The sequence below is a fragment of the Salvelinus sp. IW2-2015 genome, linkage group LG36, assembly GCF_002910315.2.
Source record: "Salvelinus sp. IW2-2015 linkage group LG36, ASM291031v2, whole genome shotgun sequence".
In the NCBI taxonomy this organism is placed as follows: domain Eukaryota; kingdom Metazoa; phylum Chordata; class Actinopteri; order Salmoniformes; family Salmonidae; genus Salvelinus; species Salvelinus sp. IW2-2015.
In genome coordinates this window covers 40,830,769-40,892,258 of record NC_036875.1, presented here as the reverse complement: position 1 = coordinate 40,892,258, position 61,490 = coordinate 40,830,769, and the positions used below count along the sequence as shown (strand labels likewise).

Genomic DNA, 61,490 nt, shown 5'->3' with positions numbered 1-61,490 from the left:
TATGATTGTGAATATAACTGTTTCACTTTTTATGACCATTTGAAGTTGTCTTTTGCGTTTTTGTCATGTTTGTGTTCTACACTGCACACATGTAAAAACACATTTTGAGAGCTTTATTATATTATATCTATAATTTAAACAATGTATGTCAGATCCAGTATGGTGTAACCAATGCCACAAGTGACACTGGCAGTTTCGGTTATTATTAGTAGCCTATTGTCTCCATTACTTCTCGAACAATACTGTGATTTAGAATGAATTACAATGAATAAGAAATTGGACCTAACGAAGACAAATTTCTTCTGTTTTTTTGTAATTTTCAAGCCTGGAATAATTATGTTTTATTGAGCTCAATCAAAACTCCTCCTCGTGAAATATGACCTGTTTTTACACAGGTTTGGAGTTGTATTATAATCAGACCTGTATTGTATATGATTTGGTGACGTGCATATTTTAGAACTATACTACCTGTATCTCAAAATGTATAGGTTACACAGGTTACTACCGGTATCTCAAAATATATAGGTTACACAGGTTACTACCGGTATTTTAAAATATATAGGTTACACAGGTTACTACCGGTATCTCAAAATGTATAGGTTACACAGGTTACTACCGGTATCTCAAAATGTATAGGTTACACAGGTTACTACCGGTATCTCAAAATATATAGGTTACACAGGTTGCAATCACATTGTTTTTTCTGTTATCAAGTATTGTGGTATTAATATTGTGATGAGTTAGTAGCATGTCTCCCGATGTGTTGCTTCTAGATCTTTAAGGCAACATGAACTATAAGGTATATTGTAATATTGTTTGGAACAGAATACATCCAGGTAATGCTCTGTCTCCTAAATGGTGTCAGATTCAGAGGGAGAATGGCTCCTAACGGTAAGGTTAACGGTGAATGCATCATATATTCGGTGGCGGAATGGAACAAAGCGGGGAGGAACGTCGTGTATGCATCCTTTGGCGCCCCCCAGAGTTTCCCTGGATTATCACAATGCCTGAGCGTTTGAGGTGTTCCATTTTCTGTGGGTAGGAAGGCCATCCTGTGATGAACAAGATAATATCTACAGTTGAAGTCGGAAGAATACATACACTTTAGCCAAATACAAAAAAAAACTTAGTTTTTCACAATTCCTGACATTTAATCCTAGTAAAAATTCCCTGTCTTAGGTCTGTTCGAATCCCCACTTTATTTTAAGAATGTGAAATGTCAGAATAATAGTAGAGAGAATGATTTATTTCAGCTTTTATTTCTTTCATCACATTCCCAGTGGGTCAGAAGTGTACATACACTCAATTAGTATTTGGTAGCATTGCATTTAAATTGTTTAATTTCTGTCAAATGTTTCAGGTAGGCTTCCACAAGTTTCCCACAATGAGTTGGGTGGATTTTCCTCCTGACAGAGCTGGTGTAACTGAGTCAGGTTTGTAGGCCTCCTTGCTCGCACATGCTTTTTCAGTTCCGCCCACACATTTTCTATGGGATTGAGGTCAGGGCTTTGTGATGGCCTCTCCAATACCTTGACTTTGTTGTCCTTAAGCCATTTTGCCACAACTTTGGAAGTATGCTTGGGGTCATTGTCCATTTGGAAGACCCATTTGCGACCAAGCTTTAACTTCCTGACTGATGTCTTGAGATGTTGCTTCAATATGTTCACATAATTTTCCTCTCATCATGATGCCATCTATTTTGTGAAGTGCACATAATGATGGTCATTATGGCCAAACAGTTCTGTTTTTGTTTCATCATACCAAAGGACATTTCTCCAAAAAGTACGATCTTTGTCCCCATGTGCAGTTTCAAACCATAGTCTGGCTTTTTTTATGGTGGTTTTGGAGCAGTGGCTTCTTCCTTGCTGAGTGGCCTTTCAGATTATGTCGATATAGGACTCGTTTTACTGTGGATATAGATACATTTGTACCTGTTTCTTCCAGCATCTTCACAAGGTCCTTTGCTGTTGTTCTGGGATTGAATTGCACTTTTTTCACCAAAGTACGTTAATCTCTAAGAGACAGAACACGTCTCCTTCCTGAGCGGTATGACGGCTGCGTGGTCCCATGGTGTTTATACTTGCGTACTATTGTTTGTACAGATGAATATGGTACCTTCAGGCTTTTGGAAATTGCTCCCAAGGATGAACCAGACTTGTGGAGGTCTGCAATTTTTATCTGAGGTCTTGGCTGATTTCTTTTGATTTTCCCATGATGTCAATCAGAGGCACTGGGTTTGAAGGTAGGCCTTGAAATACATCCACAGTTTCACCTCCAATTGACTCAAATGATATCAATTCACCTATCAGAAGCTTCTGAAGCCATGACATAATTTTAAGGAATTTTCCAAGCTGTTTAAAGGCACAGTCAACTTAGTGTTTGTAAACTTCTGACCCACTGAAATTGTGATACAGTGAATTATAAGTGAAATAATCTGTCTGTAAACAATTGTTGGAAAAATTACTTGTGTCATGCACAAAGTAGATGTCCTAACCAACTTGCTAAAACAACAGTGTGTTAACAAGAAATTTGTGGACTGGTTGAAAAACGAGTTTTAATGACTCCAACCTAAGTGTATGTAAACTTCCGACTTCAACTGTACGTATGGTCACTGTGGGGACAATGTCATCAATGCACTTATTAATTAAGCCAGTGACTGAGGTGGTATACTCCTCAATGCCATTGGATGAATCCTGGAACATATTCCAGTCTGTGCTAGCAAAACAGTCCTGTAGCTTAGCATCTGCGTCATCTGACCACTTCCTTATTGAGTGAGTCGCTGGTACTTCCTGCTTTTGTTTTTTCTTGTAAACAGGAATCAGGAGGATAGAATTATGGTCAGATTTGCCAAATGGAGGGCGAGGGAAAGCTTTGTACGCGTCTCTGTGTGTGGAGTAAAGATGGCCTAGAGTTTTTTTCCCCTCTGGTTGCACATTTAACATGCTGATAGAAATTAGGTAAAGCGGATATACGTTTCCCTGCATTAAAGTCATCGGCAACGCCTCTGGATGAGCATTTTCTTGTTTGCTTATGGCCTTATACAGCTCGTTGAGTGTCGTCTTAGTGCCGGCAACAGAAGCTCTTTTCGGTCATAAGAGACTGTGGCAGAAACATTATGTACAAAGTAAGTTACAAATGCTGTGAAAAAACCCACACAATAGCAGCCATCTCTTCCGGCACCATCTCTATCATGCGTGGGAATACTTTGGAAATGTAAAATCACTTGGAGCTGATTTTCCTAGTGTTTTTACAAAGTGGAATGGGAATTACTGCATTCGTTAACATTTCTTAGGGGATGTCTTGAGAATATATTGTTTGGCCATTTGTCATAGACACTTGCTAAAACACTTTAATGAGCAAGCAAGCCTTCCTTCATGACCTGGCCTCTGTAAATTGGTATAGAATCAGCTTGGTCCCCTCTTTCGAAGACGCTTGGACCTTCTTTTTTGATATTTTCAGTGGTATTGTTAACAAATTGAGAAAAAGAAACCGGTTCAGCCTCTGGTTAAACTGTTATGTTGCAGAGTTACTCTACCTCAAGAATTCCATTTGGCAAATCGCTCTGCAGAAGCATACGAAGTGCACTCAGGCTATCCGGAAGGCCTGAGTTAGTTACTTTAAGGAGAAGTTCTGTCTCTGTGGGTCTAACCCCAAGAAGTTCTGGAAAACGGTTAAAGACCTGGGGAATAAACCCTCCTCCTCACAGTGGCCCATGTCCCCTGATGATGTGGTTGTTACTGACAAGGAGCACGTGGCTGAGCTCTTTAACCACCACTTCATTAAGTCAGGATTCCCATTTGATTCTGCCATGCTCGATCCTAGGTCCCATGCTCTTCTCAATTTACATCAACAACATAGCTCATACAGTAGGAAGCTCTCATCCATTTATATGCAGATGATACAGTCTTATACTCAGCTGGCACCTCCTGATTTTGTGTTAAACACTACAACAAAGCTTTCTTATTGTCGAACAAGCTTTCTCTGCCCTTAACATTGTTCTGAACACCTCCAAAACAAAGGTCATGTGGTTTGGTAAGAAGAATGCCCCTTCTCCCCACCGGTGTGATTACTACCTCTGAGGGTTTAGAAATTGAGGTAGTCACCTCATACAGACGTAATTTATAGATCGGCAGGTAAGGGTGCTCTCGAGCGGCTAGATGTACTTTACCATTCGGCCATCAGATTTGCCACCAATGCTCCTCTGTAAACTGGCCATCTCTGTATACCCATTGCAAGTGCAGCCCTCATCCTCCACATACAACACCTGTTCTGCTAGTCACATGCTGTTAAAGGTCCCCAAAGCACACACATCCCTGGGTCGCTCCTCTTTTCAGAGCCTAGCTTCTGGAACGAGCTGCAAAAAACACACAAACTGGACCGTTTTATCTCAATCTCTTCATTCAAAGACTCAATCATGGACACTCTTAGTGACAGTTGTGGCTGCTTCGCGTGACGTATTGTTGTCTCTACCTTCTTGCTCTTTGTGCTGTTGTCTGTGCCCAATAATGTTTGTACCATGTTTTGTGCTGCGATCATGTTGTGCTGCTGTCATGTTGTGTTGCTACCATGTTGTTATCGTGTTGTGTTGCTACCATGCTGTGTTGTCATGTGTTGCTGCCATGCTATGTTGTTGTCTTAAGTCTCTCTTTATGTAGTGTTGTGGTGTCTCTCTTGTCGTGATGTGTGTTTTGTCCTATATTTGTATTTTATATTTCATTTTTAATCCCAGACCCCATCCCGCAGGAGGCCTTTTGCCTTCTGGTAGGCCGTCATTGTAAATAAGAATTTGTTCTTATCTGACTTGCCTAGTTAAATAAAGGTTAAATAATAGTTTGCCAGTGGTTGAATGAGGAATTGGAAAGCACTGGGAAAATGTTGTCCTCGGTTGCAACAGTAACCAAGTGGGGCGGGGCTTAGGGAAGTGTCAATTTGTATTGTGACGTCACAAATGGATGTTACATACATTGTCACAATTATGATGTCACAATGGGATATTAGCATGAAAATTTTAATTATTTGGGAAATTGGCTCCTTGTGATGCATGTATAGACTAGTATGTCAACTGATATATAAGCTAGCTGTCATTTTGTGAGTAAACAAAACATGTAGGTGTTTTCCCCTTATGATGCATGAATAGACTATTATGTCACGTGATATAGGTTACTATAGCTGTCGTTTATCAGTAAAACTAGTCAACTTTTGTAGGCTATTCCCAAAAAGGGCCAACAATACTTAAATATAAAACGTATGTATTTATGAAATACATGAAACAAATAGTATCATTATTGGTTGATTCGTATTATGTAGTGTTTGAATTCATATTTATATCTAAATAAATAGGCATACTCTGTGTCAGATTAATTGTAGATGGTTTAAATTAGCCATGATACTTAGGTTCTATCATTGGAACAGTTCAGTGTTATTTTATATCTATTTCATTTTAGAATCATTTAGTTCACTTTAATTAAGAACCTATGCCCAACGCTCTTCATCGAGTCTAATTGTTGCACTTGTGACTCACTGATGAGGTCTTTAACGTAAGTGTGCCAAAGGTGGACCCGTTCCGCTGTCTCACTTCCCTCAGGTTTTACAACAGTGTGCAGTCTGTCAACAACCTTTTTAAGACACTCGTTTGAGTAGAAGTCAAAGACAAAACAGCAGGTTGTAGAGCAAAAATCGGGGAATAAGGTGCTATTTTGGATAACTTAGTGTTGACATGAACAAGGGACTGATGAAACCTGATATGTATTTATACATTTTATATTCTTGTCGATTGTGAATTTAGCATTATATTAATCATTTTTCTGGTTTTGTTTTTCGACATCTCAAATTGTACTCGTTAGGAAGTAATTTAAGCCCACAGGTGTAGGACTTGCTTTGGACTGTGATGGATATTCAGCTACTCAGCTACTGTAGTCTCCACAATTGATGAATCCCTTCTCAATGTAAACTGATAGAGCCATCTAGTGATAACTTAATACCATTGCAGGCTGCCATCAGGCTGCCACCCTTTTAGACAATAGATTTGTGCTAGAAGGTTTACTCTATTCATTAGTTTCAACAGAATCTTCAAATGCAAGTATTATGCCCCAAACTGTACTCACAGCGAAAGGTTACACTCGCTGTACACCGACTGATTCGACCTTAGGAATTCAACTAGTTATGAACGTATAAGAACGTCTATTCTGTGTGTGCCACTGTTATGGCCGTTAAAAAAATAGGAACTATAAAGGAAATGTACAGTGCCTTCGGAATATATTCAGACCCCTTGACTTTGTCCACATTTTGTTATGTTACAGCCTTATTCTAAAATGGATTACATAAATTAAAATCCTAAGCAATCTACATACAGCACCCCATAACGACAAAGCAAAAACAGGTTGTTAGAAATGTTTTCAAATTTATATTAAAAAAATTCAATTGATTGGACATGATTTGGAGACGGCACGCACCTGTCTATATAAGGTCCCAAAGTTGACAGTGCATGTCAGAGCAAAAACCAAGCCATGAGGTCGAAGGAATTGTCCGTAGAGTGCTGAGACAGGATTCTGTAGAGGCACAGATTTGGAAAAGGGTACCAAGAAATGTCTGCAGCATTGAATTTCCCCAAGAAACAAGACTCTTCCTAGAGCTGGCTGCCCGGCCAAACTGAGCAATGGGGGGAGAAGGGCCTTGGTCAGGGAGGTGACTCATCTCTAGAGTTCCTCTGTGGAGATGGGAGAACCTTCCAGAAGGTCAAACATCTCTGCAGCACTCCAACAATCAGGCCTTTACGGTAGAGTGTCCAGACGGAAGCCACTCCTCAATAAAAGGCACATGACAGCCCGCTTGGAGTTTGCCAAAAGGCACCTAAAGACTCTCAGACCATGAGAAACAAGATTCTCTGGTCTGATGAAACCAAAATTGAACTCTTTGGCCTGAATGCCAAGTGTCACGTCTGGAGGAAACCTGGCCCCATCCCTATGGTGAAGCATGGTGGTGGCGGCATCATGCTGTGGGGATGTTCTTCAGTAGCAGGGACTGGGAGACTAGTTAGGATCAAGGGAAAGATGAACGGAGCAAAGTACAGAGAAATCCTCGATGAAAACCTGCTCCAGAGCACTCAGGACCTCAGACTGGGGAGAAGGTTCACCTTCCAACAGGACAATGACCCTAAGCACACAGCCAAGACAACACAGGAGTGGCTTCGGGACAAGTCCCAGAATGTCCTAGAGTGGCCAGAGCCCGGATTTGAATCCGATCAAGCATCTCTGGAGAGACCTGAAAATAGCTGTGCAGCGACGCTCCCCATCCAACCTGACAGAGCTTGAGAGGATCGGCAGAGAAAAATGGGAGACACTGCCCAAATACAGGTGAGCAAAGCTTGTAGGATCATCATACCCAAGAAGACTCGAGGCTGTAATCGCTGCCAAAGGTGCTTCAACAAAGTACTGAGTAAAGGGTCTGAATACTTATGTAAATGTGATTTATTTCCATTTTTTTACTTTATACATTTGCAAACATTTCTAAAAAACAGTTTTTGCTTCGTGATTATGGGGTGCTGTATGTAGATTGATGGGGGGGGGGGGGGGGGGGGGGGGGGGGGGGGGGGGGGGGGGGCACAATTTAATCTTTTAGATTAAGGCTGTAATTGTAACAAAATGTGTAAAACGTCAAGGGGTCTGAATAGTTTCCGAATTCACTGTAGCTTTCATCAGTTTTGATTTGATTTGATTTGAGGAACACAACTTTTTATTGACAACAGGCCTTTATTTTTGGGGGGGGGGGGCTATTATATCGTTAAGTACAGACAGCAAAGTTCAAGTGCGATAGTGTTTCCATTTCGTGCTATTTTGAAGTTGAACCTTTATTTATCTAAGTCAGATAAGAACAAAATCTTATTTTACAATGACGGCCTACCAAAAGACAAAAAGCCTCCTGCGGGGACGGGGGCTGGGATTAAAAATACAAAATAAAATATATAAATATAGGACAAAACACACATCACGACAAGAGAGACAACACAACACTACGTAAAGAGCGACCTAAGACAGCAACGTAGCAAGGCAGCAACACATGACAACACAGCATGGTAGCAACACAAGATGACAACAGCACAAAACATGGTACAAACATTATTGGGCACAGACAACAAACAGCACAAAGGGCAAGAAGGTAGAGACAACAATACATCACGCAAAGCAGCCTCAATTGTCTGTTTTTATTGTAGTTGACTATTTAGTATTTGGCGTAACCTTGAGCAGAGTAAACCCTCACAGGAGATCCTACTGAAATTTCATATGGCCTAAATTCTATTCTATGACTTTGAACAATGTTTGGATTATTGATTCTATAGTGACATCGATGCCAATGGATGTATAAGGCTTGAATAATAGTTTAAAATATTTTTTTCTAGGACTAAAATATTTGAATAGTGGTAGACTCCTATTCCAATCAAATGCTAGCACAGTGGTTTGTGTATTCCCAACGGAGAAAAAAAAGATCCCAAAAGCCACTTGAAAAATATTGTTAATGGTAAAAATGTGTATATGTGACGCAACGCAACATGCATTCATTGTTTTTAACACGAAGTTAAAAAGATGTTGGTTCCTATTTGCTATATCATGGAATTATTTTGAATATACCATTGAGACTTTTCTCATTACAATTGCATAACTAGTTTCATATAAATATTTTAAGAATTACTAATTCAGTTCAGGATGTATTTTTACCCGTGCAAATGAATAGGCTGTTTCAGTAGTTGGTTGCAGTTCAGATAGGTTCAGCCGTGAGAAAGTCTTGGCGAAGTTGGCAACGAAAACGTTATAGGCTAAGTTAACCTGTATATATTCAGTTAAATAAAAGCTGTCAGTGATGAATAAAATAGGCTTTTGATACATTTGTTGACAATACAAAACCATTGTTATGTACTTATGCACTTATGAAGTCTCTTATGAAGTCTCTTATGAAGTCTCTTATGAAGTCTCTTATGAAGTCTCTTATGAAGTCACTTATGAAGTCTCTTATGAAGTCTCTTATGAAGTCACTTATGAAGTCACTTATGAAGTCACTTATGAAGTCTCTTATGAAGTCACTTTCTGATTCTATAGGCTTAAGCACAGGCCTATTTAATATTCCAAATGTTTTGCAGTTTTTACGTTTTATAGTTTTGGAAACCTGAGTATTAGATAATTAACATTTTCCTTATTTTACTATTATTCTTTCCAAAAACAATACCACAATAGCCTAGTACTCAGATTAGCCATTATCCATGGTGTATATGCATGTCACGTGAAAGCAACCGACCAACCACATTTAGTTGTCAGTGTTCTGTAATTAGTCAAGCGAAACATATATAAAGGCTTATTTGTCTTCATCCTTGGTTTGGTTTCACGCGCTGCAATGCAGTACCTCGTGGATCTGAGAGGACTATGTCAGGTTTTCCACGGAGAGAAATGGCGGTGGCTGTTCTTCAAAACTGAAATGAAGTTATTGGGAGATAACATCTCCTCTGTTAATCGTAGTTTTTATTAATCTGCTCGCGGCTCTCACCCAAGCAGATCTGCTTCAGGACTAACGGTATACGCAATTTAAGTCAAACCGAACTCGCTTGGCTCAGAATCTCTTCAACCACAAGCAACCGACCTGTCTAGAGCAACTGCAAATCCATCACTCACTTTTGGCTGTCATTTCGCGAGTAGTTACTTTAGTTGCAAATTCCCTGACAGTAATATATTACAACAGGGTGTAATGAAATCAACGTCCCCGGCGTCTCTATCCTCTATCTGCATACTTCACAGATAAACCAATGCATTTCTTCCTTGTTTTTGAGTTTWAAAAAAAAGTTCCTACACTGCAGTAAAAATGCAGTCCAGACTGGAAGATGTTGGTGATGTTTTCCAACGCTACCCAAGAATCACTGGATATCATGTTGTATCTGTATCTGTATCTGTATCTGTATCTGTATCTGTATCTGTATCTGTATCTGTATCTGTATCTGCTGTAACCAGGGCTGGTCCTGGAGATCCGAGGCATGAGCGTGTTTTACCCATCGAGGACTATCATCAATGGATCTGGGCTAATAGTTGGTGCAGTCCACTGTATTATACCAGAGAATAGACCAAGGGCTCGCAATTCTGCAAGTCATCTCTCACAGGTCGGTTATATCTTCTTTGACCTCTTTTGAACTATTATTTCACCCACTTACAATGGCTTTGGTAGTTTAAAAAATATTTTTTAATTAGTTCGCCTACCCGAGGGTTCCAGAAGAATGAATAAACCGTCTTTTATCCTGAAAACACACAAGACCACACTACTAACTGACATTTACGTTTGTGGTAATAACATGTCAAAATTGTTTTCCTCTTCTCGAAAACATGTAAGTTATTCTTGTTCCATACCTGTGTAGAGTAAAAACAATATGATGTCAGCCCATTATACAGACGTTAGAGAAATAACGGGTGCCCTTCACGAAACTACAGCTACGAGAGTTTATTACCAAAGAGAAAAAATTACGGATAGCTTCTTCCACCAAACTTCCTGAGAGACAAGTAACAATATGGTTTCAAAATCGTCGTGTCCATTATCATTATTGTCTCAGCTATCAGTTATTTTGGTAAATATTTATATTAATGTGTTGTAATCCCTGCTAATTGATAGGTTGAGTCACTGTCTATTGTTTATATTAAATCATACATTTTTATGTTTAAATTGTATATACATTTCTGAGATGTTTTTGTTGTTACTGTTGTTGAAATTGTAGGCCTTGGTTATGGTTGGGTTATTCAGGCCACATTTGAAGTATATTGTAATAATATCATATCACCTAGATTTAGACGAGGGGCATACATTTGGGGTAGGTTTTACCCAGAAAAAGACAAAAAATCATTCTCAATGGAGTATCTCCGTTAAAAGGGCCTTTTAGTCCAGGGCTAGGCTTCTGTGTCCGGGAAACCGCCCCTTAAAATCTATTCACATTTCTTTTATTATTATTTTATACTTTTTCTTTTTATGGATGGGCATGGGTCTGCTTGAATACGTCACCACACATTTACAATTACGCTAATTTGTTTTCATAAGGTAACATTTAGCCAAAGCAAAGAGGGAATTTGGTATGATTGGGTGAATAAAATACAATTGTTCACACAATCAAATTTTCGCATATTTCTAAGACGTATCAGGTCAGTTCTTAAACATTAATTGTGTATCTTAGACTATCATCTAACAACACACACGTTTTGCGATGTGGCTATGTAGGCATGTAGAAGGTCCACGCTGAGACTTGTAGCCTACTTGCACGTAGGTCCACGTTTTTAGTTTTGCGATCAATCAATGTAATCTATCAATCTAAAAATGTTCATAGTCTTTGTTTATAAAAATGTTGTATAAATGTTTTCTTTCTGACCTTAAAATACATTTACAGACTATGATCTCATCACAGGAATTAATAATAAAATGGCAACTATTCATGGTCAATTTTCGCCATCTACTGGATTCAGCACGCAATTACTCCACAAGAGGGCACTTTCTCTTCGAAAAACACAATTGAAATACATTTATATTGCCAATAAAATTATCAGAGTTGATGGAAAATCGTTATATTCTATATTAAGAAAAATCATAATCGGTTTGGTGACGTTTTCTATGAAAATGTAAATACCTGCTATTTAATGTCAGCGCAAAATATACTGTAAAGACCCTGGGTTTATAAGTGCGGATATCGACTCTGCCACTCGAGCATGCTTTTGGGGCATAGTCGATAGCGCGCTGGACTTCGGGTCAGAAGATTAAGGCTTCGAGATGTGCCTGTTTCATTCCAACAACACCCACCCACCCACCCAGTCTCAGAAAACAACAACAGTTCATATGAGACACACGCCTGGGTTTAAATTGTCAGGGTGTTGGCTATTATCTATTATCTTACTAGTGATCAACCCACATCAAAAGTTGCATGCATGATATTTTCTAGAATGGCAACCAGAGGCAATTTCTTTGTTCTAACAAGCGAACAGTCGTCTGTAGAAGAAACCACACTAAACGTCTAGTCAGTCTACTTCGACCTGTTTTTGATGAATCGGAGCTCTCTGGACTTTGACGTTGAACTATACCGATATTACACGCTTTCAGTAAGTAAAACGTTGGCTTTTGTAAAATCCATATAACATATTTTGGAGCATCGTTTTCTGTGTATCAATGGCTCAAATAATGTCGTTTTAATGTATTCTTAAGTTTACTAGACTCGTAAAAGATGGGAGGCCAGGCTGTCGCCTTTCTTTCCGGAGACGGAGGGTTTACAATGGTCATTTTCTCGAGGATCCAGTCTAGATTTGCTGGGGAAACTAAAGGAGAACGTAAAATGACTAATGGAGATATGTCAAGGGTCAGTATGAAAAAAGTGTTGAGAGTAGGCTATGCTAATATCGATATTATAGAAATCCAGAACCTAGCAATTTATGTTGTGAAATAGATTAAGAAATATATATATGTATGTTGTCTAATCCAGCTGCTAATATATTTATAACCAGGTTTGCTAATGAAACGTATCAAAAGAGGACATTTCTTTACCATATATGTCAAGAGATAGTACTATTTAAAAGTGTGAAGGAAAAAAAATACGTTGATGTATAATTGAATAACAAATGAACCATAGCCATAGGCCTGAACGGGATTGGTATTTTTCAAATGGCACAAAAGGTAGAATGAACAGGAGTAGGCTATAATATCTATTTTCTTCCCATATGGTTATTCATTTGTTATCATTTTGTTATCATGTTATCATTACCTTCAAATTCATTTGAAGGTATGCAAGGCTACCGTGTTGTTTGTTTGACCATTACAGGCACATTTGTCTATATATACTTAATCCAATAATGCATTCATTTCTAAATGCCTGATAAAACAGTCACAGTAGTGGGGAATCACAATTTCTCGAATAAGAAAACGATGTTCAGTCGTTTAAGGTATATGTAGGCCTATATCCATGAGCTGTGAAAAGAGGAAGAATACGATTTAGGATTTATGTAATACTCAACATTTGTTAGTAGGATTAGCTAGTATTATTGCGTTGAAATTGTATGAACAGTAATACAGCATAATCTGCTTAACGGGGCGGCAGGTAGCCTAGTGGTTGGAGCATTGGGCCAGTAACCGAAAGGTGGCAAGGTCGAATCCCCGAGCTGACAAGCCAAAAATCTGTCCTTCCGCCCCTGAAAAAGGCACTTAACCCACTGTTCCTAGGCCTTCATTGAAAGTGAATGTGTTCTTAACTGACTTGCTAGTAAAGTGTTGGACTTGTGAGCCGTGTTAGGAATAGTCTTACGATATCCAAATGTTTTTTTTTATACTTTTAGCTAAATTGTCGCTTACCTAAGGAAAAATAGCTACATTCTCTCTTAACTTGAGCATATTTTGTGTAAATTACATTGTCTTGCACTGAACATATATTTTGTTTAAATTATAACAATAAATGGTAGGCTATAGCTAACTTGCAACAATGCCTTATACTAATACGAAACATCTTCGATTCGATTTAACCATCTAACAAACACCTTTTAGTTTAAAAAAATGTCCCATTTGTATTTTTCATATAAGCCTATACATGTACTTGTATTTTTCTCTTAACATCACATTACCTTATGGAATATATTTCCGTGCAGTATTATGGCCAATGGTAGGACTGAACAACATGTTTTGCATATCACGTGACACTGCATTAACAAATCAACAATTCATTTTCCTTTATTGTTTAGCAGTCGCTAAAAGGGTTGTAAGAAGCGTTTGAGAGAGCTTCATGGAAATGTGTGAGCAAAATCTTCTGAATTCTAACTATGTTGGTTCTCTGAATTTCCCCATCCCGGAGTCGTTGTGTTTTTCCAACTTGCGGAGCAATGGAGCTCATCTGCCCCAGCTGCATCAGATTTCCTACAACAGGCGAGAGGTGTGCTCGCTCCCGTGGATTTCCCCAAATTCGTGCACATCTCCGCCTCAGAGCCGCGCCATTAGTGGCTACTCTCCGCCGTTTCTACCCAATTCAGTGCCTGTAAATACTCATCCCAACGACCACAACAAAGGACCATTTGACGAGTCCAGTAAATACTACTTTCAGGATGTTAACCACAAACCAGAAGAACCTGCTAGACACGCGCAGGCCTTTTCTGGTGAACATGGAGTTATCAGTTCGGATAGCTCGAAATATGCATTTTCGAGCTTGGACAGACGGTCAGATAATTCCGGTGCACAACACGAACTGAATTACACCAACCAGGCAATTGCCGCCGGCATCAAGCAGTCGGCCAATTCAAATCCCCGAATTCAACCATCTACAAGTAATGCATGTGCCAGAACGGCTTTTTCTGATGGTAAGCATCTAACGATTTTTGTTATTTTAAAATTAAACTGCTCTGTATGTCTAGACTATTTATTTCTTAATTTAATAACGTCACCTCCAAATCATAGTTATTGTTATATTTGATGTTTACGCGATGATAATTGCAGACCATGCCTGCTTCTGGATTCTTCAGCATGTCATGTTGGTTTTTATACCAAGAGATCCACAAGTTGCTAAGGACAGTTTTTCCGTTCTCCAGGCGCACCCTGGTGCTCTTCACAAGCGAAACGGAGAAAGAAGAGAAAACCATACACAAAGCCACAGCTTGCTGAACTTGAGAACGAATTCACGATGAACGAATTCATAAACAGGCAAAAACGGAAGGAACTTTCTGACAGACTGGAGTTGAGTGATCAACAAGTGAAAATATGGTTTCAGAACCGCAGAATGAAGAAGAAGAGACTCGTGATGCGCGGGCATGCGTTCTCCATGTACTGAGAGCCTTGGGTCCTGAAAGTGACCTCGTGTGGATTCTGTTCAGACAAGCACAAACACTTCAAACCTCAAACTCTATTCATTTTCAGAAAGGCAAAACATTAAACTTGTGCTTTGAGTGTTTTGTAAAGCATGCGATTTAGGTTAATTGGATACATCAAATGATTTTGTTCAATGACCACACTTAGTATTTCTGAGCGTATAACTCAGTGATAAGGTACGCTCTTGGGAAAAAGGGGTTTATTGTGGTTTTATATAGAACGTTTAATATAGCTATGCAATAGTTTATTTTTGTATGTATGCAGTATCAAAATGAATGTTATTTATAATTTAATCTCTGTAGCCTACATGTATAAATTGTGTAGGATACGTCGTATTGTATTGACGAAATAAAAATGGAATATATGGTTAGAAATGGATATTGCACATATCTGATTGGACGGGTCAGTCCTGCCTGAAATCAAACTGGGCCTATAGGAATTGCTCGTCCAAGCTCAAGTTCGTATTTGTCGGTGGTTTAATGAACCATGAACAAGTGTTTTGGATTATTTATTTTTAAAGTGTTTGCATGTCTATCTCATGGATATAATAATTGTGTGTAAATGTGTTTTTGTCTTATTTTTAATGTATGCGTAATCATAGGCTATATCATGCCTTCCGCTGTTGGCGCTGCAATCGAATGAGAGCTCTTGGGTAAGATACAGCGTTCTCTTCATATTAAAGTAAAACTGGCTTGGGGGTCCAGTTAATGAGTAGGACTAATTTGAACAGTTTACTGGCTCAATGTTAGTATCAAGTGTGATATATATATATATATATAGATACACTTATCTAGAAAAGTTAAACATTTACATCAATTCATACAATTCCACGCCGACTGGTGTGTGTATTATGCACATGTATACACAAAATTCCACGCGAACACAAGTGGTCCATGCTATTTAAATATCTGTCCAGCACGTACACGAGGGCTATTTGATCAAGTGGCACATCAACCACAGATAGGTTATTCCTAAATAGACCTACATGAATTTACTACTTCCTGAATATATCTCTCACTCTTTGGTCTATATGATCTTTATGGTTATGTTTGCTAGTAAACAATTTAATTCATTTATTGTTACATTTAGAAATGATTATCTGGTTTTCGAGGGAGTAGTTTGTAGGATATATTTTAATCTTTGGTATTCGGGGCGGCCGGTTAGGAGCGTTTTGCCAGTAACCGAAATGTTACTGATTCGAATCCCCTGGGTGAAAAATCTGTTGATGTGCCCTTGAGCAAGGCACATAACCCTAATTTCTCCTGCAAATCACTGTTGATAAGAGCTGTCTGCTAAATGACTAAAATGTATAGGCTATACTTGTTTTAAAAAGTTATAATTATTACAAAAGTAAGCACACACTCACTTAATAAAATGCTTATTCAAAGTGGTCTAGCTCGAACTTTTTAATGGTCCGTTATTTACCTCATGATTCTGAAATTATATTTGTTAGTTTACAATCCCATTATCTGAAGGGATCAAAGGGGAACGGTGTGTTCTCCAAAGGTCTTTTTATGAGAACTCTGCTAGAAGACGTCTGCTCATGCTCTTCAGATATGGGGGCGCCAAAACAAAGTTAAGGTCAAGTTAGTATCTTACACACAAACTTTAACCAGATAGTATACTGCATTCTCATCATTCAAAATGTTTTATTTTTTTTGTGTGCTTTGTGTGGTATTTGCAAGGAATTTATCTATTTGATGACACATCCATGAGACGGGCCTGAGAACAAGGCCTGAAAACAAGGCCTGAAAACAAGGCCTGAAAACAAGGCCTGAAAACAAGGCCTGAAAACAAGGCCTGTACTCGAGCATTTGGTCAACAACAACTGTTTTGCAGTTTACTCATCTTGTCTTTGTCAATCTGTGTTCATTGCCAATAGCAATTATTTTGCATAAGATATTATTGGTAGTATAGGACTAGATATTGTTGTTTTAGTACATGGGTTGCAATAAAACATTTTCTCCCCCCTCTACTATACCGTCTGTTGTCGTTTACTTTTCGTTTTGGGCATGTCTTGTGCGTAATGACGTTTTAACATTGTAGTAGTCCATGTGTGTTTCACGATTTTCTACTGCAAGGTTAATATAAACAATGATAGTTTAATGGAATATATTTTTAAATGTGGTTAAGATTGGGGATATTTCATTGTAGTACACTATATAGAAAAACAACACGGGCTCAACGCATTTCGGGAAAACTGAGATGAACATTTTAATTTGGTTCTAGTTATTTTGTCAAAATAGCAGACCCAAATGAGGTTATATGCAATTATATGAAACAATAGTCTATATGTGTTTGAGGGTCTGAAACACACACACACACACACACACACACACACACACACACACACACACACACACACACACACACAACACACACACACACACACACACACACCCACCCACACACACACACACACACACACACACACACACACATAGATATAGAGCGTTCTCTAACTTGTTACCAAAGGTGTCGCCAAAAAATAATTTAGTAGCCCTATTGTGTTCCTGTTCTACGAAAAAATAACGCATAGCCCTGTCGAATGAAAGTGCCTTATCTGGGACATTTATGTAGATTTTCCATCAAAAGGGCATAGCCTAATCAGTGCAATAACACTATGGAAAATAATAGAAAGGGCCCACAATTATAGGCGTAATATGTTAGGTATTCACTATGGTGAATGCTATCCTATTTACTTCCCGTTCACGTTCTTTTGTGTTATTTAATAGGCCTATATTTCTATCCGTAAAGTGCAAATGAAGTAACTTGAAAATGAAAGTAATATATGTCTATCGTCTGAAATACTGTTGAAAGTGTAGGATAGGATATAGACTATGGGTTATTATAGGTTACTAAGTAATCGTCCCCCACCAAAGGGTCTCCCCTCCACCAGCTAAAATATAAATTTAAACTAGAACCCGCCATTTTGTCTGTGCAATAGAACTATTGGTGATTGCTTGGTGCACGTGGTCTCAGACCCCAGATGGTCAAAGCCAGCAGAGATGTGTTGTACTTGGCGTTGCCAAGCCTTCCTTCAGCCAATCATGCTTATCTTTTTAATTTACATTTAAGATGATTTTGTTTTAAATTATTTTATTTATAAACATATTKAACCTTTATTTAACTAGGCAAGTCAGTTATGAACAAATTCTTATTTACAATGAAGGCCTACACCGGTCAAAACCGGACGACGCTGGGCCAAATGTGCGTCGCCCTATTGGACTTCCAATCACGTCCGGTTGTGATACAGCCTGAAATCGAAACAGGGTCTGTGGTGCCTTAGACCGCTGCGCTACTCGGGAGCCCGAGCCCCAGTACCGAGTCAATGTGCAGGGGTACAAGGTAATTGAGGTAATACAGTATGTACATGTGGGTAGGGGTAAAAGTGAGTAGGCAATCAGGATAGATAATAAACAGAGTAAAAGAGTGTGTCCGTGTGTGTGTGTGTGTGTGTGTGTGTGTGTGTGTGTGTGTGTGTGTGTGTGTCTGTGTGTGTTGTACTTTTCTGATTTAATTTCCGTGTATCCCTTTTTTAGGCCTGGATACGTTACTGAAATCAGAAAATAAGGATGCTCAGAAAACGATAGTCCTATAGATGACCTGGACAATCAATAAAAGTAAGAAAAACCTGTAAATATTTTCTTCCACTWTCATAATCCTCCTCTGTAATGAACWATAATCAACCAGGGTCTTCATGTTGTCTCTCTTTCTTGTTTTTGTTCTCTTCCTTCTATTTTTTTTGCTAGCCGATGTGGATGATAAAATATATWTTTTTTGTGGATGTTTGGTGCATTTTGTGCATTTGTTTGTATTATTGAAGCACGAGAGCGTTGCAAAGAAAGGTACGTTTGTTTTGTCTATCTGTCACAAATTATTAATCACATAACTCGTGTGTATAGATTTGGATTCAAAGTATACTGTGCATGCGGGAACATTCTGTGGCCTTTAACTTGAACTCTAAGGGTATGTCAACTACAATGTTTCCATTGTAACAAGTACACTATATATACAAAAGTATGTGGACACCCCTTCAAATTAGGGGATTCGGCTATTTAAGCCACACCCGTTGCTGACAGTGTATAAAACMKAGCACACAGCCATGTATTCTCCATAGACAAACACTGCCAGTAGAATGGACTTACTGAAGAGCTCAGTGACTTTCAACGTGGCACCGTCATAGGATGCCACCTTTCCAACAAGTCAGTTTGTCAAATTTCTGCCCTGCTAGAGCTGCCCCTGTCAACTGTAAGTGCTGAAGTGGAAACGGCCGAATAACCGCTCACCAGCCTAAGATCACAATGCGTGGAGGGATGAATCATGCTTCACCATCTGGCCGGCCGAYGGACAAATCTGTGTTTGGCAGATGCCAGGAGAACGCTGCAGGCCCCAATGCATAGTGCCAACTGTACAGTTTGGTGGAGGAGGAATAATGGTCTGGGGCTGTTTTTTAGTTGCAGTGAAGGGAAATCTTAACTGGGATCGGTTGAGCTAACGTAGGCTAATGCGATTAGCATGAGGTTGTAAGTAACAAGAACATTTCCCAGGACATAGACATATCTGATATTGTCAGAAAGCTTAAATTCTTGTTAATCTAACTGCACTGTCCAATTTACAGTAGCTATGACAGTGAAATAATACCATGCTATTGTTTGAGGAGAGTGCACAGTTATGAACTTGAAAAGTTATTCATAAACATATTAGGCACATTTGGGCAGTCTTGATGCAACAGTTTTAACAGAAATGCAATGGTTCATTGGATCAGTCTAACACTTTACATACACTGCTGCCATCTAATGGACAAAATCTAAATTGAACCTTTGCTGGAATAATACATTATGGCCTTTGTATTGCATTTCAAAGATGATGGTACATGATGGTATATTCTCCTATATTCCTTTCATATTTCCACAAARTTAAAAGTGTTTCCTTTCAATGGTACCAAGAATATGTATATCCTTGCTTCAGGGCCTGAGCTACAGGYAGTTAGATTTGGGTACGTCATTTTAGGCGAAAATTGAAAAAAGGGGCAGATCCTTAAGAGGTTCACTACAGTATACAATGACATTCTAGACGATTCTGTGCTTCCAACTTTGTGGCAGAGGTTGGGGAAGGCCCTTTCCTGTTTCAGCATGACAATGCCCCGTGCACAAAACAAGGTCCTTAAAGAAATGGTTTGTCGAGATCGGTGTGGAAGAACTTGACTGGCCTGCACAGAGCCCTGTCCTCAACCCCATCGAACACCTTTGGGATGAACTGGAACACAGACTGCAAGCCAGGCCCAATCGCCCAACATCAGTGCTCGACCTCACTAATGCTCTTGTGGCTGAATGGAAGTAAGTCCTCGCAGCAATGTTCCAACATCTAGTGGAAAGCCTTCAAAGAAGAGTGGAGGCTGTTATAGCAGCATAGGGGGGACCAACTCCATATTAATGCCCATGATTTTGGAATGAGACGTACGACGAGCAAGTGTCCACATACTTTTGGTCATGTAATGTCTGGTGTAATATATATTGAACTATCATGATGCGTAAATCGCCTACTTCCCTAATAGCGCGCACATATAGTACACGAAATAAATACCGACAAAGTTGTGGGTTTGCCATTATATAACTCCAAATCTGTTGCATTGATGAAATCTCACTAGTTCACTAATGTCTATATCACAAGGGCAAGCACATATTTACAAAGGAGTCGTTTCTAAACCCAGGAAACCAATGAACTAACTTTTGTGTGCGGTCAAATGAGTTGCTCTAGTTATTAATAATGACTGATATTGGTATATAGTCATTCCTTTACTGGATCACATGAGAAAAACTACCTCAGGAATCGATCAAGATGAATTGCACGTCAGCCTACGTTTCCGATTTTTTTTCTCCCTCGCGGATCCTTTCCACACGCCTATGGTGCAATAGATGGACAAAGTTTAACGCACTCGAGCTACAAATTCCTTTCGCTATAGCAAAAGAGAGAAGAGGAGAGATGTCGGAGTACGATGAGCGTAACAACTGTGTGTCAAATATGTATTTACCAAGTTGTACATATTATGTTTCGGCGCCTGATTTTTCATCAATCTCCTCGTTTTTACCCAAGACTACYTCGTGTCAAAATAATTGTCCTTATTCTTCCAACATAGCTCAAGTGCGACCTGTTCGAGGAGTGTCTTTCAGGGACTGTGGACTGGATCACCCAAGCAAATGGCATTACAGGGGCAATTACGCGTCTTACTACTCAACGGACGAGATAATGCACGGAGACTTAATCCCGTCATCGAACAGGGCGGAAATTATATTAAAAAATGATTCCTTGTACGGGCATCACGGCGGTATGAACTCGCCATGCAACTTATTCACCAATGTCGGCCGAAATGGGGTTCTTCCACAAGGGTTCGATCAGTTCTTGCAGACTGTTAACTCTGAAAAGCCCAACTCTGGGCCCGAACAGTCAAAACAGAAGGCAGACTTCAGTCTCCCCGGAGATGCTGCGTGTAATAAACAGACTTCAGACCCAACTGAGGACATAGACGACCATGAGTCTTCTATATCAAACTGCCCCGGGGACAAGAACAGCAGCCCAAGTAGGTACAAGCATTACATGGGTTATAGTAAGTCCACAACTTAATCGGTCCGATTTTATGTGCCCCTTTATAAGCATACAACGGTTTTATATACCCCAATAAGATGTACTTTACTGTTGTAAAAATATTTACGATGGGAAACCAGTTTAGGTGAGCCATGCTGCAATACTTCTGATGTATTTATCTGAATAGAAGTCGTCTGACTCTCTTGCACTGTGTAAATTACCATGCAGCCATGTTTATCAGTCTTATTTGTTTATGATAGTGAATTTACAAAGTAACAAAGCAATGATATTAACCAGGGAGGTAGGATATCCTAATGTTCGAGATACATGACACATACATGACATTATCGTCAGCTGCATAATAATATTTATTACGAACCGTATAAGACAGACACGGAGTCAAATAAAATATTCGTGTGAGTTTCTAGGTGTGTATGTCCGCGCTCACTCGCACTCGCTCCCGCATCTCTGTCTGTGTGTGTTAGCGGCTGCGCGCGGGAAGATCATTTTGTTTACTCAGCTACATTGTTAATTATATGTTCTGTACTAACACTTGTATTGTACCAACTTCTGATCTGACCTACATTGTACTACATCTGTGTGGTAAAACAAGTGTTTGTCCGGTTTAGGTTCTTCAAAGTCCAGAAAAAAGAGATGCCCCTACTCCAAATTCCAGATCCGAGAACTTGAACGAGAATTCTTCTTCAACGTGTACATAAACAAGGAGAAGCGGCTCCAGTTGACAAGGAAGTTAAACCTGACAGATCGACAAGTGAAGATTTGGTTCCAGAACAGAAGAATGAAAGAGAAAAAGCTAAACCGGGACCGGTTTCGGTATTTCACTGGAAATCCTTTATACTGATCTTTTTCATTTAGAGGAGCCATAAGTGCTTCCCAACCCTTTGTTTTTGTTGTTGGTACATCTCACAATCTATACAAACAACAGGTGAAACACCGCACAACAAAACGGAACATTGCAAACAGGCTGAATCTATCTATGCAACTCTTTTCGTATCTGCCACTTAAATACTTACCTCAATGAACACATGAATCCTGTTATTTAAAATAAGATTCAACCCAGTGACGAAATCATTCAGGAGACATCGACATGATGTTCCTTTGCATATTATTACGGTAATTAATTGTAATATCTAGGCTATGTAGGCCTATACCTTACTTTTGTACTTATTTAAATGTACACGATAATGTGCTTTGGTGGACTCACAAACATTGCAGTAAGCAACGCGTACTTTGATTACAGTAATCAACGAGTGTAATAAGTAATTTACAATAGTAGAATTGTGTATGCATTTAATAGACACATGTTATGTATATTGTGGTATCAAATAAAGTACACATGGCAAATGTAGTTATGCGTTACCTCAAATTATTGCAATCACGAACTCCTTCCGCTTTGGTCAGGATCCACATTTGGCATAGGGATAAAATTATGCATCATTTTATACAATTCAACAAGGTTTTTATAATCTCCTATAGGGATGCTCATACCAAAGCAATCTGATATTGTTGATTTTATAAAGTACTAAGTACCAGCACTGAAGCTGGTGGTTATGTGAATGGACCATAGAGCGAATATCCTCTTAATAGCCTTTTGTTTCCAAGCAGAAGCGCCTCTTATTCGCTTCAACTTCAAAGTTTAGACTAGACCTTTTATCCCTTTATGTTGTCTTACACTACGGCTGTTTACTAAACCTTGAACCGTCTAGACAGCATAATAAAAACTAGCTGTAAATGTGTAAATTGGGGGCTATTGGACCCTCTGGCCACTCCAAATGCGGCCCTACTCCCAAATAGTCSAGACAGATGCAGTCCTTTCTTACTCGTCAAGCTATTGAGTTATACATGTAGAAAATCTAAATGTATAGGCAATGACCAAATGTATATATATGTTTAGTATATATTTGTTATATTTAACTTGAAATGGCATGCCATTATAAAAAGGGAATAACTCCCGTGCGTAAAATGACTATGTTTGGTTTGGCAGCTTTAAAAAAAACAGTGGTGTTTTTATTTGTAATGTTGTCAGTAGCCTACTAACGATCAAATATTGTTCATTTCATATACAAACGTTATTTGATGCCTTTGAACTTCTAGTATAATGTCAAGGTCGTCACCTCTCACCTTTGAAAAAGTAGAGGCGCCTTTAGGCTCTTCTCCTTGACAACCGACGCCTGAATAATATCTGCACTGCAGCAGGATTCCAATATGGCTGCGAAGCAGTGATTTTTCTTGTATGAAAAGCAATCAGATCCAGCGATACAGTTTCGTGTTTGAAGTTGATATACCTGTCTCCTATACTAACCAATTGAGATGTTGCATTAAATGTAATGCAATATACGTCAAATCACGCGCAAGCTTCTGATGTGCCAGCATTACGCACGACGTTATAGTCATACAACAATAGTATATTGTAGTTTAGCTTTTGTAACAACATTATAGTTTAGCTTTTGTAACAACATGGAAACACCAAACAATTTTTGGAATCAATGGTTTAATTCCAAGCAGCGTGTGAGTCCCTCGTGTATAATAGCAGACATGAACAAAGAAAGGCAGTCAGGTAACTAAAAGTGAAACAGTTAATTAATATAATCCTGAATAAACCTAAATATGTATTTTTTGAGGCAGGGGAATGACCACCTTTAGCATACCGGTAGTAGGTTTTGGTTATTCTTTTCGCTGAGATAATGTTAGCGCATCTGATCATTGGAAATGTAGCCGTAGGAAATCAGTAATATAAGATATGTTTGGAAATCAATCACAAACACACATGTCAGTCAGTCTTGCGATGGTTGGCATATTTTATTAGGTTTTTGGTTTAGGAAATTATTGTGTCGGAAAATATTGTGCAGACATTGCCAGTGAACTCCTCGTTCCCATTCTAACCACACGAGGGCAGACGTGTAGCACATTTCGATCAGAGTTTGTTCATGAAAACACACGTAAAGGTACTTACAACTGTGATCTGGAAAACTATTGAAAAGCTGCTAATGTTTTTGTTGGGGGTTTGATGAGAGAATATAGCCTACGTTCGGTGATCTCAACTTTTGAGGTGACTTGGGAAATAGCTTTTTAAAAAACATAATAGCCCAAGCAGACTGTGTTTAGTTAATGCATTCCATGCATTGCAATCAAAGGGAAACCATCACTGTTTCTAAGAAGTAGTAGGCTAACACCACCATTTTAAAGTGGATTAAACATTAGCTTTAACTATGTGGATATGTACACATGTATAGACAGCCGTGGTGGGAGGAGCTATAGGAGGACGARCTCGTTGTAATGGCTGGAATGGAATGAATGGAATGGTATCAAACACATCAAACAYATGGAAACCACATGTTCAACTTCGTTCCAATCATTCCATTCCAGCCATTACAATGAGCTCGTCCTCCTATAGCTCCTCCCACCAGCCTCCAATGGAGACACCAAGCCCAAGTTTAACCGATAGATTTGCATGATCTTTGGTAATTTGTTGTTATGGACATGACTTGAAATATTACTGGGTTAAACTTAATTTCAGTTGAAACCCTGAAGTAATAAAAAAAAGTTAATTTATAAGGCAAATGGCCTATCTGGATTCCTCAATCGACCTAAATTGTCGTGTGCATGTTTTTTTATTTAACTAGGCAAGTCAGCTAAGAACATATTCTTATTTCCAATGACGGCCTAGGAACAGTGGAAAATAAGAATATGTTCTTAGCTGACTTGCCCCTGCCTTGTTCAGGGGTAGAAGTGTATCTTGTCAGGTCCCTTGTCTGGTCGGGGATTCGATCTTGCAACCTTTCGGTTACTAGTCCAACGCTCTAACCACTAGGATACCTTCCGCCCGAATGCATTATACTAGTTATTTTGATTTGGACGATCATTTGGCCTTGTCTAATAAATATGTTGTCTTACTTTCAATCCATATTCTCTAATAGTGTAAAATTATTTACAAAAAAATGTGATCTCTAAAAGTGTAAACCCTAAAATGTTGAGTAGATGTTGAGTAGATGTTGAGTAGACCAGGGTTGGTTTGATACCTTAATTAAAACGGAACCCAAAGAGTACCTTCAAAAGCATGCATATTTTTCTGGTTCACGCATTTTACTAAATTATTTGCTTAGTTATTAAATCCCTTATAATACCCGTCTGAATACCTGGATGATTTCGTTAAATGCTGTGTTCCTGCAGTTCAAAAACAATACGCTGCAGGCACACTGATTCTTAACACATTTTCTGGCGTTAATAGAAGCATATCGTCGGCCTATGCCTGATTTTTTAAATGTAATTTACAATTTTCTTGAGGTTTACACAGTCAAGTATATCCTTCTTGTGTTTAGTAATCGACATACACCAACCAACTGAGGTAGGCCTTTTCAACGTTCTTCTAACATTCTTCGTTTTATTCAGCCAAATAACCGGGGTGTCTATTTTTGTATGCTTGTTGATTTCTCTGTGTACAAAAAAAATCAACATTGTCTATCTATTTGCAAACCTGGACCTGTTATACGGATGAGATGCTGAGTTGAAAATAGGCTACTATGGGGAGCGTGTTTAGCTCCGTAGGGTTTTATTATTAAATACGTAAACCTACTTTCCCAGTCCGTCATATAGGTCACAAATACAGTGTGCCGTACCCTGAGCAGGCATTCAAAGGTTACAAAAATGTTAACAAAATGTAGAACCGGGCAATCGATATCACCTTTCCTTGTAATTTAGTTTTTTAGAGGATAATATCCTAAACCAGACTCGGTTTATTTAAGAATTAAGTTACACAAATAAAGATATAGGCCTATAATAGCCAGATTTGGTTGAAGTTTTGGTTGAAATGATTTAAATAGTCCACCTAATGTACATGGATTATTTTCGGTTAGGATTATATTTCCATCACTACACCGTGTGATTAGAAATCGTTATTTTAGTTCATGTCAAAGCTTTGACGTGTATGACTGAGTAGATTATTCGTGTGAATTAAAATGGTCTTAAATGTATTTAAATGTGCCAAAGTAAGGGAATTGGAGCTTGATGTAACGGTTAATTATCTTAAGGTCCATGTTCATCCTTAGTTTAATTTTTTTTTCTTCATATCAAGCAAAGAAGACAAGCTAAGTGTTCAAGATGTCCTYTGTCAGTCAGTTTGAATCAATTTCAAGTCTGTGTTCTAGGTGTCGCTGTTGACCACGTCTGCTTCCCTATGAGTCAATGTTTCCATGTGATGGGAAAAGAGTCTGCGTCTCAAGGCCATTTTCACATTTCATTGGAGAGGTTGTCATGTGGCAGAGAGGCATCCTAAGCAACACGGACATTGTTTTGCTAGAAATGTCAGCCTACAAACGACATCTTCCTTTTAAAACTTCTCCGAAATGTCCTTTCCCAACAGCTCTCCTGTTACGAATACTTTTGTAGTTGATTCGTTGATTGGCGCTTGCAGGACTGACCGTTTTTACTCCAGCAGCAACATGTACATGCCGTCCGGTGCAGAAATGGGAATTTACGGAATGCAAACCTGTGGACTCTTGCCGTCTCTCCGTAAACRAGGGGACGTCAACCACCAAAATATGGGCATGAATTTCCACCCTTACATACCTCAAATTGATAACTGGACAGATCCCAGTAGACCTTGCGGAATAGAGCAACCATCCAACCAAATGCCCAATTGCACATTTTCACAAAACATTAAGGAGGAGAGTAATTTCTGCATGTATTCCGACAAGAGAGCAAAGGTCAACTCGTCCGATGTCCCTGTATATGCTAATATAATCCCCGAATCGTGTTCAGTTGACTGCCCCGAGATCCCTGTCCCAGGGTATTTCAGATTAAACCAAACCTACTCGACTGGGAAAGACCAGGACTATGGCCACGAGAAGACAAGTCCAAACATCACATTCATGCAGCTCAACAGAGTTACTCCAAAACCGCAGTTGTCTTCCTTTTTTGTCGAACTGGAAAGGAAAACGGCCGAGATACCGCATAACCCGGAGACCAGCAAGACACCCATCCCCGCGGAAATCCCGGATCCTACGTCCACCGCGCAACGGGAGGAGAACTGCTCCACTGAATCTTCAGTCTCCAGCCCAGAGTTGACACAAAGAGAATCTAAAGGTAGGTACATTAAAAGGATGACTCGTATGGCGGTATCATAAAAGCCAATATAAAACACAAACAGCCCTAAAGTCGTAATGTTTAATGAGAGCCTTACTCAGGTTGCAGTAAAAGGCTTTTTACAGGAAACGGTTCAACCGCGCACCAGACATGTCTGCATCAATTACAATTTTATATTTAGGTTTTCTTAATTGATTTGTTTCTTTGTTGATAGTAATAGAACGTTAATTTTTATTTTGGGGGAAATATAAATATATACATTTGTGTGTATATTAACACCTAGGAGAAATAATGCCTGTAGTCTGTTTTGTATGTTCATCCTCAGTGTTGTGATGATACAGAAACCGTCTCTCACAAATGTGTATTTTAGTTGGTTTAAAATATGAATTCGGTCAAAAAACTTAGTCGTGTAATTTAGAGAATGTGTTGTTATTTATGCCTATACTATTCTCAACACGTTTGATCCACGACTACCAACTAATAATACTCATATAACACGATATCAATATACATTTAAACATGATATCCTTCTGACCAGAGCTGTGTGACTAGTGAAAACATATTTTAATTAATTGAAAAATCWGAGTGATATGTTCATATTTTGTCATGTTAAAACATTTGTTGATTTGATTACATTTCAGACAGCAAAACGGACGCTCCAACGAGCAATTGGTTGACTGCAACAAGCGGCAGGAAGAAAAGATGCCCCTACACAAAGCACCAGACGCTTGAATTGGAAAAGGAGTTTTTATTCAACATGTACCTGACTCGAGAGCGCCGTCTAGAGATCAGTAGAGGCGTCAACCTCACCGACAGGCAAGTCAAGATCTGGTTCCAAAACCGCAGGATGAAGCTTAAGAAAATGAACAGTGAAAACCGAATTCGGGAACTTACCTCAAATCTCACCTTTTCGTGAGTTTGCTTACGGAAAGCTTGATTTATTGTCTTTTTCCTCTAAGCGGTGGTGTGGTGTAGCATCGGACTTTTGGGGGTTTTTCACCGAAACTGTGACTGACTGCTATTTTATTTTCATGTTTACATGGTGACGCATTGTGTATTTTGAATATGTTTTATCACAGGGTACATTAATAACGTCTTAAATTATTCAAATTTACTATGTATCCATTATTAACGGTTTGGTTTGATTGAGTCTGACTTGTTTGGAGGCTAATTTTTCGGACATGAAAACACATTTATCGATAGTGGATCCAAAGTTATACATTCGTTTAGAATTAAGCGCTAACTCTTTAGCTGAATCGTAATCATATAAACGTTTATGTAGCATAAATGTGATGAGCAATGTTAATGAGTGTAAATCTTACGCATGTTTGTGGCATGTATCCTGCAATAAATTGATTGTCAAATGTAATTTCTTATTTCAGTGCTTTGTCTTGCAGTAGACATAGGCTTTTTCATCAAGACAGATTTTACATGACATTTTAGTCGCTTAGCAAATTATCCTATCAAGAGGACTTACAGTTATGCATTCATGTATATCAGATGTATAAATAAATGTAACAAAACAGAGAACTATTTCAGAAATTTGTAGGAGCCCGCAATAACGTTATTTTAGTTCCGCTAGAATTATTAGTGACTGGCCGTAGTTTCACATTGTTATGTGAACCAATCAAATTAAGAAAACGAATATTCACAACAAGTCTCATTGCGGTATACGTCATATCTCATGTAGGTGCAACATTATTTTCACAAACATCCCTATTTGAGCGTTGGCCTATGCCATTCAAGGACTAACAGGCCCAGGCTATCTATTGACCAATTAATTAATTATGACTCTTATTATTAGTTCATTGCTAGACCTATTGTCAATTAGCATTCAGAAACATGTCTGTATTTGAAAATAGCTTGTGAAGTTTATAATTGGCTCATTCATCCCCCTCCTCTCCCCTGTAACTATTCCCCAGGTCGTTGCTGCAAATGAGAACGTGTTCTCAGTCAACTTACCTGGTAAAATAACGGTAAAATAAAAAAAAAAATAAAAAAAAAAGTTGAGTTGTTTTGTTGAATAAGCTATCCAATTGGTTTCTAAGGCTATATGTGTGTACACACACACACAAACACACACAACACAACACACACACACACACACCACCACACACAACACCACACACACACACACACACAACACACCACACACACACACACACACAACACACACATATATATATATTTGTGCAAGGAGCTACTTGTGCAAGGAGCTACTTGGAGCGTTCAGAGACTGTAGGATATTATTTAAATAATCAATATACACACTAATACATCTATTAAAATACACAAAATACACATGAATACTTCATTTCAACACACACAAAAAACACACTAATAGTTATATTCAAACACACAAAACAAGCCTCGTATCCTATTCATGCCATGAACCTAAACATTTTATTATATTTACACGGATCTGGGAAGGTTCCCAACTACCTACAAAAACAGCCATTGGGGTCCGATATAGGAACTTCTTAGAAAAACGGGTTCATTAGAGTTCCCAAAGAGTTACAGAACCATTTATTCTACTAGTGTAGGCCGTCATTGTAAATAAGAATTTGTTATTAACTGACTTACCTAGGTTAAATAAAGGTTAAATTAAAAATTAAAAAAAATAAAAGAGCAAGAATAGCCTAGAAGAATATATAAAATGCTTTCTTATACAACATTGATACATCCAATAGGCTATCACCTAAACAGCAACCTCTTATCATATACAAGGACTACAATAATGTTTTTTACTTCGGGTTAAACCGTAATCATTAAAATACAATTTCATTGTATACATATTGGCCAAACATTCTGCCATGATTCAAAATATCAGATATTAGGTTGTTATTTAATTGATGTGGTTAAATGTCATGAGATGTCTTTTTTTGTAGGCTTATACTGGCAGATCGCTTTGCCCAGTAGTAGACGTATCTGCTGCCCCTGTGTATAGAAGTCCAAGCCAAGTTTATAACTCTCTCCGGTAGGCTATTTGAATTCGGTACACACTATTTTCCTCTTTCCTCTGCCTCTCTTTACACACGAATTGCACACCCCCATGTCCAGACGAATGAACGCTGAAAACACACACACACACACACACACACACACACACACCACACACACACACACACACACCGACAACACACACCACACACACACACACACACACACACACACACACACACACACACACACCAACAACAGATTGCATGGTTTTATTTATCAATGGCCTGCTTGGCCACGTCATTATTTTTACAACACTAGTTAAAGCAGTCAGGTATAATGCTCTATGACGTGTTATAAACATTTGTGAGCCTTTATAATGTCTTCTAACAAGGCTTATAATATGTTGCCTAGCTCAAACTAATGCAATGTTCACTTTCGGCTGAAAAATCGGGTCCCTAGTTCCTGTCTGGGCCTAATGATGTTCAAGCACAAATTCATTGGCAGGTCGCCGCCATGTTGTTTGTCCCCATGTGAACATTTGTGTGATAATCAGTTCTGTTCCTTCTTTCTCGTTGTTTTTGTTCCATCGTGGAAATGTATTTGAAATTAATCAGTTGAGAGATATTATTTACGTTTGTATTCATCTCTTGATGAGAGTTTACAAAAGTAGTCTGTTTGCCTAATCAAGAAGTCATGTGTTCTCAAAACATCTCAAAATCTTAAATCCAGAGCTTTAGACATCACTCTGCGCAGATCCACTTCGTTGCGCCAATAGTCCGTTTTATTGTGGGCACATGAATGTATAATCAAACGCACCTCATAAATATTTTATTGATACACATAAAATAATTATTGCTCTCCTCTAGATAAATACAATCAGTATACAAATAACACTTCCTAGTTCAAACTTACAAGACCAACCAAACTAGTGAAAGTGACTAGTTTAACAAAAGCTAACAATTTAAAACAGAGTCGGTGCAAAAAATGATCCTTATTTTACAGCATGTTATTACATCTATTTAACGAGGACTTACAACTAGTACTCTATAAAATGTTTTACAAGCATTGAGTGTATGATATACTTTATGGCGATATCTTGTGAGAGAGTTTACACACATAATATGGTGTGGCGTCAATGTTGAGTGGTGGCTGTGAAATAAATGTGTGCATGAGGTTAATCTATACGTAAAACAAATAGACCTGCACCACCCTAAACCGTAAGCACATTCAAAACGTCCACTAACACACCATTACTTAAAGTTTGACATTCTTTCTCCTTAACCATTCGGTTTCTATGGCATTCTTTAAATAAAAAGGCAAATTAAACATAGGCCTATACCATTACAGCGGACTGATTTACTCACTGCGTTGGTAAATATGATCACGTGATTCATGTAACCAATCCCTGAAGAATGAAGCCAGCAAAAATACTGTGATTGTTCAGTGGAAAGGTTTCCATAACAGTGTAACCTTTTATATGACTACGAAGGGATCCAAAAATGTCGACCAGTAGCACTCTAAGTAACTATTATGTGGACTCTATAATGGGGCATGAAGCAGAGGACGTGTACAGGCCACGCTTTGTCCAGTCTCCGCACAGTACGACCTCAATGCCACCAGGTGTTGGGGACAATGCAGATTTTTCCTCCTGCAGTTTTGCACCCAAGTCAGCCGTTTTCCCAGGGTCTTGGTCCTCGGTTCACACGCAGTCCACCGCCGCAGTGTCAGGGATTTACCATCCTTACGTTCAGTCCCACCTCTCCGCAGCAGACAGCAGATATGTGCGGTCGTGGATAGACCCAATATCCAACAACGTTTCTTTCTCCGGGGTTCACTATAACAGCCGGCATTATGGAACAAATGGAACCAAGCCCGAAAGTTTACCACTGAAAAGGACTGAGAGTGCCACTTTTGAGACAGAGACTCCGGTGGTTGTCCCTGGCCCTGGTTATGCTTGTGGATTGTCCGAATGCCCGAAAAATGTGGCAAAAGAGAGCGTTGGCAGTGATACTTCGAATCACAGCGAGCCTAAAGAAGAGAAACAACAACTTGACCCAAGTAAGTAAACGAAATTGCTCCCTGATTTACAACTTTAAGAACTGTACGAGCTGGGTGTGTAAAATTGGAGGTTTTACTAACCTATAAAAGTGTCTAGTTTATACCACGGACCGCAAACACTGCCTACGGATGTAAAGTGGGTATTTAACACAAGCGTGTGATGATAATTGCGTCAACAAATTCAGTATTATTATTATTCTTTTATTTATTTTTTTACAAATATACAGTTATTGATTCTGATGCTTGTATTTGCCACATTCATTGTTTGTTTATTTCATTTTCATGCTATTTCTCATGTGAGTTTCAACTTTTTCCTCTGTTCTCCAGACAACCCTGCAGCAAACTGGATTCATGCACGTTCGACAAGGAAGAAGCGATGTCCATATACAAAATATCAGACACTAGAACTGGAAAAAGAATTCCTTTACAACATGTATTTGACACGAGATCGACGAAACGAAATGGCTCGAAATCTCAATTTAACTGAAAGGCAGATCAAAATCTGGTTCCAGAACAGAAGAATGAAAATGAAAAAGATGAACAGAGAGAGGGGCAGTAAGGATCGCTTATAGCCCATGCTAGAGTGGATATGTAATCGCTCGCCTTTTGATGTACCATATTGTTGTGATTACTTGGAATAAAACGTGCTTTCTTTCTTTTGTTGGTTTGAATCAAAGTTCATGTCGAGTCTTAAACGAATTACTCCACAGCTCGAGTATTTATGCCCAGTATGGGCCCACGGGAATGTGCTTGCGTATCGTTTTCTTCGTGGTGTATTTGAACAATGTCATGTTTTCAGAGGATACATTTGTGCTAATATTTTCAGTGAATATTATAGGCCTAATTCAGTGAAAGACCCATCACGCAAATTGGAAATTATATMACTTACTTAAAAGGTAAGAGGCTGACTGATTATGTTGGAAGGCTAGGACTAGAATTTAAAATTAAATGATCATCTTTTTTAGTATTTATAATAGTTTCACGGTGTTTTTTCCCCTGAGGTTAGTTTTGAAAATAGACATGATTGGGCGTAGCCTTAATCTTAGCATATTCCTGCATTCTCCGAATCCAATTCAAGCTGTATTTAAGGTTCCCTTGCACTAATGCAGTAGTTTGCAGAATTGAGAGGTAGGACTAATAACGCCTTATTGCAAAACTTAAATTATAACTATTTGGTGACTAGGAAAGTAGGACTAATGAGAAAATGTCGTTCTCTTAAATAAATGCATTTGGTTAATCTGTATGAGAGATTCAATTATTAGATATTTCGTTTTTTAAGGTCAGCAGAATTAAACAACGTAAAGTGCCATTTGGTATACTGAGCTCACATTGTAGAATTGTTTTCATAATATGAATTTGTCTTACAAGGTGGTTGGATTTCACTTGAATAGGAGAATGATGCATTGTTTAAAGAGGTAATAAAGTATTTATGATTGGGAGAGGTGTTGCACTGATCTCCAATTTATTGTCCAACATGTACGTATAATTGCTTTAAAGCAGGAAGAACAGTGGTCCCATAAAGCTATATAGATGGCTAGACGTCTGGTTTAAATTACTTTATGAGCCAGGGTAACTCTCTCCCTTCAAACCCTCTTACTTGGGTGTTTGAGTCTTTTGCTGACAAACAAAAATGCAGACACTTTTTCTACAGGGTGTCTGGTCGATAAATTGTTTGTCTTCGTGACTGAGAGGAAATCAGCCCCCCTAATGTAAAGAAAGTCATGTTTATTCACCATCTACATTTCCTACTGAGAGGGCAAAAACTTCACGTTGACTGCTGTGTAAAAGGCCGTTTACAGTGGTGATTCTATTGGTACCGCAAGGGTGGATTTAAACCCTGTTTCTGAAATACATTGAAATATGTCAAGTCATTTCTATTCTGTGTAAAAAAAAACGGTTGGATTTGAATGAATGCTTGTGATCATTTTGGTTAGTTTGGTAAAAACATAAATTATGATGATTGACACATAGTAATGGTATATTCTCCAAGCGTTGATAAAGTATCATACTAGATAGTATTTACTAATGAAGAGACAACTTATTATATAGGCCACTAGGAAATAATTTTGTTGGAAATCAGGAGCGCTAGAGGGCGACGTTGTTCGATAGAAGACCGCATCTCAATAGTGGTCGATGGGTTGAAGGCGAAGGGCCATAAAGATTTTTCAGCGACGATGTTCAATGAATTAATGAAACATATATTTTGTAAACATTGACAAGGGGCTTTGTTGCATCGCTTTTATCGGTATATGGAATATGTTGACCTATAAGGCCTAATAACACATTGAGGGCTATTGTAGCTATTTCAGATTCTGCTAAAATTCTCCTTCAGTCTGTTGTTGACTGTAGATTTTGTATTTTAACGCGTAAATATAATGACTAACAAAGTAATTAGCTTATACCTGTTGATAACAGAAAACAGTTAAAAATATGCTTTTACATTAGAGCAATTGGGTGTAATATTTATTATTATTACTATAATAATTATTATTATCATCATCATCATCAATATAATTATTCTGATGGTTATTATTATTATTATGTATATATTGTTGCTAGTTTTTTTTTACAGAAATGTCCTGGATATGTTAGTGAATACAGAAGATCAATGAAAAGGAAAGGGCACGTATGAAAATATTGACAGTGGGAAAAAGACAAGACTGAATTCACTCCACTTTTCATTTGTATTTTCAGCCTTATTCACGGTTGTTAACGGATGTTGACGGATGTTAACGGATGTTAGCTGTTGTTGGATTTGTTCGATTTTTAGCTCCTATATGTGATTATATCATAGCATATCTCATGACCTTAAATGTGGTAGGTTTATTTTCTACTGTGTTTTTTTGGTTATCTGTGAGCGTTCCTTTCACGATCTTTGTGATCAAAATAAATGGCAAATGTGTCTAGGTGTGCTTGATCAATGTTCAGCAGTCGACTGTTTACTGAACACTACGCCAACCATAAGACTGCTGGATGACAAACATACCCCAGTCACCAGTGAACCGTCGGAATAGTCCTAAACATTAGGCAGAAATGAGTTCTTATTTCGAGTCTTTCTATTGTCATTAGGTCTACAAACAGAAAAGGCGTTTCGTGTAGCTTACAATTCAGCCATTCCACAAGCCTGTCTGCTGGGTCTATAGCAGCACTCTGCTCAAGTATAATACTTGTATAATCATGGTATAACGCAGCGCGCGCAAGTTATGAACCGAATCCTTGTAGAATTACGTGTCATAGGGACTGCTCTAAATTTTACAGATACGATAACTTACAGAGACAGCAGGACTTTACAACACCGCAAGAGACCGAGCTGCTGCAATACCCTGACAATAAATCGACCCGATGGTAAATACTGGCGAACTAGCAGAGCGCCTAAATGAATTATCCGGCTCTTCCACAGACTCTCCTCTGGATGAGACCTCAAGGTTGGTTGGTTTCGAATCACATACAGGCCCAATTCGTAGGCCTACAGTTTTCAAAATCTCCGTATTATTTTCTAATGTAGAATTGCACCATTCTTTGAGCATGATGATAATAGACAATACTGGAATTGAACATTGCATAACGCAGGTCTATCCTTTAACTAACCCCTAGTGAGGAGAAGAAACAGTCGGTAGGCCATGGAAGCTAGAGGAGAGAGAATTTCCCTTCAACCCCATTTGACCAGGGAGAGAATGTCCACGCCATATGACCAGGGAGAGAATGTCCACGCCATATGACCAGGGAGAGAATGTCCACGCCATATGACCAGGGAGAGAATGTCCACGCCATATGACCAGGGAGAGAATGTCCACGCCATATGACCAGGGAGAGAACGTTCGATGTGTCCACGTCATATGACCAGGGAGAGAATGTTCGATGTGTCCACGTCATATGACCAGGGAGAGAATGTTCGATGTGTCCACGTCATAGACCAGGGAGAGAGTGTTCGATGTGTCCACGTCCATATGGTCCAGGCACAGTAACTGAAACTCTACAATAGAATGCACCAGAATACAATCCCCAGCCGAATCACGCTAAAACATACACGATAAAATATTCTAACGCCTATTTGTGGACACTGTCCTCTGTCTTTACAGACCCAAAGCACGTGTAACTATCATGAACGAGAGACTGCTACAATGTGGCTATTAGACTCCTGTAATGTAGTTTCATATTTCTTCGTAGCCTAGTTTTCCCAAGAAAATATTGAGCGTTGATTAATACTCCAAAATACATAAATKATATATATATWTTTTTTGATCTTATGACATGATGCACACTAGTCTGATAAATCATAGTCCTGGATTTCATGGACTACAGAGTTGTGTGCTTTGCTTTAATAATAAGTTTACTTTGCATTTTCTGTAGGCTATGTGTCCAAACGGTGTGGACTAGAACAACGGACAGAGCAGCCTACTCACAACATGACAATTGTCTCAGTTGTTTGTGTATTAGGATCACCATTAGCTTTTGCAGAGGCGTTAGCGCTACTTCCGGGGGTCCACAAAAAACACACAACATGTACAAAACACTGAAACAGTGATAGACAAGGACAGTCACACACATTTTAATTAAACACAACAATGTACAAACAATACAACAACAAAACATGTATAAATAATGCTACGAACAATTCCAATATTACAGCAAGTAATATTTTATTTTCAATACATAACTATTTCTCTATTTTGGGGCTGATTATGTGTAGTTATTTGTTGCATTTTCAAAACGGTGTTAGGCCTGATCGAATTTGAATGTAAGTCATGTCAATAATTCATTATTGACATTTTCGAATGGGTATTAACCCAACCATCTTCGCAACTTTTGAACATGTTTCGTTTCAGATATCTATATGGTAAAAAAAATATATATAATAATATTTTGACCGACGCAAGACATCTAAATGTTTCTTGTCATGGATTGTCTCTGATTTCTGGATAAAATATTGCATAGTGCCGCTATTYTTTTGCAATACATGTTTTCATGATTATTTTTGATCTTCTTTGTTTTTGAAAAACAATACAAATATTTTGGCCTATTCGTTTCCGTTTCCTGATGTTCTACAACACCCCATTTAATTCATTATTAGCTGTATGGTATGTTCAGGCTCRACATTTACTCAGCACGTTTAGAATAACTGTTTGTTAGGCTATTCAACATGGCAAAAGGCAACATTATTATGATAGGAAACAATATAAGTATGTATCTTCTGATTCAAAAACTAGCAAATTTGGTTTGTCTACGGTTAAAATCTAACAGTATTACAGATGCAGGGGCACTGTTCTTTCTCTTTCCAAAGGAGATGTTCAGTCAACGTCTTTTTGAGAAGAAATGGGGGAAGAGCCCCCGCCATTATGCGCAAAAACAGGGGGGATTGCTGCAGTCGAAATTCCTTTTTTTTTGTGAGAGGAGAATTTACAACTTGGTAATATACTTTTTTATGTGCCTCTATCGCCTGTCATTGGATGCCACTGGTCATGTGCAAGAGACAAACGTCTTCATGGACCTTTCTCTGATTTTCCCAAGCGATGTTTTCTCTGCATTCTGCTACTGTAGCGTCCCAACCAAACCGCTCAGCCTACACTCTCTCAACATTAGCCTTTTAATATTGCACGAAAGACACATACCAAGTCCTCGATAACTTTATTTCTTATTTACTTGTGACTTATCAGGGCTAGCTTTCTCTTCTCTGTGCATACCCGAACTCCACATCGACAGAAGAGCCTCTGCTGTTCATAATCTGTATAGTTTCACTGTAACATCATGTATTATTTATACAGAGTCACCACAAGAAAATACATGGATTACCCAACTGCATTAGGTAAGCATTTAATGTTATTATACAATTCAATTCAATTCAAGGGGCTTTATTGGCATGGGAAACACATGTTAACATTACCAAAGCAAGTGAAGTAGATAATATACAAAAGTGAAATAAACAAACAAAATGAACATACATTATAATACAATGTTTGTTTATTTGACTGTATCTACTTCCTGTCTCGTTGCACCAGGGCAGTAGTCTAATCAGAACCGCAGTCGAGATTACATGTATAGACTATAGCCAAAGCATACATGTTTAACATGAGCAACACTGCTGATATGTATGCACTATGGGGCAACACCTCAACGATTACGTTCACATTACATGAAAATCTGAACGCATCATACTGTGAATGGTATTTTACCAATACTCCGAATTGTCATTTGCTGTGAGAATGATGTTATGTGTTCATTGTAGTTCGACCAAAATTATTAATGTATAAGGACACATATTTATCTTGACTTCAGTGCCCATTTTTGTGTACTCTCTTTGAAGTGCAGGGTTGGGTTCTTTCCATGTTTGTGGGTATGAACAGTGTCTGGCAGTGTGTCTGAGTCTGTCTCTCTTTGTCTCTCTGTGTCTCTCTGTGTCTCTCTGTGTCTCTGTCTCTCTCTCTGTGTCTCTCTGTGTCTATCTTTGTCTCTCTGTGTCTCTCTCTCTGTGTGTCTCTCTCTCTGTGTCTCTCTGTGTCTCTCACTGTGTCTTTGTGTCTCTCTCTCTCTGTCTCTCTCTGTGTCTCTCTCTGTGTCTCCTCTCTGTGTCTCTCTGTGTGTCTGTCTCTGTGTCTCTCTGTGTCTCTCTCTGTGTCTCTGTCTCTCTCTGTGTCTCTCTCTGTCTCTCTCTGTGTCTATCTGTGTTTCTCTGCCTGTTATGTATGTCTATGTTTGTGATCATCATTATTATCATTGTTTGATATATATAAATAAATATATATATATATATATATATATATATATATATATATATGATTGCATAATGTCTCTGAAGTAACAAGCAGCCTAGCTGAGTTTTGAGGAGTTGGCTGTCAGATGATTTGAGGATGTTAGACTTCCTAAGGGAAGTCTATTCATTAGTCCTCTTTTGGGGGCATGAATTCGATGTCTTCACTGTTGTGCGAGGTAACAGATATCTGCATGACGGATTTTTCACTGATATTGTCTTGGGTTTAATGTGACTTTCTATTAGGGACGTTGTGGACGTGTGAATATATCATTGCATTTAATAAAAGTTATTTATCTTCACATAGGTTAATATTAGTAGCCTAATATACCCACATAGTGTCTTATATGGGTGAACTAAAGAGGATAACAATTTACATGTAGTCTTTTCCGCTATAGATGTTGAGAAAATGTGAATTTGTCATTGGGAATTGGGAGTGTGGGAAAATGCAACATATAGTCTAATGTGAACCTTTCTGAAACACAAAGGTTGTACTTTCCCATCAGAGAAGCAGTTTTCATAGCTTTTTTCAGCTGCCTGAGATGAGGGCAACGGAACAAAGACAGTATTTCACTGTTGCCTGACAGGCAGCTGCGAAAGTATTTACAGCCTTACTGCAATGCGGCAAAAGAGAGAAAGCCTGGAACGAGGGAAGCCTATAAAAGTGGGGCCTGCGAATGAGGATGAGAAAACCCTGAGCATTTAAATGACTCGATTAACTTCGAGACTATGCTCTGGATTGGAAATCAACTCACGTCCCGACATATGGATATAGAGCTGTTATTTCATCATTCGTTCGTTCTTACCATATCGCCCATAAGTTAAATAGAATATTGCACTGTATATCAACGTATAGATCATTCATATAGAAATAAACAGACAAAGGAAACGGTTTACTTAATTATTATGTTTGGTGTGTGTTTGTATTGTAGTGTTTTGATTTTTTTTCAATTGTAGCGCTTATTGTGTCATACGAATTATATTTTTAAGTGTCCGGGTAGTTTAGCCTATGGTATACAATTATTTAAAATCATGGGGACATTTTAATCCATATATCTGTTGTATGAGGAAATAATTAATAATAAACCTAGATCATCTACGGATTCTATGTAGATTGAACTGAGCCTACCATTTATACATATACACAATATCATGACATGCAAATGAATGCTAAAATCCAATCGGCAAACAAATTGGCTATGCGTTTTAGGAATTGGGTTAAAAACTGAACACGTTGAAAAAGGGAAATGGTTAGTATGTTCCAGCAAGAGGCGCTGTTGCCCAGCAGCCCCTTGGTTCTTTCGCCATAATCGTTTACCTTACACGTCACTGAATTGGAATATATGATCGGTTCTTACGCAATATGACCAACTGATCCGTATTATGCTTTCGACATTGACAATAAGTGTTTTCTGAATTGAAGTATCAATACGTAGGTGGAGTATAACCAAACTCTTTTTTTTTTTTAGAGTGTGTATATTTTATAAAGAGACGTAAGCCCACTAGGCAAAACGTTGTTTCCACGTCATTTCAACAACAACAAATGTAATGTGATGACGTCGAATCAACATGGAAAACTGATTTGGATTTGCAAAGAGTCATCCACCTAGGGAATTTCGGAGTTTTTTTTTCACCCAACTTATTTACCTACATCCCAATGACAGGGTGACATTTTTGGTTGATTTGACGTGGATTCACTTTAGTTGACAACCCAACCAAATGTAAATCAAAACTAGACGTTGAACTGACGTCTGTGTCCAGTGGGAGGATTCACGATTCTGTCCTACATCAATGCATGTGATGCATTTGATGGCTATGACGTTTCATTGAAGCATTGTTGATACATCTCTCTATCGTTATATTTTGGCGATATAAGTACCTAGAGAGAGACAACTTAATACGGGAGCAGAATTTGAGCTGTATATTCCACGTTGGTTCAACTAATTTCATTGAAATCACGTGGACAGGTTGATTCAACCAGTTCGTGCCCAGTGGGAAGTTATCACGTGTGCTTCTGATTCACCCGAAACCTACAGGGCAGGGCGTCTTTTATTAAACTTGACATGAATTCAACTTCGAGGGAAACACCCACAGATGTGTGTAGACTACGTCAGGGATCACAGAGGGTCATCATCCGTTTTTCTTTTTTTTTTAGAAAGGTGTTTATGGGCAAAAAGCCAAGAAGAGCAAAAAAATATCGGTAGATGTAGACCTATAACGAATTAGTTTGTCAGACTTTTATCATGTTTTATAATGACTTAAAAATAAATATATATATGTATGAAAAGAAACACACGGCATTTCATATCATGGTGAACTAGAAATAACACGTTTTTTGGGGGGTGGGTTTACATTTTCTGTTGCATATTTTATATGGCATCAGAGTAATCGTCGTTGTTGAATAAGTACAACTGTTGACGGTTATTTATGGAACCAGTGCTGTGTCATGAATGGCTGTGGGGGAGCACGTGATGCCATTAAACTTTGTTTTATGGCCTGGGAGTTGACAAGCCAAAGTATATTTCTCATTGTGTATTAGTAAAGCCGTGCCGATGGCTTGGAATAGACCTTGGAATTGGTGGAAGCAAGTATTAAACCTCTGTTTTTGTCTGAACATGGATATGTTTTCCTATTCGATGCATTGCGGTGGACTTTGCGGTAAGCTGTTTTATCATTTGATAGGCTACTATATCTAGTGCGCATGCTGATGTCATCAGGTATACATGTCTGTCGCCTGTAGTTTTGTTTGCCTGCTTCGAAATACAGAACTTTAACCACAGTAGTGGATGTGTGTTTTGCATTGGCCAGGATGTACGGGAAACAGGATGTGTTTGAATATGTCAATACTTAGCTGTTTATTTATTGCGGATATGACCAATAGTCGTTCAAATCAGTCGTTAGAGAAACAATGCGTTTTGGAAAATGGCTGATAGCCTAATATTGTAGCCTATATGCCTAGGTATATTCGTTTTTGCTTCATATAGCCTGGGCTAATATTGCGTGATGGATTATTAAAACCTGTTAAATTTTTATTTGCCTGCAATGCGCACACTTATTTGAATGACAATGGCGAATAGGCTTGTGGGGATCTGAAGTCTAGGAGCTGTTGGCTGGCGAGTTTAGACTCGGGAGGGAACATATCAACCTGTTGATGTCACAGACTCAATGGCATTTACAGCTATTATCATTTCGTTAAATGACGTTTTTGGAACATATGCCTTGTTATAACAATATATTAATTAAGTTAAATACACATCAGGCCTTTTTAATCTTAATACCCCAACAATATTTTTTTGTTTTAATTGCCATGCTCTATCGCGCCCCCTAGTACAGAATATTATCGAATCATAGTTCCTTGTAATATCTTAATTTGACCCATATCAGGGTGTTTGTATGGGCCTACATTGTGATGTTATGTAGGAAGTGAAGTGATGACATTGGAAGGGAGGTAGATGATTTAGTTTGTTATCCAATATACAAACACATTTTCATGACGCAACATTGGGCAATGACAACATGCACGAATCAGAATTGTGTTATAAAGGCCTCCACAGTAGGCCTTGGCCTTTTATGTTGTTTTTTGTTTTTTTTAACCAGTGTAAAGGAAACTTTGTCCATTGTTTCGGCATCCTCTACCACTGTGACCGTTAGTGTATTTCGCAGTTAAATGTACTGACAACGATTTATAGGTCTACAACGGACAGGCTATATCGTATTGAGGTTGTATTTCTATTACATGCTGAAATAATTTCACTAGTCTAGGATTGCATGTTTACGAGGGTAGCATGATTGTCTTTTTATTTATAATAAATATCCCACAAATTTGATTTCAGAAGTAATACAGATGTTTCATGTTTCTTAAACCCATAAATGATACATGCTGTCAATGCCGATTTGGCACACAATCTGGCTTTAATGACATAGCTACTTGAAATCAGAACTATTGCCTATTAACAGCTGTATAATACAGAAAACACAGCAAGTGGGTTCATTCTTGGTTCAAACGAAGGATAAAGACAAGTACTGACTTTGTCACTGTTTTGTTCCTCAGTAGCCTAGCCTATCTCGGCTTTGACCCGTCTGAACAAGTCTCAGGGTTAGCTGAAGGTCAAGCTGTCTAACAAATATTAAAATGTGGTGCAATAATTACCAGTGTGTGTGATTCATATTTGATTCAAACTCGAACCGTCTAAAAGTGGCCAGTCTGTTATAAAACGTCAGGCCTATAGCCTTTGACCTATAGCCGTTATTCTTAAAGTACCAAAATTATAGTACAGAAATTAGACTAGAGAAATGATCCAGTAACAAAACCTCGGCCTATAATTAGGAGAGTATAGGAACGCGTCTTCGGCCTCTGTCTATTTAATGACTATGTGAGTACTCAGTCCAGTTTAGAAGGCACTTGGCAAATCATTTTGTCTTAAACGAATGTTTTCATTTGACTTAAATCATTTATATATCATTCAAAAATGTATGTAATTGTAGGACATTTCCACAGTGGCCTATTCCCAAGAACTTAGACCATGAGGTAACCAAGGCGGTCAAATGATGGGTCATTTCGGATTCGTGAACTGTTGTACTCTTTGAGCGGTCGGCAAAGAAAAAATAATTACACTTTTTGATATGTTTGTAAATTATTTAGTTTGACCTCGTGGCCTTTAGCCTTTTGCCTTATGGGTCCACTCGATATTCAAACTTCGGAAAGTGTATCGAGCACAGGCTGGCGAGTATCGGTAGGCTATCAGTTGTGAATTACCTATGTTGTTCGCCTATACCTCTAACCAATACATAGCGTGTATTAAAAGTAATACATACTTTTGGTGGCTGTGAACTTGATTCAGAATGAAATGGAACTGAATTGTTCACCTTCGTGATGCACTAGCCTATACCAATATCTGATTGGTCAGGGGCTATGATTTGATGGAAATATGCCTAACTTATTTAGAATGTTCATACACTTTCATTGTGTACAATTGTCAATAGTAAGTGTATGGCGTAGGAATATACTTTTTTTTGGTCTTTTTGAGAATCTTATGGCTGGACTTTTGTTGAATTGAGATAAATGATGGGACCCCTCTATTCCGTCGTCTATATATACCCTGTAGAACCGAATTTGTGTGATAAAACAACAGTCACAGATTCGATTCTAGGGGAGTATATGGTCGATGCAAAAACGTCGAATTATTTATCTACTTTTACAGATGTTTTGTATCATTCTTCATAACAATTTACAAATCTGGATGATGGAATGCTCCTCGTTTGATTGCTGCATTGTGTCATTTTAGGGTGATTTAAAATTATATATTATATTGTAAGACCATTGAGTGAGATTAATAACATTGTGTGCGAGTACATTTTTTAGTAATATGCACTTACAGTGTCACGTGTCATTTCATTTGTTGATTTGATTTGATAATATAAGAAACCTTTGCAGGTGTCGCTTTTTGGTCTGTACACCTATCATTAAAGCCAAACAGTCCTTCTCATTTTGATAGTGAACATAACACGCCATATAAAAAAAGCTATCATACCAGAATGAAATCTAAACAAATTTGAACATGGCTTCAAGGTAATTCTTTAAACATTTACATTTCAATCATTTAATTATTGATTGTTTGGCATTGGTTGGTTGCCACGAGGCTCTTTCAGTAGTTATGAAAGGGATAGGGTAGATGAAATGATGAGATTCTTGTAACTTCTGGATGACCCCTTCTTGACAAAGACAGTCCCCCATCAATTGTCCCCAGGCTTTAGTACCCTCTTTTTGAGCCAGGGAGACGTTTTGTATCTTTTGTTTGTTTATCTGTCAGACTCACTGGCTTTAGTTTGATTTAGTATTGTAGAAGTTGAAGCATGTTAACCATAGTCTTGCACAAAACCATCTAAATGTCCGTATATACACAGACGTTGTATTTATTCCATTCAGATTATTTCCCATTGTCTGTTAGATGATCATGATTGATATTTAGATATTGACATTAACTATTTAAAATGTTACATATAACATCTCATTTTTTCAACATAGGGCTTACATTGTCAATCCTTCATTGAAATTGGTTAAATATTTGGTTTTATTCAACATAATTTAGATGTTTTTGAAGTTAGTGGAAAGCGCTGCTATTGGTGTGTATATGTAGGCCCTACCCGTTAATGAAATAGCTTTACCTCCATTGGCCCTATCTGGTCACATGGTTCTCTAACTTTATTCAGTTGACAGCAAATAGGAGGGCTTTATGGTGGTGGAAAAAAGACAACTCGAGAAAAATTTGTATTTTCTACCTTCATAAATTAATGGCCATGAGTTCGTATATGCTGAACTCTAAGTATGTGGACCCACAATTTCCCCCTTGTGAGGAATATTCGCAAAATAGCTATTTACATGAGCAGGGGAGAGACTACTACGGTCCATCGCAGGACCCAGATTTGCAGCATCCAAGAATCTATCCACGGTCAAAGTACCCCGAGCAGCCCTTCAGTTGTACCACTGTGCATGGTCCCACAGTGCAGCCACGGGGTCATGTGCAGGGGCGAGACAGCCACCCTAGCACTTTTACCGCACGGACCGAACCGTGTACCCCGGTCCAAGTGACTGGACCCCGGACTTGTGGACAGCAACAAAACACAAAGACTCAAAACGGGATACAAGCCAAGCAGTCTGCAGTAGTTTACCCCTGGATGAAGAAAGTCCACGTAACTACGGGTAAGATTCACTTTTCCCTCTCAACGTCGCTTTGGGACAAGTTGAGGTCCAGGATTTTAGCCACTCTAAAATCATTGCGTGAAATTTTTATGGTCTGCTTTGAAGGGTCTGTCAGTTACACCAGCCATAAATGTTTATTGCTCAGGAAATAGGCCGCTGGCTATCTGACGGTCTCAGAGCTCCTTACGTTCACTGGCCTATGACTATGGTACATTTTATTGTGACAATATTTGAATGAAGAGGTTGAAATTAGACCTAATTGGATCAAAGTTTGGYCATAGTTTCGTTCAATTTCATTTCTGGATCGAGTGTTCATTGTTTTGTTTTTAGCTAGAAGTTTGGAGCATCCCGTGAAGGGCTTTTTCTTTTGATTTAACTAGGACTTAATTGGCTCACATTGGTGTTTTTTTTCTCACAGTAAACCCGGATTACACAGGACCTGAACCCAAACGGGCTCGGACAGCTTATACAAGACAGCAGGTTTTGGAACTGGAAAAAGAATTTCATTTTAACAGGTATCTGACCAGGCGCCGTCGCATAGAGATTGCCCATACACTCGTTCTCTCCGAGCGTCAGATCAAAATCTGGTTTCAAAACAGAAGAATGAAATGGAAAAAAGACCACAAACTACCGAACACAAAGGGAAGAGCTGCATCTGCTTCCGGCCAACATTTACCAAGTATCCAGAAGGATAACCAGACTGATGTCACAATTTTCTAAGATGGGAAAACTTTGACCGTTCAATGAACTGTAATATAACATACTATATTATCCAATTGACTTTGCATGGTCTCAAAACATGACATTTTGGTCATTGTGATTTAACGTACAATAGTTATAAAATGGCAGTTACGGTCAGAAGGACCCTCGATGTGTTGGCTCATTGAATTGAGTCCATTTCCAACATTGTAACTGAACTGAGACGCGTTTCATCACTACATGCTTAACATGCTTGGAAGAGCTATTGCAGATCGGACTCAATTTGAGATGTTTTCTGACTTATACTCTTCTCACGTGCACCACAAAAGTCAGAGTAAGGCATGAACATTTATATATTTATTAAAACATTAAATACGTAAAATGATGTGAAGCTTTTGTACACACTTTAATTAGAAATTGTCTTGTGAAGAAATCGAACTATTAAAACAAATAATATTTGATTCATATGATTGCTAAAAACTATTTTAAAAAAGGTAATTGCTGCAAGAGTTGATCTATACATTCTTTTCAGACAAGTGACAATATTTGTTACTTTAATATAGGCTAGCTTAAAGAAACGATTGAACTCGTATTTATGGGCGCTAACTGGTTGGATTTTTTTGTTAACGTTTTTTGAACTTTTATACAATAAAGCTTTTAAAATGGCGTTAAATTCTATTGTGAAACAGGACATTCCAGTGTGCAGCCTCTTCCCAGGGCCCTTATTCGGTTATAAATCTTCTCTGGACATCTTTGTAAACAGTGTACATTTAAAGCGGGTCTCACACATGGCATCTGAAACTCTATCATGACTTTGTCTTGTTCTTTGCATCGAATGTATATTTTATTTAGATGCTTCACTATTTTCTATTTTGATCAAAATCGAACAGAACATTATTAATAGTATATATTCAATGTTAAGCACGTTGAGGGATATAAATACGTGTAATAACCTATGTTTTCCATATTCTTATTCAACAACAATTTGTAATATAGAGTGTTTAAATTTCATTATGATTATTTATTTAATTAAATATTTGTACATTTTCTAAAAACCCACAACAGTTCTAAACATATTTTGAGCAACGAACGTTTTATTGTATGAAATCTGTTTAAAACTGTTGTGGATTATTAGCAATGATGTCACATGTTCTTATGCAGTGTTGAAATGCAGTATAAAAAATGTAACTCTGGCATTGATTTAAACCAGACCTAACCACACAGGCGTTCATGTCATGTCTCGAGACAGATATTCTTATTATTCCTATCATTGTCCTCGTGACAAAAAAGCGAAGACGGCTTGCATTGCGAAGATGTCTTCCCTCTGAAGATGTCTTCCCTCTGAAGTTGTCTTCCCTCTGAAGATGTCTTCCCTCTGAAGTTGTCTTCCCTCTGAAGTTGTCTTCCCTCTGAAGATGTCTTCCCTCTGAAGATGTCTTCCCTCTGAAGATGTCTTCCCTCTGAAGATGTCTTCCCTCTGAAGATGTCTTCCCTCTGAAGATGTCTTCACGATGACAAGTTGAAAAGGTATTTCGACTGAAGTTCGACAAACGCTCCAGTGGCAGGTTCAACCAGAGGACAGTGTTTCTATAGCCTATAGACACATTTCAGCCGCGAGGAGTGACCTCTGAACCCTTAACCCGTTGGACCTATAGTCTTCTTCTCTCGCTGGCGCTTTTCGCATGGAGTTTTTCATTAGATACATTTTGTACTTTAGTGTTAGAATATGGAACGCTTATATAACCTGGTTAAACATGCCACGTTTTAAAGCCTATATTTATTCTGCCAGATGTAACTGAAATGGTACTGGTTGTATGTCACGCCATGTTAATATGCAATCCTGCCTGACCTTTTTTGTGTATCCGTTTTTTTTGTCTGTATATACATGCAAAACTTTTTAATGGGAAAATAGAGATTGTTCCATGATATGCATTGTGGTGGCACAGAGCACTCACATTTGTCAATATATTTCATGTATCAAGTATTCATGCTTTACAAAATGTCTCTCATTGCCATCAATGCTTGATTTACACAAAGGTTGACACCTCACCCATTGAGATATTTATTTTGACCCTTATTGTGCTTGTTTGAGAAAAAAAAAAATATGGCATTGTTGGATGACAATGTGACTAAGTTCAGTTTTATAGCAAGAATCATAAAATGTCCCCTTAGCCACACCAATGTGAGGCAGTGCCATAGATTTCGGGAATTTGAATGTGGTCCTATCTAAACCAGTCAACGAACTGTTAGCAAAATCGTAGGCTCAGTGTGATTATATTTGTGACCATGCTTGGATTAAAACCTGTATAACTTGAATGGTTGTCTGCTTCTCTCTGTGTGTGTTTCTGTGTGTGTGTGTTTCTCTCTGTGTGTGTGTGTGTGTTTGTTTCTTTGTGTGTGTGCCTGTGTTTGTGTGAGTGCATGTGTCTTCACATTTGCGCCCGCTCCTTTATAAGCTTCGTGTCACTCTCATCAGGCCATTATACTGATACCTATTCATCTTCCGTTTGCCACTACATAGATGTCAGTGTACAAGCAATGTGCGCATGCCATGTCATAGCAAAAGAAAGAAAACTGCACCAAATGCACCAATCATAAACAACAGTTCTACATGCAAACCATGTTGTTATACGTGTGCATTTTTAAGACTACCATAATGGATTGCTGAATATCACATTCACATGTTTATTTTCCACAGTGGACCTATGAGGCTTGTAAACATGTMAATTGTCTTTCCATATTTCACTGAAATGACCATGGGAATAATGATAAAATGCCTATTGTGTAATACAGTTTGAGAAAGCAAGCGTACGTCAGTACCTGCCCTCCCATGTGCAGTGGGCATTGACCTACATGTCTGAAAGCAATAAATGAGAGCCATAGGCAGTGCCATTTTCAATGACTACATCGAATATGGAATACACCATTGCTGCGATCACAATGGCTTTCAAACGGCCATATTTGATTTCCAGCTGGTCGCAGAAACTGTCTTCGCCAAGCGAGACAGCCCTTTAAAATGTATTAAACTGTGCCGTCTGCATTCGGAGATATAATTCGGAGAAATATACCGCTCCTCGCTCTATTTCTGACCACGTGATTGTCTAAATAATTCATGCAGCACGTCTCCTAGAAACACGGCGTCGTCATTAATCGCGAGGACTCTATCAGACTTGAAAACTGAAAAGATCCCAAGAAAATAATATCCAAGCGCTCCGATACTCAACGCATCTATAGCCAGCACTTTAACACAGCATCTGAATCAATGGAAGCTTGGTAGGTAAATATTTTAGCTTATTTTTTTATATATTTTTTGGGGTAAGATGGTAAATGACCATATCTGTCAGATAGTTGATAAATAGCGCCCGTTGATGCGTGTKCCTTGGACAGGCTGAGCTGCATTCTTCAACGCTTTGCTTTTTTGGGAAGAAATATACCAAGAGAACCAGGTCAATATTATAAAGTGGCGATGTTTGACAACTAGCATCGTTGTTATGTTTCATAGCAGGCAGAAACAACATTTTAAATATTTTCAGTCGCCTTCTGTGTGAAATGGTTGTATTCACGAATGTGCGGTGCATAATGAAAGCAGCACCGTTGGGATGTTCTATTTGGTTCTTGAGGGCTGTATGTTAGGGCCTCTGTGATTTATAATACTCCCAAAGAGAGCAATTCAGGCATTAGGTTTACACCATTGCCTGTTATTGCCTGTTACAAAAATGTAAACAGAGTGCTAAGTTGAAAAACATTTCAAAGTGGTACAAGTGTTAATACAACATCTTACTATATTCTCTGGATAACACTCCAGCTACAAATAACGCATGTTATATGTAGGCAATAACACAAATCGGAAACATTGTTGCAAGAATATCTGTCTTTAGATTCAACTGAGATGACGCCACATTGCTAACATTCTTTTTTATTGTTGATGGGAGATMATTCGAAATGTATCTCTGAGAGTAGTAGAAGTTGTGTTTGAGCAGGTGGACAGTTATYTGCCTCGTTGTAAATCATTCTCGGTAATTCCTGAAATGGTGCGAGGCTGTTGGAGGCCCGGGCCACACTGTAAATCTTTCCCTTTTATTACCCATGAACATATGCTGCGACGCCAGTAGTCCTCTATCCTTTCCTCAGTACAAGTTACCTCTCGGCCAGCTTCCCCGCTTCCCCGCTTTTATAGCTTTTAAATCTCCGTCTTCCAATAGATTTTTGAGCTTACAAATTGTTATTTAAAGATGTGTTTCTATTTACATCGAAAACAGTGTCTGAAAAAGAAAATACTATTGAACACCATGATAGCGGAGCAGACACACAGCAGACAAAAGGGTTTCCAAATTGGTTTATTTCAATACAATTCCAGACGCCTTTTCTCATACATCAATATTGGTTCATGGATTTCATAACATTATAAAAAAAATGCACATCTTACTTAACCTAGTATCACATTGTAGATATACAATTAACGTTGATTTATTTTTTAAATTGTGAAAACAATATGGTTATAGTTTCAAGTATACCAATCATGAATCTATGGACAAATCCAAATGTGCAATGTGTATAGGAAATTCTGTTCACAACCACATTTGAATAGGATTCTCAAAGCGACATGTATTAGGGTTAGAGGCTTTTGTAATCAGGTTAACAAATACATTTAATCAAAATGTATAGCTTAATATTATATCTTAAAGATGACTAAATAATCACAATAATATTTCTTGCAAAGGAAAGAAGAAGAAGACTAATGATCGACAAAAATGAAATGAAATCGCAAAGGAAGTATTTTCAACATGGACACAGGTCAGATAAGGAAATGTAAACGCGTTCCCATTTCAAAATGGGTTTGAGAGCAAAGGCTTGGTTGAAGAAGCGCCCCCAGTCAGAACAATCTGGTAGCTCGATCACGTGAACAAATATGCTTGTATTTTAAGACAGTACCTTTATTTGTCATCATAAAGGTTTCTGAAACACACAAAAACAACAACAACAACAACAAATCCCAATGTTAGCTTCAAATCTGTGACTGTGTCTGAAAAACCTGTATTTTTTCAATAGGAGATTGATTGGCCGAGATTTCTTTTGGGGTGGAATAAGGATACGTTTTTTTTATTGGTAGTTGAATGTGAGTCTTTCCATTCTTTCGGGAATACTGTCCGCATTGGTATATGGAAATGTCTGAAAAACCGCAAGATCAGGTTTAGGACAATATTATCTACAGACAAAGAGTGAAGGATACATTCTAGAGACTGCAGGGAAAGGAATTGAGACTAAGAAGCACGAGCGTGTGATACACTGATTCACAGGTAAGCAATTGCATGACAAAATGCAACCTTTTAACCATGGCTTTACACAACACGAAAGAATAAATATGATTTATTCCATTCAGAGGGGATCTTGTCGGCAACTACGCGGGATAGCCTTTCGTCTTATGGACCTGAGATACGATTTTAAGACAGGTTCACAATTTTGAGAAACCACTTTCGAAGGCTAGTTTGGATGGATGTATTTTGAGAGCCGGTTTTCATGCTGATTTGGCAGTTACATGAAAACTAACCAAAAGAAAAGGAAAAAGAAGCGGAGGAAGTTTTCATTCTGACTTCTAGATTGTTAGATCGTAAATCACATTAATTTGTCTTATCATCACAGTGATGTTAGACATGATTTGTGTGGTTTGTTAACCTGCAAATGTACAAGATAAATACGAAATAATAATGGATTCAATCATTTTCATTTTAAATAAGACCAAAAATATATAAGCCCATTTTGATTTAGATAAAATAAAGGCTATTTAAAACGATGTTAATTGATGTTCTGTACTCATTTTTGCTTAGGCTACTTGATTCCTTTGTGAAGTTATTGGATAACTCTAAAATATATATGTATTATAGGTCTATGGGAATGAAATATGAATTAGGAATAGGTCTAAACAGGCTATTGTTCCCTTTCATGTTATTGACTGTAATATATTTTCAAGTAATATATGAATGATTTTAACTATATTATTTTCTGACTCTACTGAATTAAAATAAAAATGTATTCCAAGTAAATATTTGTAAATTAAGCCTAGTTTAGGATGTGCGTCTCGTGACGATTTTTTTCTCTCCATGGAAGCCTTAAGAAGCTGCCAATCTAGCGATAAGAATCAAATGCATAACAAGACGAACACATTCAATAATTCGGAGGATTTATCCCAAAATTCGTCTTAAACAATAGCCAAATTAACAAGCTCCTAAAAGCTGTAGGCCTTAACTTTATTTAAAAAAATGTTTAAGTAGGAACAATTAACGAATTATATCCTCCCATGTGTCCCAGCCCAGCGATGCGCAAAAAGTTATATAATTTGTTCCTTCCATTTCTAAAGAAATAACATCAACATTTAAGTCAACTTCATATCAAAAGCGCACAATGGACACAAAACTATAGGGATGGAAATGGCAGCAGATGTAAGTGCAATTTTCAACGAGGATTCTTGTAGCAGCCCATTGTACATACCAAACTTACCGTAGCAATGCGTTGGCGAGAAACACTGTTGTCTCAAAAGAGGATCGTGTCTGGCCAGAGTAGTAACAATATATCCTAACAATACACTTTCAAATCCACTCGAAACATATCGACTTCAGCAATGTTTCGGAGCTGTAAATATTTCTAAGAAACGCTGGGCTATAAATCAAATGAGAAAATTAGCTCTTATTAGCCGAGAGGAAAGAACCTCGAAGCATGTTCTATTAGGCTAGATAAGTAAAGCAGAGTTCAAATTTACATCAAGTAGGCTAGCCTACAGATTAGTTTCTTATTCTGACGTTTATCTCCTACAAATGTGACCATGTGTCCCGTCGTCAGACTGTGTTTCAGCTTTAAAACACCGGTGAAAAGTTCTGTGGTTTTAGGATTTCATTGTGACTTTCTTCAACCCCTTCTGCTCGTTGTTCATTAATCTATGAGTTACTGCTGAACGAGCCAAAGGTCAGCCGAAAGGGCTTATGACTGCTAAATATTTTGGCCAGCTCATCTTTCTATAGAACATTCAGTKTAAGAGTTGTTGTCTCTCCACCACTGCACTAAATGCTCTGTTTAAATGCATTCAAATTAAAATAATAACGTGTTCGAATTCGAATACGTGTGTATTGTACCATTATTTTTTTTATTTATTTTTTAATCGTGTATCCTGTTATAACGATTAGAATAGATACGTGTTCGTAGARGTGAATTATGGTGCTATATCAGATTATGTTTTCATCAAGAAATCTCACTGTAAACAAAAGCAAATCAGTACAATATAATTTCAACAGAACATCTATATAAATGGAGTCATTTGTGATATGAAATGATTACCCTACAGTAAACCCATTTGTKTTCTTCATATGAAATGAGGGAATTGTGGGACTAAAGCAGTAAGGAYCTATGGACTGTTTTCTCTTCCAGGTCATGGTGGATGGAATGATGAGCACGTGAAGAAAAACACAACACTGRTCTGCATAAAATACGGTGAGCAGCATTTATTTAATGAACTCCCATGACATATTACGGGTTTCAAATGAACGCACCAAACAATAATGTCCGTCCATATAGGCCTATATATCAGCTTTTTTTTTTTTTTTACTTCTCAAAAAAATAGTTTTCAATAGGTCCTTTAAAAAAAAAAAAAAGATAAAGTAAAGACGAACCGGTTATCTAGATTGTGAATGGCAAGCTTTCAACTCAATTCGCATTTTCAGTTTCCCTTGTAATTGTAGGCCTAACGCCTAGCCAACCAGAGTTTAAGACATGCTCTTAATCCTTTATCCATTGAAGAAGGTTCATCATGTTGACATGCCAGAAGGCAGAGAAAGRTCAGATGCCACACAATATCATCGCTTTGTTTAAGCAGAACATATAAGCCTCATTAGGAAACATATCCACCTACACTACTATATAGTTGGTTAGGAAAGATTGCTAGGCTACCCACTGGGCACACATAGGATGAATCAACGTATTTCCACATCATGTCAATTAAATTACGTTGAAACCAATGTGAAATAGACGTTGAATTGACCACTGCGTGCCCAGTGGGCACATCATTCAGAATTAACATTTAAAAATCAAAACAGAATTATACCGGTCATCCCATCACCTCCTCAATGCGAATTTCAAACAGGAATATGTTCACCTTTGCGTCAACGGTGATGGTCCACTTTATAAACAAAATGATTCCCTTTTCTGCGGTTTAAAACGTGCGTTTGCGAGTGCGTAGTTTCAGCAATGTAGAATGATTGTAGGGGMTCGATTTATACAAACGGCCTCTCTATTATTGCTGCAGTATGGAATTCTTTAGCTTGCCTTCCTCCCACGCTTTGAGTTTTATACTTCTGTGGGTGGCAAGTCTTGGTGAGTGTTTTCCTTTTCAGTCCTCTCTAAGGCGTTTACGACCATTACATTTGCACTTATACCTTTTGCTTCGGTCCACCATGACAGGTGCATTGATATGCACGGCGCGGACATTCGGTCTGCTTACTGTATTAATTCGTCTCCAGTGTGTTACTTAAATTGTTTTCAAAAGTAGCAAGAAAATATTGGATAGAATACAATATGTGGGCATCCTAGTTTAGGCTCTGGTAGATGATTGCTAACTATACAATAAGTACAGGCTTACTGATTACAGAGTACGTCAGGGTGCCTGAATTTAAAAGCGTTTGTCATAGGCTACACGCACATCATTTTAGCATTTAGGGAAGTCACCCATTCCGACCACCCGGATATGTTGGTGAGAAAACAGGGAGARATGATGGCACTTATTTTAGGACACATACATCGTGATAATATTTTCAAAAATAATTTTATGGTTTAATAATTGCTATTTGAATAAAGTTACCTTTAAAGTGTCATTAAAAACAGAAAACTCCTAAAAGTGTGACATTTTGGACTTAAGTTAACAACAAATAAACAAAACATTTGAACGAGATTTATAAATGTAATTTTGAAATAAATGATGAATTATACATCGAGAGCAGTTGTGGAACATGTTTGTCTGTTAAACAATAMGAGCTGGCGGTGGTTTGTGGGGTATTGTGATTAGGAACAGAAAGGGATATTGTGTGAGTCACCATGCTGATTCAGCTCCTTTTCTCAAGTAATTCAAGAAAATCTTTTGATCTTTTGGCACAAGTTAAACTTTAACTAGTTTGTGCCAAACATGCCAAATGGATTGAAAGTGAGAGGTTGAGAGGGCCTATTGATGATTTGATAGTTTAGGAAAGTAAAGTTTGGAGAGTGAAGAAATACATATTACAAAACTGCATTTTCGTAGTATTTATTTTCATAAAAGAGCACGTGTATTTGTTTGTAATATTCCACGGAGTTATATTGAAACAAATGCTGAAAAATACCAGACTTCAGGAATATTAAGAACATGATCAATAGGTTATTGATGAAATGTTATTTTTCAACTCAGAATATAGTGTATACTCAATCATGATTGTGTATTGATTTACTACACGTTCAATTCATATTGCCTGCACAATGAGCATAACAACGGTTCTCTTCCTAGGTCAAAGAATACTGAGGCGGTGGGAAACTCCAATCACGTGATAGAAGAACACCCATTCCATTGGATAGGGCTGCATTGGCCTTCTTGTTTTGAATCGTCACAATGCAGAAAGCTACTTTCTACGATAATTCTGGAGTCTTTGGAAGCTACTCTTACCCCAAATCCGAGTCGTATAGTTATGGCCCCAGTCACCAGCCCTACTCCACTTCTAACCTTGAGAGTGATTATCAGGGTCCAGTTTGTCCAATACAAACCCCAACTGTACGGCCACCAACTCATAAAGACAATACCATGAATGGCAACAACACGAGATCCAGTAACAGCCAAGGAAACAGCCAACAGCCGAGTATTGGTGAACAGCCRCATGCACCTCCACTGTCKGCCTCTTCGCCTAACTCCWGCAACACTTCATCTCAGAAGAAGAAATCTCCCTCAAACAATGATTCTAATACTGCCACCCCAGTCACTAACAAACAAATATTCCCATGGATGAAGGAGACGCGATCGAACGCCAAACCGAAAAGCAACAACAACAATTGCGCAACCGCAGAAGGTACAGTATGTGTGTGTGTGTGTTTAAAGCATGATTCGTCTGGACATGGTGGTGCGTTTGCGTGCGTAAAATTGCCATTATTCTACTGTACGCATTGGTCATTTTAGGCAGCTGAGGAGGCCTATGGTAAATCATTCATAATACACAAAGAGACTTATGGTGTTTACAATGTATTTTTAGGTGAGTCCTGCGATGAAAAAAGCCCTCCTGGTCCAGCCTCCAAACGGGTCCGAACTGCYTACACCAGTGCACAACTTGTAGAACTTGAGAAGGAGTTCCATTTCAACCGGTACCTGTGTCGTCCCCGAAGAGTGGAGATGGCTAATTTATTGAATCTCACTGAGCGCCAAATAAAGATCTGGTTTCAAAACAGAAGGATGAARTACAAAAAGGATCAGAAGGCTAAGGGGATAATGCACTCTCCSATCGGACACTCCCCGGACAGAAGCCCACCATTAAGTGGCCCAAATCACATCGGATATTCTGTCAATATAAACTGTATCAGCTATGACGCGCCGTCGCCCCCTTCATTCTCCAAACCACAGCAAAACATGTACGGCTTGGCAGCTTACACGGCACCATTAGGTGGCTGTATACCGCAACAGAAAAGGTATCCGGGCTCTGAATACGAGCACCACAGCATGCAAGGCAATGGTGGCTTTGCCAACGCTAATTTGCAAGGCAGTCCGGTGTACGTTGGGGGAAATTTCGTTGATTCCATGCCAGCCTCGGGTCCCATGTTCAACCTCGGCCATCTCCCCCATCCCTCATCCGCCAGCGTGGACTACAGCTGTGCCGCTCAGATTCCAGGCAACCACCACCATGGACCCTGTGACCCCCATCCCACATATACAGACCTCAGCTCTCACCACGCGTCTCAGGGAAGGATTCAGGAAGCGCCTAAACTAACGCATTTGTAAAATGTGAGGATTTTGTCTGTGTGCCCAAATTCTGTTAGGCTCTTTTATTATCTCCGTAGTCTCAAGTCATTTATATGATTACACTAAAAGTGAGCCATGTATTACACAGTGTTATTATTGATATTACTATTAATGCTATTGTGTAATAATTCCTTTCTACGAATAGCTCTGGTCCATTTTTCTTGACTGTTGAGGATGCGCAGGAGAGACCGTTTGTCTGTTGAGGATGCGCAGGAGAGACCGTTTGTCTGTTGAGGATGCGCAGGAGAGACCGTTTGTCTGTTGAGGATGCGCAGGAGAGACCGTTTGTCTGTTGAGGATGCGCAGGAGAGACCGTTTGTCTGTTGTTCGTTTTCTGAAGTGCAAAGCGCAGTATGGGGACTGAAAACGTCATTAACATTACTTGAAGGTAAGTCCTGTAGATCTGACAGTAGTTACCCATCTTTATAGGGATGGTTTTTTATAAAAAATAAACTCTAAGGTGTCTGTTTGCTATATTTGAAGCGTCTTATTTATTTTTCCAAGATTGTATTGCATTTATCTAATTTTCTGTATGTATTATTTAAGGTTTTTGTATCACACATTATTTATAATTTACAAGTATGACTATTTATATGGACATCTAGAATTTATCCAACATCGTTGGACAGACTTTGACATCATGGCCCTTCAATAGGTACACGGGTTTTTGGTGWATGCTTGTTTTAAAATATTGCTTCAACGGCTGGTGGTCTTAGGTTGTTGTAGAAGGAACTCCTACGTGTAAATCTGGGAATATTGGGGAATTTTTCACGTGTTTCTATGAAAAACAAAGTTAGGCTACATGTAGCCTATCGAAATTCCGAATATTACAGAAATGAATCACACCAGTATGCCATTTGTTGTCATTGCCAATTTTCATATCACGTCATTGTCATTTCATCAGTTGGACTGTCCATGCATACATTTATGAAACGCTAATGATATGAAAATGTTATATTTTAATGTGTTTAACATTTTGTAAATAAAGTGCTTAAATTTACACAGTGGGTTAAAAAGCACCGTTATTTTCCATACATTTAACACACGTAGAAAAATGTGAAAACAGTGAGAAAATGATTATGCCTTAGCAGCAGGTTGGGACTAAGTATGAAATTGCCTCGTCGCCATTTTGAAGTAATGTCAAATAGAAAGAAGGCTTACAGCCTAAACAAAGAAATGGCATGCCTCTATTCACGCACGTCCAGTTGAGAGCATGCACAGTACAAACATTGCCTAAAGGCAAGCAGATCAAAGACACATATAGAAAATAATGTATTTTTTCAAAGCATACATATGAGGTAGAGATTGAATCGAAAGAGAAATACATTTTTGTCAGGGAGGTCGAAACCAGAGACCTAGGAAGTCTCTTCTTGGTGCTGAAGAAATTCAAATGTTCCATGACTATTAGAACTGAAGCCAAATTGCGCAGGCAGAGCATTTTCGTCACAATGTATGCTAAACTACATTTTTGTCAGGGAGGTCAATTAATAGATTTTTCAAATTATTTTCTGTTAGCAAAATGTGGGCTATATTTAATTTATTACCACATTCTATTGTGAAGCAGATCCCACATTCAACGTAACTAAGGATTTGCATTTAACAAAATATGTTAACCTATTATAACTGGTAATGTTCCTTTAAGTTAAAAAAATATATATACTTTATTTTGGGCAAATTGCACAAATACATATAGGCCTAATATTCTACAATATTATTTTCAACATTAGTGAGTGACAAAAGGTTGACGCAGACAGAGGTAGTGTTTAGCTATAGCCACATCTAGCAGAGTGCCGCGTATCCTTTCTTCCTCCTGAGAGACATTTCAAAGCTCATTAATCAAAAACTCGTTGCTTTTAGACTCCGCACTGATTTCCCCTCCTTGTGAACAAAGCATTTGCATTCCAAATTCTAGAAACACATTTCAAACTGAGAGGCCACACTTTGGTAGATGTCCAAAGAGCACACTGAGCCTTGGCTTAAAGAATATCCACACATGAGAGAGAGAGAGAGACAAGAGTGTAGGCTGAGGCAATGGATCTGAGCCACCGAAGGAAGGTACCATTACAGGCGTCGAGAGAAAGTAAGTGTGTCTGACAATGTGTTCGATGCATTCAGTTCATCAGCTATGAAAAGAGATAAAAGCCTGATTCAAACGTCTGAATGAAATCAAACCAAAGTCATTTGCGAAAGCTGTTTATAGCACACGATTACTAATAATTGGCCTGTTTCTAAAATTATAAAATAGAATCTAAGCCTTTATTTGCCTTGATTTCATAGTGTACATCAGAGGCACTGAAGGCTGCCCCCCCCCCCCCCCCCCCCTGCAATACCATCTTGTTCGAGCGCACAGTGGATGGCGGCCATTTTAACCTCGGGGGTTGGCCTTTCATCTTTCCATCTATACATTTTTCTCCTCCAATAATATGTGTACAACTCGCAACCAACGCTGGAGCTATTATATTGGTTAAAACCCTGAAGCAACCCATCCAATCCAAAGGAAGCAAATTCAAGAGGAAATTAATTATTACACTGACATGTATGTTTGTTCCTTGCATAAAGGATAGGACACCTGATTCTTTCAGCAATACGTTCGTTTTGAATGTGACATGGACACAAACAAAAGGTGAATCTTGATTGACCAAGTGCCTTCACGTTAACAGGTTTATGGCCTGGGATGGTTTGCCCACGTTGCAATTTATTTGGTCAACAACAGTTTTGACACCCAGGAAGGCACTTTTCTCTATTATCGGATGACAGAAACGGTACACTATCCAGGAGGCCTTAGAGTCCTAGGCTGTCAGAATAGTGGCTATCTGAGTTGCCCGGTATCACCTATATACACTACATGACCAAAAGTATGTGGACCCCCATCATTTCAGTCCTGTATTGGCATTTACAGGGCAGTCTTGTATGCTTTGTGGTCACTAGTTCAGAAAAGTTGTGTCTGTGGAATTCAGCATGTATTCAAACAATATAAATTAATTGTGAGCATCTGATAATGTGTTAAATAGTTTGTTTTGAGCCAGAAATACTAGATAAACTGATTAGTCTAACTTGTTAGATTTTTTAAAGATATTATCTAACTTTTACTGCCTGCGTGTATGCCTCATACTGCCTGCCTGTATGCCTGATACTGCCTGCCTGTATGCCTGATACTGCCTGCCTGTATGCCTGGTACTGCCTGCCTGTATGCCTGATACTGCCTGCCTGTATGCCTGATACTGCCTGCCTGTATGCCTGATACTGCCTGCCTGATACTGCCTGCCTGTATGCCTGATACTGCCTGCCTGTATGCCTGATACTGCCTGCCTGTATGCCTGATACTGCCTGTATACCTGATTGTGTCACGACTTACGCCGTAGTCTGTCCCTGTCCTTGTTCGGGCGGCGTTCGGCGGTCGACGTCACCGGCCTTCTAGCCATAGCCAATCCACTTTTCATTTTCCATTTGTTTTGTCTATGTCTTACAAACCTGGTTTCAATCCCCCAATTACTTGTTCATTATTTAACCCTCTGTTCCCCCATGTTTGTTTGTGAGTGATTGTTTGTTTTGTATACGGTCCGTTTTTGTGGGCTCTAATTATTCTGTTGTATTTGTGAATACTTGAGTAAAATAGGTTGATTACTCATATCTGCTGTCCTGCACCTGACTCCTCTACACCAGCTACACACAGGCATTATTACAGATTGCTTGTTATCTCAAGCTCTTACAGCTATTTCATTTTCCTTTTCAGAGTTATTGATTGCAGGGCTTTTTCACCAAGTCTCAAGTTGCTTTATTAAAACAATGTATCATTAAAATATCCT

The 61,490-nt window shown here is 38.5% G+C and overlaps 6 protein-coding genes across 10 annotated transcripts; all 6 read left to right on the top strand.

The window, feature by feature from the left end:
* Positions 1-13,592: 13,592 nt before the first annotated feature.
* LOC111959786 (homeobox protein Hox-D12a-like) lies at positions 13,593-16,816 on the top strand. Its single transcript, XM_023981583.2, has 2 exons — positions 13,593-14,336; positions 14,565-16,816. The coding sequence occupies exons 1-2, from the start codon at positions 13,769-13,771 to the stop codon at positions 14,801-14,803; spliced, it is 807 nt and encodes a 268-aa protein (XP_023837351.1). The 5' UTR covers positions 13,593-13,768; the 3' UTR covers positions 14,804-16,816.
* Positions 16,817-20,787: 3,971 nt separating this feature from the next.
* Positions 20,788-22,795, top strand: LOC111959785 (homeobox protein Hox-D11a-like). Its single transcript, XM_023981582.2, has 2 exons — positions 20,788-21,421; positions 22,056-22,795. The coding sequence occupies exons 1-2, from the start codon at positions 20,827-20,829 to the stop codon at positions 22,286-22,288; spliced, it is 828 nt and encodes a 275-aa protein (XP_023837350.1). The 5' UTR covers positions 20,788-20,826; the 3' UTR covers positions 22,289-22,795.
* A 2,927-nt stretch (positions 22,796-25,722) lies between these two features.
* LOC111959784 (homeobox protein Hox-D10a-like) lies at positions 25,723-28,897 on the top strand. The gene is made up of 2 exons (XM_023981581.2): positions 25,723-27,528; positions 28,170-28,897. The coding sequence occupies exons 1-2, from the start codon at positions 26,790-26,792 to the stop codon at positions 28,442-28,444; spliced, it is 1,014 nt and encodes a 337-aa protein (XP_023837349.1). The 5' UTR covers positions 25,723-26,789; the 3' UTR covers positions 28,445-28,897.
* Positions 28,898-31,942: 3,045 nt separating this feature from the next.
* On the top strand, positions 31,943-33,185 carry LOC111959924 (homeobox protein Hox-D9a-like). Its single transcript, XM_023981776.2, has 2 exons — positions 31,943-32,529; positions 32,857-33,185. Exons 1-2 carry the CDS (start codon positions 31,971-31,973, stop codon positions 33,099-33,101), a joined length of 804 nt encoding a protein of 267 aa, XP_023837544.1. The 5' UTR covers positions 31,943-31,970; the 3' UTR covers positions 33,102-33,185.
* Positions 33,186-38,028: 4,843 nt separating this feature from the next.
* On the top strand, positions 38,029-58,684 carry LOC111959530 (homeobox protein Hox-D3a). 5 transcript variants are annotated; one of them, XM_023981150.2, is made up of 4 exons: positions 38,029-38,332; positions 54,090-54,152; positions 56,191-56,743; positions 56,924-58,684. In XM_023981150.2, the coding sequence occupies exons 3-4, from the start codon at positions 56,293-56,295 to the stop codon at positions 57,661-57,663; spliced, it is 1,191 nt and encodes a 396-aa protein (XP_023836918.1). In that variant the 5' UTR covers positions 38,029-38,332; positions 54,090-54,152; positions 56,191-56,292; the 3' UTR covers positions 57,664-58,684. The 5 variants fall into 5 exon arrangements, with proteins under 5 accessions (XP_023836918.1, XP_023836916.1, XP_023836919.1 ...); XM_023981148.2 differs by lacking the exon at positions 38,029-38,332 and adding an exon at positions 41,797-41,932; XM_023981151.2 differs by lacking the exon at positions 38,029-38,332 and adding an exon at positions 49,526-49,946.
* Positions 44,449-48,989, top strand: LOC111959531 (homeobox protein Hox-D4a-like). The gene is made up of 2 exons (XM_023981154.1): positions 44,449-45,974; positions 46,393-48,989. The coding sequence occupies exons 1-2, from the start codon at positions 45,566-45,568 to the stop codon at positions 46,692-46,694; spliced, it is 711 nt and encodes a 236-aa protein (XP_023836922.1). The 5' UTR covers positions 44,449-45,565; the 3' UTR covers positions 46,695-48,989.
* Positions 58,685-61,490: the final 2,806 nt, after the last annotated feature.

What these genes read in the sequence shown, in the direction of transcription:
- LOC111959786 (XM_023981583.2), top strand. Translation starts at nt 13,769, where the DNA reads ATGGAAATGTGTGAGCAAAATCTTCTGAATTCTAACTATGTTGGTTCT. An exon ending in CAGAACGGCTTTTTCTGATG is followed by an intron (nt 14,337 to 14,564) that starts GTAAGCATCTAA and finishes TCCGTTCTCCAG; the next exon opens with GCGCACCCTGGTGCTCTTCA.
- LOC111959924 (XM_023981776.2), top strand. Translation starts at nt 31,971, where the DNA reads ATGTCGACCAGTAGCACTCTAAGTAACTATTATGTGGACTCTATAATG. An exon ending in GAAACAACAACTTGACCCAA is followed by an intron (nt 32,530 to 32,856) that starts GTAAGTAAACGA and finishes TCTGTTCTCCAG; the next exon opens with ACAACCCTGCAGCAAACTGG.
- LOC111959531 (XM_023981154.1), top strand. Translation starts at nt 45,566, where the DNA reads ATGGCCATGAGTTCGTATATGCTGAACTCTAAGTATGTGGACCCACAA. An exon ending in GAAAGTCCACGTAACTACGG is followed by an intron (nt 45,975 to 46,392) that starts GTAAGATTCACT and finishes TTTTTCTCACAG; the next exon opens with TAAACCCGGATTACACAGGA.